Source organism: Botryllus schlosseri, chromosome 7, assembly GCF_051294905.1.
Source record: "Botryllus schlosseri isolate E-star chromosome 7, Bs_hap1, whole genome shotgun sequence".
NCBI classification, from domain to species: domain Eukaryota; kingdom Metazoa; phylum Chordata; class Ascidiacea; order Stolidobranchia; family Styelidae; genus Botryllus; species Botryllus schlosseri.
Window position 1 is genome coordinate 18814547 of NC_137242.1, and position 72089 is coordinate 18886635.

Below are 72089 nucleotides of genomic sequence, written 5' to 3' on the forward strand. Positions count from 1 at the left end.
AGGGGTATTATAATTATATGGACGATGAGCATACTCGGCAGTTGCTGCCTTGAGGGATTAATAAAATTATGAGAGTATTTCGTACTAAAATCTCAACATTTGTTACTAATGCGTTGGATAATATAGTGATTCTTCAGAATCCCGTTGTGCGGCCCGCGGGCCGTATATTTGACACCCATGGCCTCGGCGAAGTAAAGAAGAGGCGTGCACACTGAATGAAAAGTAAAGCAGAGATTATAAAAGGCAGGCGACAAAATGAGGTGGCATGCGGTGGAAGGCGAGATCGATGTTGGGTCGTGGTCCGGTAATCCTGAAGGCTGACTAGTATTCATATAGAACAGTGGTTCCCAACCTTTTTCGACTCATCGCCTCCTTTTGAATCTCCGCACCGATCATCGCCCCCTCAGATATTGGGAACCGAAAAAGAGCACTTCGTCAGGCCCCCAAAAACGTTGGTCTTTGGCCCCATAGGGTGATAAACCAGATCCTCCTCAGCCAGTGAGCTTTTTGTCGCCGCATATCGGCTATACCCTACTTCATGTACTGTGTTGGTGGTAATCACCGTATTCCGCCTAAACGCGCGAAGTGCGACAAATTTATATAATTCATGTTTGAATCGGTCAATATGATCGGGAATTGCATATATATTGCTATCAATTTTATATCCTCTTTCTGCTCACGTAATCAGATTTTCCGGTAGAGCTGAGTGTGGTGTGTGTTGGAAAAGGTAGAACCCCTAAATAATAATTCGTTGCTATATTGACTTCGTTACATCATAGTGTCCTATATGGTGTCGACACAAGCAAATCGCACGGTTCAATGAAATGGTATCACGTCACAGTTTCCATTTGGCTACAGGCAATTTGACGGTTATTTTTGACCGGCTTGCCGAGCATTAAATTTGATGAATCGGGTATCAATCGAAAGCTGACGCTGTACTGCTTGCGAAAATATAAATTTTATTCCACTCATGGCGCTGGAACCCCCACAATCAGCCCCAAATTATTCATTGTCGAGTAGATTGGCGGTGTGACGCAACAATGCTGTCTGGCGAGACGAGAGACTAGCTCAAGAGCAAGGATGCGGCCCAGCGGCGAGAGTGGGATCAGCTGACGCCGCGGCAATAGCAATGTGCAACCGCGCCACAGAGAAGCGCTGCGCTGTTGATGCTTTTTCTATGCGCTTCGGTACAAGCAAGCACACACCAGCCTTTCCTTGACTTGTAAGGGTAGAACTGGGTCCACAGAATGTATTAGGGCTCTACCAATTTTCGCGCAATATCCTTCAGCTGATAGAGATATGTAGGCTACGTCTAAGTAGTCTACAACTCTACATTGGATATGTCAGATTATTATGATATCGATTGCCTTAGCCCGCTTGTTGCGTAGGGCTCCAGAGACACGTCGCGCTGTTGATGGCGGGTGTCGATACTTTCTATAGTCGCTTTTATGGTTAAGTGTGAGCAAGGAGCATTGAGCATGAGCATACATTACAAGCTTTTATTTGATCCGTATGGGTAGGACTTGGTCCGCGAATGCAGCAGGTAAAATGTTGATTGTTGAATAAAGTTTAACAGCAGGAGTGTCGAATTTAACTGGTATCGCTGTCCGGATTCAATCCGTTACTAGCAAGCTTGCGGGCCATACCTGCCAAATGATTCCAAAATGTTACCACCAAATTCATACCTTTGTTTTTCACTGGAATATATCTGATATCACTATAAACGTTGATGTTGGAATTTGGTTTAGCATTTTTCAATCACCAAACAGTTTTTTTGAATGCCGGGGACCTTTCGCGTCAAAAGTAATACAGTGGTATCACAGATATTTGAATTATATTCATTCTGTAGCCTGTATTTATATTCCTAATGTAACTTACGTAAAACGGATTTGCATTATTTTTTTCGCATCTGTGAATAACTGAATGTCCATTGTCCATTCGGTCCAACAGAGTTTGCACTTTTTCGCCTTCTCGGAATTTGGTGTCAAGGTCACCGACGTGGTGCATATGGGGACTAGAGCAGTGCTTTTCAACCTGTGTGACGGTTCGCACTAGTGCGAATGAAAAAAATTGCAGTGCGAATGACGAAGGTGGTGCGAATGAAAATCCGGATCAAGTGCGAATGAAAATCATGAATAATTGTTAATTTCTCTAACGTGAAATGATTCAAATAAACCTAATAGGAAATTCAAAGGCAGTGTAACTTTTGTAGTGGCGACTGGGGACGCAACTTGTTTAATTTAACTTAACTTACTTAAGTTACGACGCACAACTAATCGTAGCTCTTATACAAGCCGTGGTGAATTAATATTTTCGCAATATAATTATTATGTAACCAAAAGCCTGGTTTAGAAGCTGGTGTAGTGGGAGACATACCGTATATCAGTTCGTCTGACCCTGCGACAGGCTGAAAAAATGATCATCATTACAGAATCACATTTGAAAGTTACTGTAACGTAAATTGTTACCCCTTCAAGGGTTATTAAAGTATGGACCGGAAAGGGTATAATTTTGGGTTGACACGATGCTAGAGCTATCTGTGAATATGTATGTAATATTTGTTGAATTTAGTGCAAAATATCCTGCAATAGTTTTTACGTATTCAAGGTCACTGTGTTGGCTTCTGTAGCCAATGACCGAGACACGCAGAAAATATGGCTTAATCATTATAATTCATGATAAGATTTGTCAGACTGTTTTTTTTTTGTGGAAAACATGGCCGAAGACCGTTGAGATGAACTAGTGTAGGCCTGTAGGGGTGTGCAACGAGCGAGTTAAGGCCTATGAGACTCAAACATTTCGAGGCCAACCCTTTCGGCCTCGGGGCACGTGAAGACGTAAAGTTTTGGCCAACAAACCGCTGATAAGATGCGGTGTCAAAAATAGAAGCGGCGACAAAACCTTGGTCTAAAAATGGCTGATGCTGGATGGCCAAACCTTTCGATAAGGGTATGATTCGTAGACAGTAGTACAACTGCGACACGCATATGAATCTTATTCGCCCAAATTTGAAATCGCGTGCGTCAGACATGTTTTGTAGAGCGGCGTTGGGTAGAATTGTGGAGTGCGCGTTCTTTATGTCATACATATCCGTAAAATCGTAGCATACAACTGTAATATTAAAAATGAATTCCTTGTCATGGATGAGGCTCGGTTCACAAGATGCCGCAAAATTGAGATTTTGGTGGTAGTCTAAAAGCTGCTTTACCGTTATTAAACTGTTTTGAATTCTCAAGTTAGATTGAGCAAATGAGTAGAACACTCAGTATACTGAATTTATTTTCTCTTCTCATAAACTCGCGACATAAAAGTTGGAGCAACGCATCATAAGGTAGCGAGCTCCAAGGTGCCTACTCTCCTTCATCGGTTTGCACCTTATGTTCCAAGACACGAGACAAAAGCTTCAACACCAACATGTGGGTTTTTCACCCTTTCGACGAACTGGAGCCTCCGGGACCTTTGTGTCAGCTCTCAAAAACGATTTCTGCCATCAAGCATTTTTCGCTCGCGAAAAACACGCATTATTTTGGATAGGAGTGCAGAACAGCTTTTAGCGACCCAAGCACATGTAGACGTTGTCGTACAAAAACCAACAACTCGTTTGGCCTACAATGGTTTTAGTGAAATAGTTGAAATTAAAACGAGCGACAAAAAGTTGTCTTTTTAATGAGACACTTGATAGCTTCAAATACATAGTAGCCAATTAGTTTTTCATCTTCTTTTTGTATAATAATTTTCGATTAGTTTGTGCGAATGAATTTAATTTTACAAAAAAAGTGCGAATGGAGCTCAAAAAGGTTGAAAAGCACTGGACTAGAGTGAAAACTCAACACTGTAGTTGTATTACTAGAATATGATATATTTACATTATCTAAATTTGCTGTCTTGAGTGAATCTTATTACTTGAAAGTATATTTTTCTTACTAGAAATATCTCTATCAGCTGAAGGATATTGCGCGAAAATTGGTAGGGACCAAATACATTCTGTGAACCTAGTTCTACCCTTACAAGTCAAGGAAAGGCTGGTGTGTGCTCGCTTTTAGCGAAGCGCCTATATAACGTATCAACAGCGCCACGCATCTCAGAGCCCTACGCAACAAGCGGGCTAAGGCAATCGATATCATAATAATCTGACATATCCAATGTAGACTACTTAGACGTAGCCTATAGGGATGGTGTGAACCTCTGGAAGGTTCAGGTTCGTGTGAACGTGAACCTTTTTGAAAGGTTCTGTGTGAACACGAACGTGAACCTCATGACGTCACGTGACGTCATATTGGTAATTTCAACCCCATATTTCAATTAGGTGATTGTCTATATTAATCTACTGTACACGATACCGAGCGACGACTCGGGGCCACATAATAGCTCAGTACTTAAGTACATATTGACGTTTGGACCGTCGCCAAATGTATCAACTGGGGCAATCAAATTATATAATAATCCCATAAAATCAGTATCTTGCGTCGTTTTGCCAACAATTTCGACCTGATCGGACAATGTGTTCGGCGTCTGAGTATTGCCACATGGATATTGAGCAGAGTATAAAATGGGTTTTTATACTTGCTACCGATCAACAAGTTATACAGCAGTATAGCCAACACCCGAGTCGCACGGGTTTGGTTTTTATGATACAGTATACATATGTAGCCAAGATTGACCCCGTACGCCTGCTAGATTTTTACATCAGAAGACGATATCAATCTCATTGATTGGTTGAATAAGGATCATTTGCTTACAAAATACAGTGTATTTCGCTCTTGATGTCATGTGATTGCGGGTCATGCAAGCTCACAGCACAGAGACACTAAATATGCACAAACGGAATGCTGGATATTTCGAGCAAACTTTTGTAACCATACAAGTAAATTTTTGAGATTGTCAGGGGCATGCTCGTTTAGTGTTGAATGTTTATGCTGCCAGCTCCATGCATAGAGTGGCCCGCAGTTGAAAGTCAATAAATTTGAACCAAAGATGTTATAATGAAGTGAAAATTGCAATATATGAAAAAGGTTCACAGTGCAGAACCTACCAAGGTTCTGTTGTGAACGCGAACCTCAAATTTTCCGAGGTTCACACACAGAACGCGAACGTGAACCTCACGTTCACACCATCCCTAGTAGCCTACATATCTCTATCAGCTGAAGGATATTGCGCGAAAATTGGTAGGGCCCTAATACATTCTGTGGACCCAGTTCTATCCTTACAAGTCAAGGAAAGGCTGGTGTGTGCTGGCTTGTACCGACGCGCATAGAAAAAGTATCAACAGCGCAGCGTTTCTCTGTGGCGCGGTTGCACATTGCTATTGCCGCGACGTCAGCTGATCCCACTCACGCCGCTCGGCCGCATCCTTGCTCTTGAGCTAGTTTCTCGTTTCGCCAGACAGCATTGTTGCGTCACACCGCCAATCTACTCGACAATGAATAATTTGGGGCTGATTGTGGGGGTTCCAGCGCCATGAGTGGAATAAAATTTATATTTTCGCAAGCAGTACAGCGTCAGCTTTCGATTGATACCCGATTCATCAAATTTAATGCTCGGCAAGCCGGTCAAAAATAACCGTCAAATTGTCTGTAGCCAAATGGAAACTGTGACGTGATACAATTTCATTGAACCGTGCGATTTGCTTGTGTCGACACCATATAGGACACCATGGTTACATGATGCTCTTTCGTGACCTCCTATGTCTGCTATGTCAGAACATATGGAAATCGTCAAAACGTACCAAACTAAAAGACGCACATGATTTCAAATTGGTATTTCTTTACTGGCAAATAATATTTTCCTTGCGGGATGGCATTTTTCCTGTAGGGTTAAGGTCGCCAGGACAGGAACATTCGGCGCTAGCCATTGAGTTGCCTATGGACAATTAAACATATATGTATCGAAGTTTTCGGTCAGCACAAGGGCATTCCTTTTCGGCCAAGGTCTTATCGCTGCTGATCGTTCTGACACAGTTCTCGGAGTCGCATGTTACATGGCCTCTAACTTCATATGTATTGGTGCGTCGTGGCCCAGTAATGGCCGACGCCGAAGTCTCCCTTTCCCTAAATCATTCGTATTTTTGTTGAGTGACGGGTACCCCAAAATCAAGATGTATAAAAATATTAAATCGCGCAAAGCGCGAAAATTTTTTGAAAAAGTTGCACGAGTAATTTTGGGCCCGCTTCGAGTTTGGGCCCTCCATTCCCAATTGAGAGGTTTGAGGTGCGGCAGTTATACGGTCCCGACGCCAAAATAGCCGTTGTAACACGCCATCGCCCCCTATCGCCCCCTTCGTTGTTTCGCCCCCTATCGCCCCCCTCGTCCGTTTTCGCCCCCCTATCGCCCCCTTCGTTATTTCCGCTCTCCTAGATCGCCAAAGCGCCACCTGGGGGGCGATATCGCCCACGTTGGGAACCACTGATTTAGAAGAAATTGCTTGTATTTCGACTTGAATGTGGACATGCACATTCAAGTCGTGTTGTGGTTTGAGTGATTGTATGTGACTCTTCCAAGACATGTCCGAATCCAGTAGAACACCGAGGTCTTTGGCATTTTTAGCGTTGGAAAATGGTTGGCCAGCGATGTCAACGGTTTGGTCAACGCGGGAGTTCACGACAGGGTTGTAACTTGTAACCAAGTCACATGGTTCCGAGTCACGAGTCAATCTTACTTTTGTGGTATTGACTCGAGTCAAGTCGAGTCATTTTCAATTCATCACCGAGTCGAGTCCGAGTCCAATTCACCGTTCAAAGGGTCAAGTCCGAGTCATAGTGTTATGACTCGAGTCCGAGTCCAAGTCACAGCATTGAAGTCATGTTCAACTCATGTTTTCAATACTGAATTAGCTTATAGCTTATAGAGAATCAACGAATTCACGTCGACATACTAACTGATATAAAACCAACGAATTCACGTCTAGATACCAGCTGATAGAGAATCAACAGATGCATGTTTATGTAGAGGTACAGTTTTTCTTTCACATTATCAGGTGGTTGACTACAAAAAAGGTCATCTTTCCTGCTCAGCTCCCGAAATAGCCGCCGGAGCGTTACTACTATGAGAGAAAATTTTGGATTAATTACAAATAGAGATTTTCGAATTTTACCGGCTACGTCATGATATTGTTATATTGCGTAAAAATATGATTCTTAGCAAAATTGGCTCAATTCCAACTAGAAAATGCGAATTTATTAGAGTGGAATATTTTGGATATGAAAAATAGTCCTCTTACTATTAGTATGTAATTATATTATATGAAAGAATTTTTCACTAAAAACACTCCATTTATTTTCAAATCTAAAATTTAGCCTACTCCTCTCATATCATTGATTCAACTTTTTAAAATGAAGCCAGATTCAGTGTTCTTTTTATGCAACATGACAATTTTATAAAGTAGCCACCCAGTAAAATAAAAAAGAAATGATGTTTTAACAGCCCTATTGTATAAACATCACACAACATTAGTCATTCATTATTACTCACGTGCACAATGCACATACCTAACAAAACGTCAAATGGAGGGAGGGTATTGTGTGTTTTCACAGACAGCAGATCAAATCATTGAGTTACACTTAAAAAATCCTAAAGTGGAAAGGAGATCCTCATATATGTTATAGCGGCATGGCCTTGGAATAAATCCACATCTACTGAATTCGCATTCCACTGGTGCACTAGATACAGGAATTGAAGATACAGAAGCATTTTTGAACCACATTGAAGGGCATTGAATACTCATTCTTTCTAGTCGCCCAAAAATGCAACGGATCATTGCCTTCAAATCTACACATGAGCTTATCAGTCTCTTCCAAGTACTTGGCCATCTGAGTCATTTCATTGGCTCTAATTGAACTTTGCTTCGATTGTTTGTAGAATTGAAAAGTCTTGAGTACTTTGATTGCGGAGGATCTATTACCTCTTCCTCCCGGGATGATTTTGTACAATGCATTGCTACTATATGTACCATTGTCTGTTGTTTTTACGGTGTCATATCTGATATCAGACGAGTGCCACGAAAGCAGTGGCGACAAATAGCGATTTCGGCGGAATTCGTCTGATGCGTTGATCCAGCCATTACGATTCGCAAATTTCTTTATCTTCAAGTCATATAAAATAAGCCGAGTCAATGACTTGGGTCGAGTCATGCGTAATGACTAGGGCTGGGCAAAATGATTCGAGTACTCTAATCTGAATCGAGTAGTAATTTTAATGATTCGAGTCGAGTAGTAAAAGACGATTTTTTCGAGTACTGAAATTATACGGCCCTCGCAACTGAAAGTTAATTTACTGACGAGAATTATAGTTTTGATACTATTTTCCACTGAGGAAGCCTTGATTGGCCGTGTTTTATCATACTAGGCACAGTACAAAGCTACGAACGTTACTGGAAATAACACATTTCCGAAGTCATTATCATCCAAAAAAATTGTTAAGAAGTGCTCTGAAATAGGTATGGTCGAAAAAATACCAAAGCATCTTTAATGTGATGGATAACAGGCATTACGTTCTTTGTGGTGGCATAAAAGATTCATATTTGGACTTCGACATACTACATCCTGTTGTGACGTCATTACTCGACTCGACTCGAAGCATATTACGTGATTCAGAATCGAATCAGTCAGGTACTCGATTTTGCCCAGCCCTAGTAATGACTCGAGTACAAGTCGAGTCAATCCAAATATTGACTCGAGTCGAGTCGAGTCATTTTCCCATTTCAAGAAAATGACTCGAGTCAAGTCGAGTCACAAAAAAATCGTGAATCGAGTCTGACTCGAGTCGAGTCATGACTCGAGTCATCACAACCCTGGTTCACGACCAATAATTGGGATTTCGCTGCGTTAACCCGAAGGCTATTATGGGTCGTCCGGTCATGCACTTTGTGAAATTGATCACGGATGACGGCATTCAAGCTTGCGGTAGTAGGTGCGGGACCTAGGAGGTGGGTATCGTCAGCGAGCAGTGTGGTATTCAATGATGAGATTTAAAAGATATCATTGACATATAAAGTAAAAAGTACCGGTCCAAGAACTGAGCCTTGCGGAACACCGCAGGTAACAAGATGGGGGAGGGCAAGGTTTCGGATATCGAAACCATTTGATATCTCTCAGTCAGGTAGCATTTCGTGATCTCTAGTTGGGGACCCCGAAACCCGTAGCGCGCCAATTTCGAGAGAATAATACTGCGATCGACGAAGTCAAACGCTTTTTATATCAAGAAAAATGTAATGACCAGAGAGGAGGATGCCGAGTGACCAGTTGTGGTTGCAGTTGCGGTCTCACTGGCGCGGGGCGTCCATCTCGGCCTATTGCGCACAATGTCACAAGTTCCTTTTTCGATGTCTCGTTTTCGCGGCTCTTTCTTGCTCTTCCCATTCTCTGTGAGTGCGCTCTTTCATCAGGTCATTTTCTGGGCTTATTGTCGCCGAACAGCAACACGGGGAAGAGGAGCCCAGAATAACCTTTAACGCGAAAACTAACCCGTACGCCTCGGCGATTTAGGCACTAATCGTTACCGCTACGTTATCTCCCCGCTTCAGCTACTGAATTGCATCAGGTTATTAATTCATTAAATACTGCTTAAGGTCTCTTTAAACTTGAAGTTTACTTCAGTACGATTTATTGCTTGTATAGGTGGGTAAATAAATACGCGATTATCGTATCGATTCTGTAATGGCTCACCAAGTAGCCTACTTGATTTCCCATGTCAGGTCCGCCAACCGGATAAAGTTGCCCGCCCCTGATCTATATTATCAAATTAGACTAGACTAGGATTACCATATTTCTGTGATACAAATCCCAGACACCCTTTAGCGCCCACTAGCGGACTTAAAATGAGTTATGACGTCACTCTAGCTAAGCTTTGCTGATAGACCAGAGGTGGTCACGATCCGGTTCAGGACTATATGTGGCTGTGTGTTGTGTAACCGGGACCGCGAGGACATGTGGTGGAGGATGATGATGAAAATGCAGGGAGCGTAATTGTACATCGTTAATTCCTATAAGATCGTTTATCAGTCTTATGCCTGTGCGCGCCACGGAGCTTTATAAACACCCCACATCCAGCGGTCTCCAACCTTTTATGGTCGCAACTCCATCTCCAATTTGAAAATGTTGCGCGACCCAGATCAAAGTTTGACGAGCTGATTGCTAAAAGAAGTCAGCACCTTTGCCCGGACTTACTCACGGGCTATTTTGGAAGCTGATTACGTTTAACATATTTGCGAACTCCAGAATAAAGGCAAACGACCCCCACGTTTGGAGCCACTATCTTTGAATTTAAACGACATTAACGATCTCTAGGAATATACCGTTCTCCTGTATTTGCGACTACAATTAGGCTTATTTCTATAAATGAAGGTTGTTTTTATTTATATATATTTTATTGCAGTTTTTGCGAGGGTGTGGTAGTCTTCATACTAAAATCAACAAATGTGATGGTAAATCGCGCGCAGCGCGAAGAAAAGTATCATGCATCAGCATAAATATTCCCATAAATAATGTTTTTATGTTGATTTACGAAAAATTATGAGCCTGCGTCGTCAAATCTCCAAAATTCCGGACATTTGGCATATTTTAGAAATTCCTTCCGGACGCTAGATTGAACAGTGAAATTCCGGACATGTCCGGGAAATTCCGGACGTATGGCAACCCTAGACTAGACCCTATGACGAGGTGGTAGTTTGCCATCCTCCTATCTGTTCATTATATCGCATTGTGTCTTATCGCATTTTCCATTGTGTCCGTCTTCATTAGATGAAAATATAATCTGACGATTACTGACTGACTATTCAGAACCTTGACATCATTATCACTACGCATATAGAAATATGAGTTATGTAATAATTTCGACTGCATGAGGACATTGGTGAAACAAGAGCATTGTGCATAACAGAAAGTATATGTGATGTTGAATAAAGCAAAGATAAGATGGAAATATCTGATCGTATTTTGTATCTAAACATCGAAAAAACATAACCGCTAACATTGCTTGGTCAACCTCTCTAACGCGAAAACTGCGAAATACGACCGGGTTTTACTGGACTCGAACGGAACATGTCATGGAAGATTCACATACATCATCATCATCATCATCATCATTGGTTTATTAGCAATTTTATCACTTCAACACACCACAAAAAATGCGATACAATGAATAGACAGGAAGATGTCGAAGCGACTTGGATTTGTCTATGGAATCAGACACCCACCTTGGCCTAGGCGATGTAAAGAGGAGGCATGCACACTGAATGAAAGTAAAGAAGACAGTATAGAAAAAGAAAGCGACAAGAATAGGGCGGCATGTCATGGGAAGCGAGATCGATAGGTCAGCCGTGGTCCGGTAATCTTGAGGATGGACTGTATTTATTTAATAGTAATTGCCAGTGGCGGCTCGTCCTATAGGGCAACTGGGGCATTGCCCCACCTAAAATTCTGTTCAATAACAATGATTTACTATTTATATACGCTCAGCAATCAATATATAGCGAAATCACGGCAAAAATCGCATTCTTTTTGTGCTTTCGCTTGTAAATGCCCATATATAGCGAAGTCTCTACGAAAATCGAATTATCTTCTGTGTTTTCGCTTTGTAAATGCTTAACCGGGGCTTGCCCCGGTAGCGCTCATAATAAGCTTTCACTGTCTGTTCTCTCAAAGCCGCTCATAATATAGAAACGGTGAACCACTCTCTCTTATTCATCTAATTACCGAGCAACCGGGGCAACTTGACAAGTCGCCCTGCCAGTGTGATGTAACAATGGTACATAAACCTGAACTATGTTACCGTCCCATGCGTTGAGTCGACCTTTGCTGGTATAAGGCGATTTTGACGGTGTTTCGCAACATAATAATTCTTGAAACTTGGTATGTTATGTCGTGATGGTGGTATTTAACACTGCTCCAAGTTTCAGGGTTGCTACTTAAAGTTTAGGGTAGTAATTTCGTTTCCAAAGTTGACTGTGTGCTGATCCGTCTTGTATCGCAAACAGATTTTACTCAAAAGCGGGTATTGGTCTCCATTGATTTTGACGATGTTCCATACCGATATCGGTGATGACATTTGGCATAGTAAGTCCTAATATTATAACGAACGCTGTACCAAGTTTTAAGTTTATCACCGAACTATGTGGTGGTAATTTCATTTCTAAGTCGAGTGAGAGCTGACTCGTCATTTATCGCTAACAGATTTTACGCAAAACCGGTATTGGTCTTTATTGATTTTAACGATAGGCCTACTCCGTATCTAGATCGGTGATGAGCTTTTGGACAGTATGTCTTGATTTTAGTAACGAAGCTGTGCCAAGTCCCGAGGTTGACACTCAATGATTAGGGCTGTAATTTCGTTATCGAGGTCGAGTATGGTAGAGATATCTGACAGATAGGCCTAACTACCGCATTGCGGATTTCACGCAAAAGCCAGTGTTGGTCTGTGCTAATTTTAACTGAGTTTCATACTGAGATAGGGGATGAGATGATGATCTCATGAAACAGTTTACTAAGATTCTCGGTTTACATTAAAATATTTACTTTATTTTATATTCTCCAATATCAATTTCACCGTGAAATTGTGGCCTTCAAGCCATTTGCTTACAACCCCCTGTCAAGCGGGATAGCTAGTTCGTTTTCGATGACGGCTAACAGCTGATGACTAGATCAGCCTATTCCTCAATTCCTATAGTTGAAGAATCGCTTTCTTTCAACTTTGCTGAAGTAATTAGGCTCGATGCGTTAGATGTGCTCATGATTCTCAACGCTCTCATTCTGGGTATTCCAGATTTCAATGAGCTCGTCATTAAACTTTTTGCAACTATGAAGCGAGTGGCGCAGTTGGTTAAAACAATGCAGTCACGTCACCAATGATTGGTGGTTCGAGTCACGGCTCTGCCATGTTTCTATGTGTCGGAGGTTTATCTGGGCTCCTCATCGCCGATCCCGCTGTAACACAGCGCATTGAAAAGCCCAGACGAAGAGAGAGCCGAACTCTTGAAAGATGGCAGCTAAAGATCGCGTTCCAGGAGCAAAAAGCACAAAGACTTCTGACATTTATGAAATTGATGTACTGGGCGCAAATGACTATAATAGCGATAAGCGCCAATGATGTAATAAAACAAACAAACAACTATGAAATCACGCCGCGCGCAATAGGCCTACTAATACAATGTTACAATATGCAGGTATCAACTACTGTACTTAATATTTTCTTTCGAATAATTTGAAATACGTAAGCTATATTAACCATGCCTAATGTCTATACCCCATACAAACCGTGTGTGACCACCACGAAGTCACATTTTCACGTAGGAATACACTATTGTGGCGTCATTTATACAATTAAAATCGCGTGCATCCCTTGCCCCACCACCCGATATTGTCACGAGCCGCCACTGGTAATTGCTTGTATTTCGACTTGAATGTGGACATGCTCGTCGACTGTCGGATGGCCGGTGGGATGCAATCGCTAAAACAAAATTATCACGAAACTTTGGTCTTTTCTACAGCCTTAGAGACAACATGCCGCGCTGGGCCCTTTTGATGCTCTTTAAATCGTTATTCCAATCCAAATTACGATATATGGCATCCTCTGCAGGGGGCTGTGTTAGTGCACTCAAGTCACTGCCAAAGCTACGACTCAGGTCCTTCGTATCGTAGCCAGCGCCCAAAAGGGGCCAGGTTGTGCGTCTAACAAATCATTATTCAAAAATGCGGCGTCCTAAAGATAAAAGATTAGCATAAACTAGAAATTGCCAATTTACGTAGTGCTATAACAGTTTCATTGCTGTCATCGCTCCGAAAATTTGAGTGACTATACTTTACCTCGCAATCAAAAGCGCACAAGTACCACGCCCACGCTCATCGTCCTCCAGTTATCCAATGGTCGACAGGAAAAATCATCATTAGGCCTATGCTCTATCCAATATGCTGGAACTGATTTGTGAAACTATCTCGCCATCTATGCGACAGTCGTCGGTAGCATGTACTCATTCAAGTCGAAATACAAGCAATTTCTACTGAATAAATACTAGTTAGCCCGCAAGTTTACCGGTCCATGACCTGACATATCGATCTCGCCTCACGTCACATGCCACCTCAATTGTGGTTGCATTTAAACAAAAACGTTTAAATCAAGGCCCTTGTTTAAAACATGTTTTTTTATTATTATTATTTTTTTAAAGCCATGACGTCACGGATATTGTATTGTGAAGTGATGGTGAATTGACGATAGATCAAATATAGCTCCTTTGACGAAATATCTACGTAATGTAGCTGTTGCACCGATTATTGTGATGGTTCCAACCATCCCATATCGTATACGTCATCTATATTGGGTGTTAATTGTCAGTAGGCTCATATAACATGATTTTTGGAAAGTATTTACACAATTATGACATCATTTTACAGGGTTGTAACCAAGTCGCAATGCTCCGAGTCACAAGTCAATCTCAGTTTTATAGTTTTGACTCGAGTCAAGTCGAGTCATTTTCAATTCACCACCGAGTCAAGTCCGAGTCCAAGTCACCGAGCAGAGGGTCGAGTCCGAGTCATAGTAATTTGACTCGAGTCGAGTCGAAGTCATTGTGTTGACTGCCCAGTTTCCAGATAAAGGCTTGTTAAATCCACTTTTTGTAACTCTGTTTGGTGATATCGAATGGTTCGCATTTATAATATACTAATTTTCGTCATTTTTAGCAGTGTCTGGGCGCATTTTCAAGTACCAGTACCAATAGACGAAATCTCAATAGTGTGATTACTTTACTATTCCTCGAAATTACAATGAAACGTCGGTCTTGGCCGTCTGAGTCTCGGGTCATATGACTTGGTTCGAGTCATGCGCAATGACTCGAGTCCAAGTCGAGTCAATACACAAATTAACTCGAGTCGAGTCGAGTCATTTCCGTAATTTGAGAAAATGACTCGAGTCAAGTCGAGTCATCTGAAAAACGTGACTCGAGTCGGACTCGAGTCGAGTCATGACTCGAGTCATTACAACCCTGTCATTTTACAGCTTACAAAAACATTTTTTAAAACACGGTTCAAAATATGTTTCAAATGTTTCAAACAACCATTTGTTTTAAATGCAACCCTATCCATAACCCGTGCGGTTTCATGTCTCATTATCACCCGCCTATTTGACAATTCCAGGCCAGCGCTTTTCAACCTGTGGGATGGCGCGGACTTGTGCGAATGAAAAAAAATGCAGTACGAATGACGAACGTGGTGCGAACGAGGCGAATGAAAATGTGGATGAGTGCGGATGAAAATCGTAAATAATTGTTACTTTTGTGATGTGGAATAATTCAAATATACCAAATAAGAAATTCAAGTGCAGTGATTCCCTAAACTTGTTTAACTTACACCGCATCACTAATCGTAGCTTTTACAATAACTTTGATTCGAACCAGTCGTAATGAATTAATAATTGCGTACTATAATTAATACGTAATCAAAAGTTTCTTTCTGTTCGAAAGCGGGTGCAGTGGCCGGTAAAGTAGGGTTGTTCAAAAAAAAACTTTTTTTTCCAAATCTCACTCGCCTAATGACTAAATCGTCAGGTTGTCTAAAAAAACGATGCACACCAAATTTGACCCAATTCCAACCAGTAGAGGCCGTGCAATCTTGAATTGAAATTTTTAATTTATTATTAAAAATAAAAAAATATAATTTTTCAAATTTTTTTGTCAACCCCATGAAATTGTTAAGTTGTCTTCAAAGACGATGCAAAACAAATTTGAGTCAATTCCGACTAGTAGAAGCGGAATTATACGAGTTTTTGTTGATAATCCCCGGATCAAGGATAATCCGAGAATTATCAACGAAAAACTCGATAAACTCCGCTTCTACAAGTCGGAATTGACCCAAATTTGTTTTGCATCGTCTTTGAAGACAGCTAAACAATTTTATGGGGTTGACAAAAAAATTAAATTTTTTTTTTTTTTAATTTTTAATATTAATTTAAAAATTTCAATTCAAGATTGCACGGCCTCTACTGGTTGGAATTGAGTCAAAATTGGTGTGCATCGTTTTCTTAGACAATCTGACGATTTAGTCAGTAGGCGAGTGAGATTTGGAAAAAAAAGTTTTTTTTGAACAACCCTACTGTACAGTGTATCAGCACGTCTGAGCTTGTGGCGAGATTGCGCAGTGGTGTAATCCGCGGCTGCAACACCAATGGGTGCGGGTTCGAGTCCGACCAAGGTCGACTTCCGAATTCCGATACCTAAGTGTTAGAGGTTTGCCTAGGCTCCTCCTCGCCACCTCATCCGCGTCAGCGGTGTCTTACAAAAGCCTAGAGGTGGGCCGTGCTATAAGTCGGCAGTTACGGAAAATATGAAGAATATCGGCCTGGTGTAAATGACCATAGTAGTCGACAAACACCATGAATACCCCAAAACAAACAAAAAGCACGTCTGAGCCAGCGACACGCATGAAAAAATAACGTCAAATTGACGTTCTTTTTCCTTTGTCTCAACAATCTTCATATTGTTTGAAAACGGATTTATTAGTGCGACGCACGCAGATATCAATCAATCAATCATTCAATCAGTTATAATAATAATTTCATTTTAGTAGTAGTAGTAAATATCATTATTATAGACTCACATTGACAAGTGACTGTGAATGTTAATTTTTCTTTTCCGAGGGCTTTTAATGCAGTGGTTCTTATAATTTTTATACCACGACCCAAATCAGAGTTTTAGTTGGATATCGCGACCCAAGCTTCACAATTCGAAAGGGATGCATTTTTAATGTCAATATAATTCGTTTTTATGGGCATGTATGACATCGAGGACGCAAGGCCATTCACCCATCAGTTGCTCGCAACGCAATTCTATGAAATATACCACGTGACGCACACGATTTAAAATTGTATTGGAATATTTTCTCTGTTGGTCGCATTTGTACTGCGAGTCTGAGATTGCAAGAACGGAAATATTGGGTGACGACCTCTTCGACGGCCCGACATATCACTTTCGAAGGTCTGGGCCAATCAGCGATCTTTTTGGAATCGCACTTTGCCAAGCCGTGTATGTTGCGCAAAGCGTTATGTGTACATTTGTTTCAGTCCGGAAAGGGTCGGACGCAAAATACCTGTGTCTAATAATCCCGTACCAGTTCGTTGCACGCCCCTATACTAAAGCAGAACAACTCTCTCCGACGGTGATAGACGGTAGGCATACGAAGAGTATACCGTTTTCGCAAAATTGCTAATACAGTTAAATTTATTTCTGAAAATTAGACGTGTTCAAGAAATATCGGGTGTTGTAGTTAGTTCCCGCTCTTTCGCTCTCTCTATACTCTGCACGAATAATACACGCGCCAATTAGAGCTTTCCAGAGAAACCAATGTCGGACAAGTCACATCATAACCTCAAACACATTTGTATGATACAAGGTTCAGCACATTCTCATGCTCAAGTCATATCCCCGCATCGTAAACATTTTTCTCCGTACCACTGGAAAAGTGCGGTGTCAAAATGATTGGCGGCGACAAAACCGTGGACAACAATGACCGTCGCTGATTGGAAAAAACTTTCTATATTGACATGTTCGGTCGTTGAAATGAACGGCAGTCGTCACTGAATAGTCCCGTCCTTGCAATCTGAGTAGACAAGTTAGCAATTCAATTGTTGTGACGCCCAGAGAAAGATAATTCTTCCAATTCGAAATCGCGTGCGTCAAACAAGCTTCGTTCGGCTGTGTTCAGCGTACAATTTTTGTCTGCACGTTCTCTAGCCTATGTCCCGTAAAATCGTAGCATACATATGTTAAAAAAGCATTCGTTTTGATGTGTAAGGCTTGGGTCGCGATATGCCACTATAACCTTTGTATCTGTCAAACAGCATCTACCACTCTCGGAAAATACGGTGTATTTTCGATAGGAGTGTTGGATGCTTCTTATCAAGACCTGTCAACCCAAGCAATAGAAGTTCTTGTACAAAATCCAACAACTTATCTGACCGTAAAAGATTGTAGTCCACTGTAGTTAAAATAAAAAGGAGGAAATAGAGTTGTCTTTACAACTACTTGTCGAACATCCGAACAAAACATTGTTGAGTATCTTCATTTCCATTTTGTACAGCAATTTTCGGTTTGTGCGAATGAAATATTTTTCGCTAAAAAGTGCGAGTGGTGCTCAATAAGGTTGGAGAACATTGTTCTAGGAATCCAGGCTATTTGTCATTGAGTGTAGCCTACACGTTACTCTTCCAATTCTATTTTGATTGATTGACTTCACCAAGACATTGGGCTACGACCTTCCTATTCGCTGTATTGCAATTTTTGTGGTGACTTCAATTGATGTAAATGGTAATAGAGATATTTGAATGCTGAAACTAATTAGTCTTCTTCGTTGTAAAGGCGACTGTCAAAAGACTCCTATTATCCACCCCGTGCCACGGAATACCTGGCGAGCTATTATGGTGTTCTAAACAAACGAACTGACATTATTGTTCTTGTGGTAGCACTGGTAGGGCAATATATTGATAACATTTGGTATATGTTTAGAGTAGTATCATCGTGTAGCTTCTTCGCATGCTTGACTCATGATTCATTGTATGACGCACCTCGTATATTATATGGAATTGCGGCAACGATGCTGCATTACCTTGAACAAAAGCGCGCGTAATAGAATTTGTTTGTGATGTGGGCATGATACATATTTGCTGTACTCGATAAATGGGGGTTCTAAAGAGATTACAAACACTTACATCTATAGGATGCGTAACAGAATGGTTCATGTTGTAGTTTCGTATGTATACATCGAGTCATACCAATTTCCCATATCTTGATGACATTACGAAACATTTGTTTGACGCTCGCGAGTCAATTTCGAGCAATGAAGCAGTCCGACTTCAAATCAAATCGTTGAAAAAGGACTACCCTAAAATTCAACCAGCAGTCGGAATAGTGTTAATAAAATTGTCGAACCAGACCAATGAGCTTATCGTAGGCTTTTATTAACAATATATCGACTCGCGCGAACACCATAAACCAATGGCCCTTGCTAGGTAAGGTCAGATACAGAATGAATGACAGCTGCACTGGCAGCACCATGGTCGCTGATGGGGCGTGACAGCGCTCACGTGATACGCTATAGCGAATCAGGAAAACACATCAATGGAAATTGACCAATGAGCGCCAAGCTTGCTTTCAGGGGCATAAGATCTGGGTATAGGGATGATCGACTTGGAACTAAATGCACGTAATTTTACATTCCACGATGCATAGGACCTAACGCGGTTTCGAAAGTGAGGTTTGAAATTATTTTCACTGCGGTTGTTGTTTATATGCTGGTATTCATGGTGTTTGTCGACTACTATGGCCATTTACACCAGTCCAATTTTCTTCATTTTTATTCCGTAGCTGCCGACTTGTGGCACGGCCCACTTCTAGGCTTTTATAAGACACCGCTTGTACGGATAAGATGGCGAAGAGGAACATAGATAAACCTCCAACTCTCCAGTGTGGTACGAAGTCAATTCGCTGTGATCAAGTCGGAGAGCGACCAATCAATAGTGCCAAGCCAAAAAAATGAAGAGCATAACTGATTAATATTATAACACAGCAACAATGGGGATTATTGCCTGTACATGCGTAGTGCGACACTTCAATTCACCGAGTAAAGAACTGTTTATTTGCTTTCGTAGGTATTCGTGGAGTAGCCTACCTCTATCCGCACAATCCTAAGTCCGGGCTGGCGCAACCTACATGAATCCGCGAAACAGTGTCCTGTTTCATTGCGTGATATATCGACACCACTGTAATATTTTAGCTAATAGCTATACAATACATGCATATCTGTGAGTCTGTATAAATCGGTATACGTATATTTGTATCGATGAAATGCATATTAATAGCATTATACAACGTCAGTATTACGTATCTAGTAATCAATATAGTCAATGTAAAAGTCCATTCGGCTGAAATTAAACGACTTATCTTCATATGACAGGAATTACCTAAAATAATTCTAATAGACGTGGTGCACAAAACGTGTCAATATATACAATTGAATAGTATGTTCATATTGAAGTGAACCCGAATATTTTCGGCTGACACTCGTCAGGGATAATCGTCAGCAACTAGTAGAGAGTTGAAAAGAACATCGTATATCAACAATCGTAACACAAAATATGACGTCACCAGCATGAAATGTTGAATACGACGAGTGTCAGCCGAAAATATTCGGGTTCATTTCAATATGAATATACTATACAATTGTATAATGAAGTTCTGTACCTCCAAGAAGCTGTTTAAAACGTGTGATGTGATAAGCGCCACACGACTTTACTGCAACTAATAATAATAACTCGGGAATCTCTGGAACGGACTAGATGTGTGCAGAATCGCACGAAGCACCCGGCGGCCGGTACGTCATATTCTCTCATATCTGCTGCTCTTTACTTCCATGCCATTAAACCAGCTGGCCGGTCAGCAATTACATATCCGAAAGCCTACATTAGCTTAGAATGAATCTGTAAAGAAAACCGTCATCTATACCTGGCCATAGGTCAAGCCCTTTTTTCATATCTTATCTGCAGATAAATGACTCAGGAGATTTTTGTTAAATACTCTTGCCAACATGTACCGCATGCATACCACTCGGGAAGGTCTTGCTACTGAGATTGGGACGATCACGTACAATGTTGTTTATTATCTGTCCTACTCTCACTTGGACGATTGCGTTATTTATGATCTGCGTTGCTCTGACGAGGTAAGTGGCTACGAAAACCTAATTAATATAAATGCTCGCTGTTCAGTGTATATCTACAATATGGCTTACGCAGCACATATGTTTTGGTGTGAGAATCATCATATGGTGATTTATGTTTGGGCGCCCAGGGATATTTCGGTCAAAATTATTGTTCAATGCCAGAAAGACTCAGCCAATATGACTGTTGACCTGTTGACGGCTGTGAACAACACAACATTGTAAAGTATTGACCGAAACAATCACTAACATTAAAATTGTAAATATATGGGTGGTAAATAGGTGTTTATGCCAGATTTCCACCATGAGTTCATATTAGGCTTTTTGCACTTCGTGGTACCAAATTTTGCTTTGACACCTATACCAAAGAGTGGAAAGGTGTAAAATTCAGCAATTCTTTTGGATATACATCCCACGGGCATAGTGGGTTCCGTTATGTACCCCCTTATGTGAATACGAAATAATTACATCCCTGGATACATCCCGATGGAAATTAGTGATGTTGACTTGTTATCGCCTATTGGAATGAGTGTGAAAGCAAAATTTTGTACCAGAAAGTACCGTTTACGGGATTTTTACACTTCACTACATATGTAGAAATCCGTGAAATACGCGATTTGACCTTCTAAAATAATTCGAAAATAAGCCGTACTGCCATGCAGTTTAGTTCTAAGCATAACATAGACCTATGTGTTCACTAATGATAGTGTATTCCCAACAATAACATGGCCTCAGAATGATTGTGTGTGCTGCATATCATACCGATTGCTTGCGTGCTTCGTGTCGAAATTAATGTTAAGTCCTATATCAAAGGATTTGTTTTCGGGCTTTCGGATATGAGCTTATCCTGGGATTATCTAACAACAAATAGACTATAGGTTCGGTATGCATATAATTTAGCATATGTTTGAAGAATTTCATACAGGGATATCTAGATATCCATGAGTTCATAATCTGACAAAAATCCTGGAGAAAAGTCTCCTTCCTCTCTTTCGCTCCATTTCTACCTTATGGCAATAGGTGTCCCATTAATACATGGATGACGAGATGGTATATGCTGCCACGGTGTATTGTATCCCCACATTTGTAGGTCTCTATATTATTATAATAATTCCCGCTTCCCAATTCCCAACATCCAGGAAAACTCATTTTAGGATATATCTTTAGCGTTCATAATATTGAGTGCAAAAATATTGCATTTACACATCCTCATGACGTTTATTATATAGAGATATATAATCTAATGTAGTCTACATGTACATTTATATTATTATGCTTGATTGTAAATCATATATATGACAAAAAGGTGGGTCATTGAGGGAACATGTTCAATCTCTTATCTCAATCTCTCGTCTTATCGCATTTTCGGAATATATTGAGTACCATATATAGTCTAATATATACGATCAACCTGACTCCGCACATTTTCAACACACTCACTATACTGACTCATTTACCTTTCGAGTCTGTAGCCTAATTAATATTGATGGTTGTTGTCGTGACTTTGAAGGGTTTTTATGAGGAATATCTTACAATATCTTCGTTAAGATAGAGGTCAGTTTTTAGCAAAGCACATTGCTTTGCAAGATTAGCTGAGCATTAATTGCTTTTGTTGATATTATGTCTTTTTCGTGCGACCGGTGGAATGCCTAAAGTCATACGAGATCATGCCGATTAGAATTTTATTCATCAGACACGAGGAGTTCTACACGCATGATGAAACGAGATGAAATCATCGAAACTGATGACAAACTTCAAATAGGAGTTTAGCAAATAATACATCCTCTTACACATACTCTTAAAATTGCAACATCCTCGAGCATTCAATGGTATGTGATTGCCAGTCTATAAACGTATGTTATTTACAAACCCCAATTTCAATACCATTATCAACATGAAGATACAAAAGACGGCAAATAAGGGAATTTCCTGCGGTTTGGTTGTAATGGGACCATTCTATACATGGAGCAATATTTTCGCCCGAAATTAGCAGTCCCAAAATGAAAAAGAAACCACAAAGCCTGTTGTGGCGTAAATTATGGACCATCATTTTCTATAGATGTAGCTGTTTGCCGGGCTTGCTGATCCATGTTTAAAATATCGAAAACTTCCATATGCGATCCTCGATGCTTATTTTCGGCATTCGTGCGAATTTTGTAAATCGTTAACGGCACCGTAATCTGTTGACTTTTGTCAGAAATGAGATAATACATGACCTCCAGTTCAATGCACAACGTGAAATCACCACCAAATATTGACAAGTATCAATCGGATCTTTCTTCCACGGTTGTTTGTGCGATAATGTGCCGTTTCGTCATATGTTAAGTCACACCGAAAGTACAGGCGGGTTTTCTTTTACGTCACGATGTCGAAATCAAAAACAGTGGACGATTTCCAGTGAATTTGCAGCTGGCATCTACGTAAACGTAGCGATAATTACGTGATTAGATTGCTGTTTAACATGTATTTTGTTGGTACGTGATATGCCCTATACGATCCCTGATGACCCCAATATATCTGTGAATGACATTCATAGTAGGCCTGTATGCATTAAAATATATAGATTATACAATCGTAGTCAGCTATATCTCTCATTGGCAAGGGCATACTATTCTATCGTAACGTGATACCGGGGTATCCTAAGTATCGTAGGCCCCGGTGATACTATCACCATATTACGATGATGGTTCTGGGTGCGGACGCAGGAAATAGCGCGTAGCCGGATTTAGTGAAGTGACGAAATTATGAGAACAAAAATAGGTTAAAATGCTTAATTAGGAATACTGCTTTCTGTGGTATTGCCTTTATGACGTCACATGATCAAATATCTAATACTGGATGCAACGGCGATGGCGTTGGGTCTTTCTTCTATAATGGTATTACCCTCAGCCAATTTTGCCTGGAGTGCAGGCAGTCTTTCCACTTAAATGTTAGGACTTGGGTATAGTGACGAAATATATGTCGGCCACAGAACATGGTATAAACATCGTGATGTTGAGTTGCCGGAGTTGTAATTTGAGACACCGAGTCTGCGTAGCCAGAATGAAAACTTGAAAAAAGATGCAGGTCTTGCGTGAAGAACTACGTCACAAGCCAAAGTGTGGCGCAAGAAAAAACATGATATTATAACGTCGAAAATACTTATCCTTATTTAGGGCGCGGGTGGCCCATATCGTCGTTTGCTCCCCTAGCCATAATACACCGAGTTCTAAAGGGCCAGTCCCAGAACAGTCCATCAAGCGCGAGGTCATGTTAAACCATTGGTTACGAACTTTTACTAACCTGGCGAACCCTTACGCTAATTTACAGGCCTTCGGAGAACCCAAAATATTTGCTGTGTCACAAAACACATTTCAAATGTCAATGTATGTCGATGGCGATTGTATACTACGAATGAAATTTGTAATCCTCCCGGTAGGTAATGACATCGGATTTATTACGCATCTTTGGCTTTTCGTGGATCGTCGGTCAAGCAACGTAACTTTACATTTGCACTACCTCAACATAGTTGAAATCTAACTTTAGTGATATGTAGGCGAGTTTACTGTCCACATCAGAATGATTTTGGTAAACAATGACTCAACTGGACAATCACCGATGTGACTCATTTCAGATATCACATCCACCAGAAATGGCAGACCCTACGCAAAATGGGGATTCCGCATGATCAGCCGTCTTTGCTTAAGTTAGGAAATCTGTTAGATGCTCTCTCCCCTCAGGTAAGCGTATAATATTAACTTGGGACATCGCTAGATCGCTGTAATCATATAATATATCTATCTACCAATAGAGGATATTTGTTTCTATTCGAAATTCGAAAACGAATATTGTATAGATATATCACATCGGGTTCATTTATTTATCTGCAATTTATCTGGCTAATATCGCACACGGCGTGTTTCTTTTAGCGGAGCTATAAGTTATGGGCAACCGTCTTTCACCTTACACTTTCACCCGACAAGTAATTAACGATAAAAAGAATCTTTCCAATAGGCAGTGCTGGCCCGCCATACTCTATCGACAATTGTTCAATATGAGAAGTTCAATTTTTCGCAATCATACCATGCCAAATTGTCTCGAAAAAGAAATTCAACTGATTATTGTTTGCATTTGGTTCCATCATCGACTGTAGCCTTACAGATTCACCTGAAACGCAATTAAACACAAAATCTACTTTCTGATGACCAGTGGCCCGTCCTGGTCGATCGGCAATTGGTATGCTAAGACACAAATAATACAGTCATATCAAGTCTTAAGCTGATTCGATGATACTATTTCAACCGGACATTCTTTCAATGGAGACTGTTCTACAGACCGCATTCGAGTACGACAACATTTGTAAGGCCAAATACGGTAAAGTATGGGGGTGAGTTGGTCGAATTACATACCGTAACTGCAGCATTCATTTATATTTTTGATATTTGCATTAGCTTGTATTCCTTCACGTCGCCAAGCATCACAATCCACGATCCTGATATGATTAGACAAATATATATCAAGGAATTCAAGAATTTCACGGAGCGTCAGGTAGGCTGTACCAACTCCTGAATTATATTTGCTGACATGCAAATTTAATGACGATAGAACATGGATCTGCTAAGTAAAACTATGCAATTGCGTTGTCTTTCCGTGTTTGCTTATAGATCAGCTGATTCTATCATTGACGCATGTTGCTTATGATCGGTCTGTTGTGATATTAGCCTATAAAGTGCACTCAGGTGTATAGGGCGCGAGTCATGAGTCACGGCCATATAGATAAATACAATCTACTCTGCTCGTACATGTTAAAGGGATTGCATAAATAGCCATTAAAGGAACAATGCAGGGGAATCATGTATAAAGTCTGCGAAATATCATAATATAGAAAACACGTATAAAACTAATGGGTCGTTCTGCAATTTTTATGGCAAAGGGACGCAATGTATCGCACATCTGAAATACCTAAATACCCCGAGAACCATAGTTTCTTATCCTTTCTTAGCACTGGAGAAATGATATAACTTTCATTCGCCCTGAAAAGACAAAAATATCAAATGCAGCCAAAGATTCCCAGAGTAGTCACATACGGCTTAACAAGTGAAAGTAGCAATATCTGTATACCGGGTAACAGTTCAATTAGAAGTAGAAAACTAAGCGTATGGACGGTATTTTTGTAAGTATATATTCAAGGAGCAGTTTGGAATAGCCGTACTTATGACACAAACTTCTCAAATCTAATAGATATGCAAATACGTGCGATCCCACCGAGACAGTGCTGCATTACCGTGTCAATGGTGATATCAATGACACAATCATGCAAAAACAAAATTTGAGAAACCTAATAATACTTCACAAACTGTTCAGAAATCAATTCAAAGAGGTACTGAACAAACAGAATCAACCTAGTCCAAGTCGATTGAGCCAACTTTAGTAGACCTAAATGCAGAGATGGTCAAAGTAGTCAAGAAAGCTACTCAAGTAGAAGTAGATGTAGCGACGAAGAAATCTAATCAAATACGGGTATAAGTACTTCTTCCATGAGCACCTAAAACTACTTGAAGTAGAAGTAGAATTGACTGACTTTCAATCTACTCAAGTAAGTAAGTAGTTTTGAAAACAGTCTTAATTCGTTCGCATGAACTGTCAAAAGCTGGAAATTGAGCTATGCGGAAAGTGCAGAGATTCGTATTGATGCTTCCTGGGAGGTATCAATATACGACATAATAAGCATTCTTTCGCACCATGGGAGGCATATTATAGTATTGCTCTGAAAATGCGATACTAAACGTTTGTTTGCTAGAAGACCCCGTTTTAGAGAATATCATGACATGGCGCGGTACCCCATATTGTAAGGCCCCAAGTTTAGGCGAAGAGCAATACGGAGAAGTTGTAGCGGATACGGTTTCAACACTTTTCGCGATTAGTATACGTTAATAACAAATATTTGGATCGTGAAATTTATATTTAGTGTAGCTTTATTTTCGGAAAATAGAGGCATTTACTACACTTGCTTTTATGCTTCAACATATATGTTCTGCAGACAAAAGAACTGAAAGTAAATAGAACTTAAAGTATGATACTTGGAATTTAAAGTGAAATACAAATATCACTTCTAAAAAGCGTAAAATATATTTAATGTATTTTGTCCATAAAGCTTGAAAGGTGATCTTCTAAAACAAGTGTAACGTTAAAAAAAGCAGGATTTTCCAGATTAGCAGGATACGTCATGCTAGATTACGATATGACAGGTAATTGCTGGATTGCGAAACGGTAGTTTCAAACGTTATGGTTGACAATATTTACTGTGATGAAATATTTGATATTGGCGACAAAGCGGTGTGAGCAGAACCAAGCAATCCGGTACCTAAATTATATTCACTGATACTTTCATGAAAACATATTTGTCACTCCAAAACTACTTTGTGCGAAGCGCAACAAAATTTCAGAGCTTCACTTGACTTTTAGGAATATGAAATGTTGGTACTCAGTGAAAACAACCCCGAAATTCCTCAGGCTATCTTTCGTATTAGGGGATTAAACGACTTCTTCTTGACAAACTAAAAATAGCGAAAAGTAAGTAAGTAGATCACAAAATATTACGAAGTAGAATTAGAAGTAGAGGAAATCAAATCTACTTGAGTAAGTACCAGAAGTAGAGGAAAACTACTTGAGTACTTCCAAAAAGTAGAAGTACTTCGTTACTGACCACCTCTGCCTAAATGCAGAAATTAGACATAGGTGCTCCCCCGTTGCTGACCACCTGTAACACTGCTTCGAAACAACTCTTCCAATACTGGTATTTTTGGCGACAGGGCAGACTGATAAAAATAAACGGGCGGGAGCTCAACACAGCCGTGACTTTCGCGAAAGGAACCAAGTGGAAACGAATCAGAAACACGTTGAGTCCAACATTTTCCAAATCAAAGCTTAGCAGGATGACGCCGATTATCGAGAGGTGCACTGACAACACTGTGAAGGCATGTAGGAAAATTACGGCGGTGAAGGGAGGAGTGTTTAATTCCAAGGGGTGAGTTTGAATGCGTATTAGTGATTCCTTAGGCTCTTTGGAAACAGAAATATCGCATTTTAACCGCTTTTCCAGTTTGAAATAAGTCCAGTGAGTTTTCTACAAACAAGAGCAATATCCAATTAATGTTAGGGTTCAGGACATGTTAAGGTACGAAATGCATGATGAACAAACAACAGCTGCTTCACAAAAACTTTTACAGCATGGCTGCTTTATTGTGAAGGAAACGGCTGTATCCTTCATGCCGTGTTTTCATCGAGGGCCAGCAAAGACGCTTATGCAAGTGGTGAATGAATTCCCCGTTTCAGAAGGGATCCATCATCAGTGAATACAAATAGAAAGCTTGACTATGACACCATAGTGTCCTATATGGTGTCGACACAGGCAAATCTCACGCCTCAGTGAAATTGTATCACGTCACAATTTCCATTTGGCTACAGGCAATTCGACGGTCATTTTTGACCGGCTTGCCGAGAATATAATAGAATAAAATATTGCTGCGTCCCAATGCCAATCTCCATAACAATGAAAATTCGAGGCTGATTGTGGGAGTTCCAGGACCCCGAGCGGAATAAAATTTATATTTTCGTAATCAGTGCAGAGTCAGCTTTCGATTGATACCCGTTTTACCAAATTTAATGCTCGGCAAGCCAGTCAAAAATGACCGTCAAATTGCCTGAAGCCAAATGGAAATTGTGACGTGATACAATTTCACTGAGGCGTGAGATTTGCCTGTGTCGACACCATATAGGACACTATGATGACACTATTCTTTGTGAGATCTTATTGGACCCAAGCTGCAGTATATAGTTGAAGTTTTGAATGCTCTTGGGATCGAGTAGAACCCGTTGATTACGCCGATCCCTATAGCATTCAAAACGTCACCTACCACAGCTTGAGCCCAATAAGATCACACAAAGTATAGTGTCATTGTTACGAGTTTTATACTTGTATTCACTGATGTTGGATCCCTTCTGAAACGGGGAATTCGTTCAACACTTGCATAAGCGCCTTTGCTTTCTTTCGATGAAAACACGGCATGTAGGCTACAGCCGTTTCCTTCACAATAAAGCAGTCATTCTGTAGCAGTTTTTGTGAAGCAGCTGTTGTTTGTTCATCATGTAATTCGTACCTCAAAATGTCCTGAATTAATCTTGAATCATAATCTGCCAACCTACCAACAATGCGCATTTAGAATCCCCGCCGATTGCAGACTCCTTGAACACTTAATCAGCAAGCTCTGCTGCTGTCGTGATCATTGAAGCATAGCCGATTAGCCAATCAAGAGCCGTGGCTATTTGCTTATTAGTCTTCTCGTCGTTCTATGGTCGGTGGCACGCCAATTCTCGGGCAGCTGCTTTCAAACGCTTTGCCCGAAATCTTAACGGCTTTCCTGTGAGCTGCCTTCAGGCTCATTGTTTTTTTAATCAATAATCTATAGAATGGGACACAATCACGGAGTATTTTTAAGATTTTCTAAATTTTGGACAACCCTATTGTAAATGCTCCTGATTTCGATAATATTCATTCTGACGTGGAGTAAACAATGAGGAAATGAATAGGTACGAAAAGCCGAAAATATACATCCATATGGCATATGCTGAAAACGAGAACCTAATATTTCGATTTTTAATTAACGTAATTACCGATAACTTTGAAGTGCGTGATTTTGATGGTACTTCAGAATCATAAGTAGCGCCATCCAAACGAAATTAAGTTGCCATCAACAAACGATTCAAAATGTGGCAGCGGTGGGATTCGAACCCACGCCATCGAAATGACTGGTGCCTTAAACCAGCGCCTTAGACCACTCGGCCACGCTACCATGTCAACGAGAACACGAAAAGTCATATCAATAGGGCGATTTTTTTTTACATGTCAAAAAAAGTCAAAATTTTTTCAAAATTGTTGCGTTAGGTCAATAAGAGTCAAAATTGTTTACAAAGTCAAAAATTTTTTTGCAACCTGCATTTCGTTTGTATCGTAGATTTTGCACTGCCGGTGAACTTCTCATTTGTCATTTTACAGCTTATGGGCTACTTTACAGTCCTACCGTTGTAGACGACCCATTGTTTGCCAGAGGTGGTCAAAGTAGTCAAGAAAGCTACTCAAGTAGAAGTAGAAGTAGCGACGAAAAAATCTACTCAAGTACGAGTAAAAGTACTTCTTTCATAAGCAACCCAAAACTACTTGAAATAGAAGTAGAATTGACTGACTTTAAATCTACTCAAGTAAGTAAGTTATTATGAAAACGGTCGTATAATTCGTTCGCATGAGCAGTCAAAAGCTGCAAATAGAGATATCCGGAAGGTATAGAGAACTTTGATTCATATTGATGCATCCTAGGAGGTGTCAATTTTTGACTGAATAAACACTAAGCAGTCGTCCACATCATGGGATGTAAATGACAGTATTGATATGGAAATGCGATACTAATCCTTTGTTTAGGCCTACTCGAACACCCCGTATTAAAGAATATCGGCATGGCGCCTTCCTCCATTTTGTCAGTCGAAGAGCAATATGGAGAAGTTTTCTCGTATGCGGCTTTAACACTTTGCGCGATTATTATACGTTAATTAAAAATATGGCGGAACGTAAAAATGCCATATAGTGTATAGCTTTATTTTCGGAAAATATATGGCATTACTACACTTGCTTTTATACTTCAACATGTATGTTCTCCATACAAAAGAACTGAAACTATAATTATACCTGTATGCATAATACTCGTAATTAAAAGAACAATACAAATACTACTAAAATACAAACACTAAAGCGGAAAATATATTTCATGTATTTTGTCCAGAAATTTTCAACGCTGGTCTGCTAAAACAAGTCTAATGTTAAAAATAGTCAAAGTCCCCTTTTCCAGATTAGGACACGTCATGGACTTCTAGCTATATGTTTAAAACGGTATGCCATACTTACTGTGATGAAATATTTGATATAGGAGACAATGCGGTGTGAACAGAACGACGCAATCCGTTACCTAAATTATATCAGCGATACTTTCGTAAACATATTTGTCACTCCATATCTAATATGCGCGAAGCGCAACGAAAAATCTGAGTATTACCTGACTTTTATGAAAAAATAAATTTTGGTACCTCGAAATTCCTTAGGCTATCTTTCTTATTGGGGGATTAAACTACTTCTACTTGACGAACTGAAAATAGCGAAAAGTAAGTAAGTAGTTCGCAAAATATTACGAAGTAGAAGTATATAAAATAAGATTCACTTGAGTAAGTACCAGAAGTAGTTGGAAACTACTTGAATACTTCGAAAAAGTAGAAGTACTTCGTTACTGACCACCTCTATTGTTTGCTCATTGCGAATCATAAACATTGAAATGAAACAAATAGGTTGACATTGTGTCATGCTCAACGTAACGCAATATCCTAACTGAATCAAGACTGCGTGGGCATTGCATGGTTCTGATATCAAGAAACTCATGATGTAAAATTGTGATGTAGACATAATTGTCAAAATGAAGCAACACGGTGGGTCACCAGCAGTGTACGCACAACTTCAGTGTTGTTAGCCAACAACAGCTGCTGTTGAACGTTCTTTCTCCATTCTCCAGACTCTAATTAGTAAGGACAGACACTTTCCACCCGAGAATGTAGGAAAGCATCCTTCGCTGTACTACAACAAATTTTAATTATTTTTGCCATTTTACGTGATATAATAACTACTGGAATTGTTCATAGGGCCAGATTTCGGTAAAATAAAGTTTGTTCATGTAAAAATTTGTCAATTTTTGAGTTAATTCTATCATTATATGGGAAAACACCTAATTTGCATACGTTAAGTCAAAATTTGGTCAAAATTAGGTTTTTTAAGGTCAAATAATGTCATAATTTTGATTTCTCAGGTCCAAATCTTCGGTTTGTAGGTAAAAAATCGCCCTATTTATCACATAGTTTTTATCGGCGGACTGCACGAATGCTAAGGCCACCATGAAATTACACTGCCATCAACAAACGATTAAAAATGTGGCAGCGGTGGGTTTCGAACCCACGCCATCGAAATGACTGGTGCCTTAAACCAGCGCCTTAGACCACTCGGCCACGCTACCCTGCTAGAGCGCAAGTGAATAGACTTATCACAAATTTTTTATCCGCTGACTTTACGATTACAACGGCCACCACCATGCTGTGCATAACTGCTTAGTGCATATACTCCAAAGATTTTGTATTCATATTCGACCTTTTCTCCTCTTATGCCTACGTTCATAAATATCATCAAATTTCTTGCAGGCTTTTCTCCAGACTGTCATTAGACATTATTTGCTCGACAGCGTTCAGTACCGATGTCAATTCTCAAGATATCTCAAAGTCGGAACCCCAGATTTGCAAGCAAGCAAAAAACTTGTTTTCGGGAAACTTTTTGAATCCACTATTTATTTTATGCGGTAGGTGTCGCCAAGCGAGGTGCTTCTAGCATAACGATATCAATGTATGGACTCGTTTTGCAGCAATATTTCCTTCGGTCGAAAATCTTATCGGCAAATTGGAAGTGCCAATTTTTGGAAAAGGCTCGTTGGCCTACTTCAAGTCTTTGACGGAAATGTTGGTAGCGAGACGGAAAGAAGACCAACCCTCGAAGGTTTCGAACATTGTCAAATTTATTCAGTAACAATAAGTAACAATCTAGCAGCGGTTGTAATGTTAGGTATCTCTACTCAATTATACAGTCACGCAGGTTTCAAGTGTACTGCGTAACTGATTAAGTTAATGTTTGCATAATCTACGTATATCGAAAGCGTGTTGATATAGCATGTGATCATTTGCCATAGATTTGATTCGGTATTGGCATACTCAATTTGTAGCCGCAAACGCTTTGCCGCTCTTTAAACTTCGTAAGGGCCATTCGCATGTAATCATTAGGCATTGGCACAATGATTTCAGTACTTGAATGTAAATCGAGTATTAATCGTAATGAATCAAGTCGATTAGTGATAGAAGACTTATTAGAGTGCTGAAATTATACGGTCCTTACCACCAAGAGATATGTTTTCAACGACAAATATAGTTTCTATGCTTTTTTCCCGGCGTAGAAGCCTTGGAGACCCAATCGGTCGTATCACAGCATCATAAACATGTATTACAAAACCTTTCTGTGAAGTCTTGATCAAACCGCAGCATTGTCACCAAGTGCATTGATATAGTTAAAGGTCGGAAAAATGCCACATTATCTTCGGTGTCGAGCTAGCATCATTTTCTTCGTTGTGACGTAAAAGGTACTATGTGAACTTTCCACATCACACATGCTCCTCAGACGCCATAATCAGCGACACTCAAATACTCGATCCGAAGCCCAACTCTCGATCGTTCGATTTTGCTCATCACCAGTATAGTCATTTGTTGAAATATCACAAATAATTACTTTTATATAGTTTTTATCCCGTTATCCAGCAGCGCCTTTCATTGAGCATACATCTCCTCTCAAACTTTCCTCTGTATATTGTGAAAAGGAAAAGTTTTATAACCGCGGATCTACAATTGTTTCAATAATCCACGAGCTATGCTGCTGAATTATGATTTAATTATGATCTTGTAGCAAATCTTCACATGAATGCATTCCATCGTCTAATGTAGTATTTTAAACTATATTATTCAACTTGTGCATTGACAAAATTGATGTAATGTACGGTGCTGATAAATTCAGAATGATCGGGTCGATTTAATGAAGTTGATGATAGATGCGGAGATTTCACATGAAGATGCAAGACCAGGTGTGGAAAAAGGTGATAGGAAGTTACTTTTTATTGCTATAAGTCCAATGCGAAGTTGATTCACACTGGTTTCATGCATTTGATGTCCCATTTCCCATAGGTTAAACTAGGGTTACCATATGACTGTGACTCTGTGACCTACGTCCAGCCTTCGAAATTCCGGACATTCAGGCATATTTTAGAAATTCCTCCCGGACGCAGTTTGAACAGTGAAATTCTTGACATGTTCGGGAAATTACGGACGTATGGCAACCCTAGGTCAAACTAGTTTTACTCCAAATGTGGAGTCATGTTGCAAATCCGCACAATTGAAGCATTCAAAAAGTAATGTACAAGAATATATCGTTTCGTACTGAGTGATACCACAGTTACGGCTACCTCCACACTACCCTAATTTTATGCAGTCGCAAGAATGACGAATATGCGTGCATTAGCGGACAGTGAGAATTTACCAGCAATTAATTCGCTTCGTCGCTAAGTTTGTTTTGCTTAACCATAATTAGGAAAAGTTCCTTTGCTCGCCAGAGTCATGTAAACAATATTTATTCTTAGATCAGAAAGAAATGTCCATATTTCTATACATTATCTACAAATATGTAGGTTTCAAATCTGAGTTTAGTTGTTATGTTTGTTGTTTTTAGTTTTAACTTTCACCTTGTGCGCGATCCAGGTAACGGCCCGGGTCGCGTTGTCACCTTTATGCATTGCAAGCAACGGCTGCAAAAATGAACGCGATGCACCGACATCCTATCTCTCCCATTACTACTGTTTAGGCCTGACGCGGACGGAGATTATCGGCAACGCAATCGTCATGATAATCGCCGGCTACGAGAACACGGGGAATAGCCTGAGCTTTCTCGCCTACAATTTCGCCTTTTATCCGGCTGCGCAAGAGAAAGCCCAGAAGGAAATCGACGAATACATTGCAAATGGGGTGAGCTTTTTATAACGAACAACAATAGACCCGCCGTAGTAATGATACTAGCCGAGTATGGATGAATTCATGCTTGCACGAACTTACATCAGTCGGAACGCGACCTTCTGTCACATTGCTCATTCTATATTTCTATTCTTTGTAGAGGTATGGTTAATAACGCAGTCCTTCGTATTCCAAGTATACTCCCATGTGGTTTTGTCTCCTTGCACTACTTATCCAAGTGGTTACGATTTTATACTGTTTCCACCGTTACTTCGCTTAGATTAAGAGAGTGCGGAACAACTAGTTCATAATCAAGTACTATAGACCCATTGGCAGTCCCACTAGGCTATATGTCACCGGAATCAAATCCCCCCATTTCGCATATTTAGATCATGCTTATTTTATTCAGGGGCTCTTAAATTATGACGGCGTGAAGAAATTGAAATACCTGGAGTTGTGCATAAACGAAAATCTTCGTCTTTACAATCCGATAATCAGGTAATTCCACAGGTGGTTAGTAACGATGTACTTCAACTTTTTCGAAGTACTCAAATAGTTTACCACTACTTGCGGTACTTACTCGAGTATATCTAATTTCCCGCTACTTCTACTTCTAGTTCGTAATCTTTTATGATCTAATTACTTACTTTCCGCTATTTTCAGTTTGTCGAGTAGAAGTAGCTCAATCCTCCAATCAGAAAGATAGCGGGAGGAATTTCGGGGCTGTTTTCACGGAGTACCATAACTTAATTTTCATAAAGGTGAAGCAAAGCCCAGAAATTTCGTCGCGATTCGAACACAGTAGCTATGGACTGCGAAATATGTTTTAAGAAAGTATATGTGATAATAATTTAGGTAGCGGGTTGTGTGGTTTCGTTCGCACCGCATTGTCGCCCATATGAAATATTTCATCACAGTAAATATGACCCATCATAACGTTTGAAACTATCGTTTCACAATCTAACACTTGCCTACCATATCGTAATCTAGCAGCCCATGGCGTGTCCTAGTTTGGAAAAGTGAACCCTGACTTTTTGAGCGTTGGACCAGTTTTAATAAACCACCCTTGTTTCTGGACAAATGACATGAAATAAATTTCACTTTTTAAAAGCAGTTTTTGTATATCTCTTCCAATTCCCAGTATTGTACTTTAAGTTAGAGTTAGTTTCAATTCTTCTGTCTGGAGAACATACATGTTGAAGTATAAGAGCGTAGTAATGCTGCTATTTTACGAAAATAAAGCTACACAATATGGCATTTTTATGATCCGTCATATTTTTTACTAGGGTATACCAATCCCGCAAAGTGTTAACACGGTATCCAATACAACTTCTCCGTAGTGTTCTTCGACTAAACTATTGGCCTTTTAATATGGGGGAGGAAGCCATGTTCTGATATTTTCTACAATCGGGTGTTCGAGTAAACAAAGATTTTGTATCGCCTTTCCATTTCAATACGATCATTTGCATCCCATGATGCGGACGAATGCACATGCTTACGAAAATTGATACCTCCTGGGATGAATCAATGTGAATCAAGTCCTGTACACCTTCCGCACAGCTCAATTTGCAGCTTTTGACCGTTCATGTGAACGAAATATGACCGTTTTCACAACTACTTACTTACTTCAGTTGATATAAAAGCAGCCAATTCTACTTATACTTCAAGTAGGTTTAGGATGCTTTTAAAAGTACTACTTCTACTTGTACTCGAGTAGATTTTTGCGTGGCTACTTCTACTTCTACTTGAGTAGCGTTCGCGACTACTTTGACCATCTTTGGGTTATTCCAATTATTAGTTTGTTGCACCGTTTCGAAATACCATGCTCAATTTAAACTTTAATGTGTATTGGTACGCATTCACAATTCTACCGGCGCAATCCAAATTAGAAATTATAGAGCTATCATGGCTGGTTCGTTTCGTTTTAATCCCGGTGTATCCTATCAGGGCATGCACCTGAAATGAAAATCCTTAAAACAGACATGTTTGTAGTCTATTTGTGTAATCTGGACTAGCCAATAATATCTCGAAGATAACCCTGGATCTTCAGTAAAATTGGCTGTGTTTTTGGTGAATGCATCATCGTTACTATATTTTTCATATCATCGAAGTAATTACCCTTGACAATATTCATTATGGAGTTGCACGCACATGCATCGCCAGACTGCAATATTTAACATTTCTAAACAGAGTCCAGAATCAAGTTAGGCATGTTCCCACAATATCAAATGCCTATCATATATTTATGATGGTTTGCCGTTTTATTACTATTGACGCAACTGTTATGTCAGTTGATATCGGTAGCCTCATAAAGTTATCTTTGTTTTGGGGAACCTCTTGCACTCCAAAGGCGCATATATTGGCTTCGGACTGTCATATTTTCATGGCCGTCAATTCACCAATATTTACGTCACCAGGAACGCGCGGATATGCAACAAGGAAACCACGATCAACGGATTTAAAATACCAAAAGGTTTCCAAATTAACATCCCAACTTTCGCACTTTCGAACGACCCGGACCATTGGGACAAGCCATCAGAATTCAACCCTGACAGGTGCAGATAACTGATGCACTGCCGCTGCGCAGTTATGCCGTCAATGCCCATTATTTAGAATGATTGACATGGACAAGATAGACCCGATGGTTTATCAGCCGTTTGGTGGCGGACCGCGAAACTGTATCGGGATGCGGTTTGCTCTGTTCGAGATCAAAATGACCATGGCCAAGATACTGCAACACTTCTCGTTTGCTCCAGCCCCCAACACTCCGGTATACTTTATATTATAGTACTTTATATAGCCTCCGATTTGTGAATTACACAAGCATGTTGACAGTTTGAAGCTCATGTTTTCAAGTTGTGATGTGATGCCGCAGGCGTTCGTTAAGTTGACCGGTACCGCACAAAAACTTTTCATCACAAGCGAATTGGTATCTTAATATAGTAACAATAAGTTATATGAACTCAATCGAACCGTCATCGAGGTAGTCTCTGAACTTTTGACTTTGGTATATGAATATGATGTACGACACCACTTGATTCGAAAAGATTAATCTTTAAATGCTAAGATCCAAATAGTGTCATACGGAGGCATAGTAAAATCTCATGATTAACACGATGTCGGATTCGATTATACCCAGTGAATCTCAGTAACGAAATAAATTCTACTTGTCCTGTACTCAAGTAGGTTTTACTTCCTTGCACTATTTACTGAAGTGTTTGTGATTTTAGGCAACTTTCACGTCTTCTTGAACATTTAAAAGGTAAAACTACTTATTTCTGACACTTCGGATTTTAAGAGCACTATTTAAGTAGTTTTGAGATAAGTTTGCATCATGTTTATGGGTGAAATTGTCACGGAAACTTCGTGAAATAGTCCCTGCATCACGCTAAGTATATGGTGGTACGTTCTACAGCTGCGACACCAATGGGTTGCGGGTACGAGACCGAATGAGGCCGACTACCTAAATGTCGGAAGTTTATCTGGGCTCCTAGCCACGTGATCCGCGGTGTAAGCGGTGTCTTAAAAAATCCTAGAAGTGGGCCGTGCTGCATGTTGGTAATACGGAAACATAATGAAGAATATATTCTGATGTACATCGGCCTGGTGTAAAATGAACAATGTAGGCGAAACACCATGAATATCAAACAACAACAGCAATAACAACAACAACAACAACAACAACAACAACAACGAGAACAACAAATAACAATAACAACAAGAGCAGCAACAACCTATTACTTGAGTCATCAGTCATTTTGTGTACGTCGCGAAGATAGATCTCGTAATTTCCAAAGTCCGAAAGTCTGCGAGCCTTCATCCAAATCTACTTTTCAAACTACTTACTGAGTAGGCTACTTGTCAGAGCATTCTTTTTCTGTACTTTCATTTCAAGTAGTGATGCCGTGTCTTGTAATTCGTTACTTCTACTTATCATGGAGTAGGGATTTGCAGTGTTATTTCAAATCAAGTTGCAAATCTGCTTACTTCTGACACTTTTGGTTGTACCAGTGTCGCATCTAGCTTAGTTTTGCTATCCACCAGTACCAGTACCAGTACCAGTACCACCAACCATATTTTCACATATAAGATGTGTAAACATATCCTCAAACTTTTTCTACGATATCTAAAGTGTAAAAATAAAGCTATTGTTGTACTGAAAAAAACTACTATGTACAAGTGAAGGGTCTTAAACTACTTAACTACTCATAATAATAAGAAGTACTTCGTTACTGGCCCCTTCTGTCTGTAATAGGGCTCAGTATGCACTATCATTGTGAATGGATTTTGTACGCAACAGCGTTCCCCCAACTAACTGTATTTTATTATGTTATAGTACCCGTGTTCATTGGGTGTATTCACGTGGTACATCTCTGCATTCTTGTCTTTAGAAGCCTCCGTTGAAGCTACGATTTGCGGTTAGCACAAGATCCGCTGTTGACTACGACCTGCGCGTAATTGCTCGGAAAAGACTAGCAGACGCTGTTTGATAACGAATATTTTCAATGTATTTGTTCAATTACTAACAACGTACCGATTTGGCATGGTGCGGGCTATACTACAAATCTTCTCAACCGAAGACTTCCGGGCCACTTATTGTCAAAAGTGATAAGGCTACGCGTTAATGGTCAGTCAAAACACAATTTATGCTAACGTTTTTCCATGCTGCTGACAATGCGTGGTGGAACCTATAAGTATAAATGCATGTTGGGTGCTTGGAGAATCCGTGTTTACGGAACTCAAGGAAGTTTTACACAAACAAAGCATTCATATGCTGCATGATCTCCGTCGTGATAGGCTGCAATAAATATCCGACGTCAAGATAGTTTTGAGTTCATTTTACTTTTGAACAGTTCGTTGTACCAAAACACCATGCTTACGTAATACTAATCTTTACTTGAACATGCAGGCCTACATAATGTACACGGTCTTGACATATGAAAGACCCGAAAATGCGCACTGTTTTAGCAAAGGATACTTCGGTGGCTGAATGAGTCCAATTTCGCTTGTGGGATGGGGTGGGTGGAATGGTGGTTGTCTAGCTAGGATCCCTTTAGGTAATTGATACGGCAAGTTAATTATTTTCAATGTTCTATCAAGCGCTTGAATATCGGATGAAATATATACCTTTCCCAAAATGTGTTCTATACTTGCTACTATTATGCCTGAGGATCAGCTTCAGCTATAACTTATGGGCGTCTTATCAGATGAAGGTAATCGCAGGAGACGTAAGAGTCGAGCAGACAAAATAGTTTCTAGAATCGTACGCTTACGAACAGTATAGCGCTGATCTTTTATGAGGCAAAATTGTAAATCGACAGATGGCGCTCAGCACCCGTTTTAGAGCCTGGCAAGCGTGTAACTATAGAAATTAAACATGGAACGGCAACGACCGATTTTGCAGCTTCGTTCCGCTCCGCCGAGGCTGGAGTGGAGAGTGGTTTTGCGTAAGCGACTGAGGGATTTCTGGCAATCCAAAAGCTATCTTCCCGAGCACAGAAATTATTGAATATGGTCTTGATCGAAAGCCACTGTTGCACCGATTCCGAAAATATAAATTAAAATAATGATCAGGCACTGATCCACCTAGAATCCGTCCTCCAAGTCGAAATATCGGCATTGTTCGAACAATCGGAGAGTCGCAATGGGTCATTGTTATGGTCATTGTGTTGCGGTTACCCGATTGTTCTGAACAATGCCGATATTTCAGACTTGAAGGACGGATTCTAGGTGGATCAGTGCCTGATCATTATTTAAATTTATATTTTCGGAATCGGTGCAACAGTGGCTTTCGATCAAGACCAGATTCAATAATTTCTGGGCTCGGGAAGATAGCTTTTGGATTGCAAGAAATCCTACAGTCGCTTACGCAAAACAATTCTCACTCCAGCCTCTGCGAAGCGGAACGAAGCTGCAAAATCGGTCGTTGCCGTTCCATGTTTAATTTCTATAGTGCAGGGCCGGCCAACCCGTGGCCCGCGGGCCACATGTGGCCCGCGAGAAGGTTTTGAGTGGCCCGCGAGGTAATTTCCGAAATTTCTAATATCAAAAATGGATTGCACGGATTGTGAACTTGCAAGGCCAACCAAAAATTTTATTAGTTTGGCCGCAACACTTGAGATGTGATGACTAAAATATCAGTTCCGACGCATTGACAGATCCATCAGCCAGTCACATATTGGTATATCTTCGTACACTACAGAATAATTTGCGATAGATTTATCAAAAGTAAAAAATTTCTGCAAGCTTAGCGCAACATGTTGTCACTCGATTCCTTGTTTTTAATATTGTTGCCCTTTTTGTGAAAATGGAAAAATGCCTGATGTATCAGATTGAGTCTAACTATATTCGCGATTACGGGTAAAAGTGTCGTTCAACATATGCGACTTTGCGTTTGCGCTCGCAGTAAGATCGTTGACTATGGAACCTAGGCACGGAAAGATTGACGCATGTTGGTCGCAGCTTTCAATATCGATATGTCCATGCGCCGAATAGCCCACTCCTCGCAAACTTAGCCCAGCGGCAGGCCCACAATATAGTCAAGTGGCAATATTATTGACCAATGAACTTCAAAAATTTTTCGCGCTTCGCGCGGTGAGTGGCCCGCGCAATATTTCGTCAATCGAATATGGCCCTTTGGCTAAAAAGGTTGGCCGGCCCTGCTATAGTGTAACTATTGAGGATGTAGGATGGAGTGACGACCCATTGTTCTCCGTTTAGGCTGGCTACGCTTGAGTGATTAGGGAAAACGCCCGTCGCTAAGGTAAATAATATCGGCTGCAGCGCTTGTGGAATGGCATTTTATTCTGCTGTTAGACGATTTTCTCGCGATTTAGTTATTCGCCATGCAGGTCCGTTCTCATAACAGGTGCAGTTGAACAGTTAGTGTACGGAATATGGCGACTCATTGCGCGATTTAAGGCTGTAGTTACTCTATAAACGGGCTAGTAAATAACAAAAAAGATCATTCTTCAGGATTCGTTGACCTGATTTAGTGCCGGAAGCAGATGAGAGAAGGCATCATGAATATCTTATCAATGAATATCTTATCCATTAGAAGCTGCCTAATGATCCCAGTGAACCTGATACTCGAATTTGCCGAAGGAGGTAGAAAAATGACCTGCAGTTCGGGAGCAACTTCCAGAGAAACTCCAACACATAGAAATCAAGGATGTTGTCCTCTCATAACAAAAATTTAGTAAATCACACAGGGGTAAGTAATCATATATCGAGTGATTGCAGTTTTAAACATGATTCACATATACCCTTATATTTTATGCAGACGTCTGGAGCTTCAGTAAGAGAAATGGTAACTTGTTTTTCGAAGAATGAGGATATGATGAAGAAATCGCCAAGTTTATGTATCAGTTCCACTGCGGTCGTTGCCCCGAATATTTCCATGACTTCTTTACCTTGGAATCAAAAGCGCACAAGTACAACACACGCGCATCCACGTCGTCCAGATATCATATGATCGACCGAAAAGATCATCGCTCTATCAAATATGCCGGACCTGATGTGTGGAACAGTATCCCGCCGGCCATCCGACAGTCGACAAGCATGTCCACATTCAAGGCGAAATACAAGCAATTACTACTAAATAAATACAGTCCATCCTCAAAATTACCGGACCACGACTGACCTATCGATCTCGCTTTCCATGACATGCCGCCCTATTCCTTGTCGCTTTCTTTTTCTATACTATCTTCTTTATTTTCATTCAGTGTGCATGCCTCCTCTTGACATCGCCTAGGCCAAGGTGGGTATCAGATTCCGTAGACTACTCCTAGTCGCTTCGACATCTTCCTGTCTTTTCATTTTATCGCATTTTTTGTGGTGTATTGAACTGATAAAATTGTTAATCAATCAATGATGATGATGAAATTGTACCAATCTTGAGGTAGCCTACATTATAAATTGAATGAATTATGGGTGATCAATTCATATTATGTTACTGTGAAACTATTTTTCAGGATTTTTCTTTCAAGCAGTCTGATTATTGACTCAGCTGCATTTCATGGATAGAAAAGTTCAGCCTAACTGATTCAGAATTGTGATTTGAAATTTTCTACTCTTTAGCAATTTTTGAATATATATATGCAATTGCTAATGTCTGTTACTTTTTGAAATTTGGCGTATCCAATGTATAGGTTGGGAATGAGACTTTGTGTTGGTGTACAGAGCTCCACAGTGTGAAGTTGTAAGTTTGTAACCGATTTTTTTTATGACGCTTTTGAGCAACATTGACGAATATGCTAATTTGATACCATTGGTATATCTGTTCTCAGTATGGAACTATTCTACGGCATCCACAGTCTGCAGAAAATATGATCTGAAAACAAGGTACTACAGAAAATATTCAAACAGACAAAGTACTCCATGTGATTCAGATGATGATTGTTCAACTGTCCAGGACAATCTTCATTTAAATTAAAATAAACCCGAATATTTTCAGCTGACACTCATCAGGCATGATCGTCAGCAACTAGTAGAGAGTTGTTGTTGCTAGCAATTATCCCCGATGAGTGTCAGCCGAAAATATTGGGGTTTATTTCAATATGATTTTATTGTATCTTGTATGTTTGAGCTCTGTACCTTCAAGAGTCTATATTCAGTTTTCAATAAAGATCATTTAATTTACAAGTGATTTGTATTGAGAGACGCTGCCGGTCGGTATTAGTGTAAAAAGTCAACACACCACGTCAAGGTTCCAACCTTTGGATTGGTTTCCTTGGCGACAGAAGGAACCCCTATGGGAATAGGCGGCACTCGTCCCATAGGGAAAAGAACTGTTTGGAGAAAGGCTAATTTTTACCTACTTTAGATACCTCCTTCAATCCATCACGTAACCCTTTTGAATATTTAGAAATTTTGGCTTGCTTTTTCTGAAAGGCATAGCGAACAAAACTATGTTAAAAAATCCTATTAAAGTGCATCATGGACTTGTCCAGTACATCCTCCACGATCTCTACACTTTCATAAGTCTATAAAACTATTAAATCAACAAACTTTTGATATTAATGGTCTTGACGAATATATCCGAGGATACTTTTTACTGTTTGTTTTGATGCTTCCTTTCCATGGAGAATGAAAATCTTGATAGAATACCAGTGAACTTACCTGACGGATATTTTAGGCCGTATTTCTTTCTCTCCATTATGTGGAAAAATTTGCCAGCACGGCATGTAAAAACCACTTCAGGTGGATGTATAATATTTGAAATGTACTCAAGTAAGTAGTTACTGTTGCAATGCCTCTTTATGGCATTTTAAATCATACTCATGATGGCTATATCCCAAACTAAAATCTTACTTTACAAAATTGAGAGTGCAAAAAGTCTTTTGCCTCACCTTTACTGTAAGTTAACAGGTAGTGAAAAAAATAACCACCGGTAGTACATGTAAGTGGGTAAAATCTGCTAGAGTAAGCCTATATCGGCTACTTAGAAAATGTAGAAGCAGGGCCTACTTTGTTACTGACCACCTCAGGAATTATTACGCATCTCGAGAGCCTAAATTAATGAATACCATATTTACGTCATAAGTGAATATCAAACCATCTACTATTTTGACAATATTTTGCAAATGATAATTCCTTACCGGACTCATGCCGATTGACACCAAAAGCAGAAGTAATAGGCTCCTCCTCTTACACGCACCAACTCATCAAAAACCTTTAGCAAAACCATTGCAGCACCTAATTGTGGAAAGCCAAACAACGAAGAAGCTTGGTGGCAAATGTTGGAATAATATTGGTAAAACTGGTTCAATCAGGCAAACTCCACAATATCTGGAATTAAGCTCCTCTATGAATGATGAAATAGAATCTAGATTAAGCTGCTCGAATGGTGGAACTGATTTTATCAAGCAGTTGGCTGACTCACATGCAGTCCTCAGTATGGAGATCGCTCTATCATCATCCATGTTGCTGTCGGGAGTTGGATGATCATGGGTTTTGGCCTGTTTTCAAGCTCCTTTATCGTGGGAAAGGTGGCAGAACATTCTGCACACGAAGCTCATCTCCAGTTATCCAAGCCTCTGAAGAAATAGATAATTTCTTCCGTCACTCCCTCCCAATCCTCCCATATCATTTCTTCATCCATACCAATCAGTCCACCAGACTATAGACATATACAAGTAACAAAATGACAGCGCAGTACTCACCTACGGGCTACTTGCCGTACACAGTTTTGATTCGCAACAAAATATCGGTCCCTAAGCACTAGACCAGTGGTTCTCAACCGGGGGTCCGCGGACCCCTAGGGGTCCGCGAAGCAATTTCAGGGGGTCCGCGAGACCTCTAAATTTTTAAAATGGTTGATAACGTAATTTTTATTTTATTTATTAATTTGAGAAAGCATGAGGCAGCTTCGCACCACAACTGCTAAAACTTCATAACTCGTATCATCATAATAATCGTTTGACATGAACTATCGTAGTGTGAAAATTCATTTTCATTGCCAATTTTCCAATAACTTGCCGATACAAATATATTGCTGTTTAGGGACGTTTTGTTGGGGTTTGTTGACAAAATAAAAATATGGAGATAGTAAGGTCAATCAGGGGAACTTCGTTATGTCTTCTCGATTTGAAGTTGTCGGTCTCATCAAATTAGTGAACAGTCGTTTGAAATAAAAATTTCCGAAGTATTTCCTTAATTTGTACCAATGCAGGGATGAAAACCTCGCCACGAAATCCATTTTATCCTGCGATAGACATAACCACTATATGAACAGCTTCTTGGAGGTACAGAACTTCAATATACAATTGAATAGTATATTCATATTGAAATGAACCCGAATATTGTCGGCTGACAGTCGTCATAAATCGGACGATGCTGCTTTTGAAGCTCGACTATCAGACTTGGCGCATTCTTATTGCGGATGTCCTATCTACAAAGCTGTTTTTTGATGAACAAGGAGTGTCTCGTTGCTATCAAAGCATTGCGCTCCGACCTTGAAATTTATATCACCGGTTATATTGGTATATGCAGCCTTGTCTTGTTAATGTTCAATTGTTCATGGTCGAAAATGTTTGCTCGTAAATATATTGTAAACCCGAACAGAACAAGTCGTTTCATGACAGTCTTTCTCAGGTTGGAAAACATGGTTCCATTATTTGGCACATAAAATGTGTCTATACTATTAGATTAGGCTTTCACTTTGACGGTAGGAACTCTCTGCGGGCCGATCAAAATGCCGTTGCGGGCGGGATCCGACCCGCGGTCCGTATGTTGCCCGTCCCTGCGCTAAATGCTGGACGTTATATGTTCATTTTGGTGCCATAAATGTTGCGATTACACCAAAAGTATCGTCGAAAGCGTTATGCGTTAATACTGCATTAGCCTCCATCTATATTTGCGGAAATGGTTTTCGGCCCTCCTCATTCATATCAAAACGAGGACGCGGATTTTCAAGACACGACCATGTACTTCAAGAAATACAGCAGCAAAATTAGCTTTGAAATGAAAAAAGTCTACCAATTTCTACAAAAATAGTATGATGTCATTTTCAAGAAAAACATGATTTTGTTGTTTATCACAAGCCTACAGTTCATATTTGCACAAGACAGATGAAGGTTGCACCATAATAGAGCTAAAATTGAACTAAAACTTAAGGGGGTCCGCGAGGGTCCGTGACGGTCAAAAGGGGTCCGCGAAGCCAAAAAGGTTGAGAACCACTGGTTTAAAGGGTCAAGTCCGAGTCATAGAGTTATGACTCGAGTCGAGTCCAAGTCACAGTATTGAAGTCATGTTCAACTCATGTTTTTAATCCTGCTTATGGGTGATATCGCATTCCTTGCTTGCCAAACATGCTCATTTTGTCCCTATCAAGAGTCTTGTCACGTGTTTATTTAGGCAGATAACGGACAGGTCCTGGCCTCATTTACTGATGCTACAGATAACTTTACTAATCTTAGAACTTAAAAACAAATATCTGTCTTGTCAGTCTGATACATCACCAATACAAGCATTCAGTTTTTATTATGAGCACATCGACGATAGCTCACAAATAGCTGATAGAGAACCAACGAATTCACTTCAAGATACCAGTTGATAGAGAATCAACACATGCATGTTTATGTAGAGGTATTTACACCAGGCCAGCATGCTGTAAAAGCCTGCATGCATCTATGTGCATTGTGCAGTGACAAAAGAACAGATTCATTTTGATATTATTATAAAAAGGTTTTCCCAATTGCATTACAGACTACATCGCAGTTACAGCATTGAAGAAATACCTGTACAATGGGGCTGTTCAAAAACAATTTTTCAAATTTTCCGGCTACTTCTTAAAATTGTTAGATTGCCTGAAAAAATCAAATTTGGCTCAATAATTCTAACCAGTAGAAAGCAATGCTATGAAAGAAAATTTTAGATTAATTACAAATAGAGATTTTCGAATTATACCGGCTATCTCATGATATTGTTACATTGTGTAAAAATATGATTCATAGCAAATTTGTCTCAATTCCAACTAGAAGAAGTGAAGTTATTAGAGTAGAATGTTTTGGATATGAAAAAATAGTCGGCTAACTACTAGTATGTAATTATATTATGTGAAAGAATTTCCTTCTAAAAATACTCCATTTATTTTCAAATCCAAAATTTTCACCTCTCATATCATTGATTCTACTTTTTGAAATTGAGCCAGATTCAATGTTCTTTTTATTCAACGTAACAATTTTATCGAGTATCCACCCAGTAAAATAAAAAAGAAGTTATTTTTAACAGACCTATTGTACAAACATCACGCAGCAATAGCCATTCATTATTACTCATGTGCAGTGCACAATGCACAATTGCACATTAGGGTTATGACTAGAAACAAAATTTCAAAATTTTGTGTGTCCTGTAGTCACAAATGATGAGCTTTTGTGTCCTGATTTCAAAACTCACAAAAGTTAAGACTGTTTGAACAAAAACCTCCCGCACAAAAATTTTCCAGTTTTCACTGTATGGAGGATAGGCTTTCTTCTATAGATACAGACTATGTAATTTATTTATCGACTGATTTGAATTTGACTGACCCAATTCCAATTGCGAAGATTTAAAATGGTATTTTGGTACATTTTGATCGCCCAGATTGAATTATTCCTATCGTGTTCTTGTTTACAGTCAATATTAAATAATTAATAAATAATTATTAATTACGATTTTAGATGTAGACTGTATATATCGTATAATTTCAATTTGTCTGGCACAAATCAAACTGGGTGTTCGAAAAGGCGAAAGTAGAACAACTCTAGGTATTTCCAGCGGTCTAGAAAACCGCTTAGAAGAATATGATGTACAGGAAAATTTGAAAATCTCATATATCATATGTGACACCATAGCATCTGTTGATACTGGACGTCAGAATGGCGTTGTTTCGAAACTGCGAAATGCAATGATGAGCATGGGTTTTCATATCCCTTGCCAACATCATATTATCGATTCTTAAAGCATATATTAGAGTTCTTCGATCCAACGTCTTCAAGAAATCCAACTCTCAGCTACAAATTCGGAGATGATGTGGTAAAACACTACGAAAACTAGATGCAATCCACCAAGCACGAATTTCAAATGAAAATATTAGAAAACCGAGGATGTAGGGATGATTTTAAGTCTATCTATGGCATGTGCAGAACATGCCGTTCTTTCAAAGAAAATAGTATAGATTACCACTGATCAAATGGCATAAACTTCTATCTCTACGCAATGCGAGAGGGTGCTCAAGGGCCATTATTGCGTACTTCCACTTCCCCAGATAGAGAATAACTCTGGAGATGCTTATTTATCGCAAATGCGTGCCAGGAAGACTGGTATTCTAACCAGATGTCTAAAGATGGAATATACTAGAGCACGACCGATTATCGGTTCGTCGATAATATCGAGACGATATCACACTTTGAAAGAATTATCGGTGTCGGCCATCGGAGCTGAAAAATCAACGGCAATTTGCGTGTGACGTCACAACATGGCGGAAGGAAGCCAGAAAACTATAGTCTTTGATCGCTAGACTGAGAATATTGATATATTTCATATAGCTTACACTTTACAGGTGTCCAGATGCAGCCTTTCTAGTTCATTTCATGTTCAAGTATAACAATGGCTGTAAAGATGTTCAAATAAATGCCCTCTGAAGATTTGAAAATGTGCTTATGTATACATCCAACTTCTTTTGAATATCGGCTGAATGTATTGGGGTTATCGGCTAAGGTGTGACATATTGGTTTTGTCGGTATCGAGCCTAAAATCCAATATCGGTCGGGCTCTAGAATATAGCAAAGATTATTTGCTGCTATCTTTGCGGTCGAATGTCCTGCAGCGATAAAGTGCCCCAAAACCCCATTGAAAGTCGGATATGTCCGTCGCATATGTCCCTGGCACTAACATAATAACAGAAAGGGAAGTCAAATTGATGAATGAACTTTACAATAAGTGTAAAAGGACATATATTTGAAGATTAAATTTGTAGCGAAGAATATCTTTTGAATTTTAAATTTTTTCCATATTTGGACCAGTGTCGAAAATTGATGTTAGTTTGTGCGGGACATTTTTTTCGATTTGAACAAAATGATTATAATTTTAATAATTTATACCAAAATGTTCATCAATTCCTGCTACAGGCAAAAAATTTTTTTTTTTAGTCATAACCCTATTGCACATACCTAACAAAACGTCAAATGGACAGAGGATCAAATGGACAGCAGATCAAATCAATGATGAGTTATACTTCAAAAATACCAAGGTGAAAAGGAGATCCTCAGATATATTAGAGCGGCATGGCCTTAGCATAAATCCACCTCTACTGAATACACGTTCCACAGGTGCACTAGATGCAGGAATTGACAAGCATTTTTGAACCACACTGAAGAGCATTGGATACTCATTCTTTCATCTCGCCCAAAAATGCAAAGAATCATCGCTTTCAAATCTACACATAAGTTTATCAGTCTCTTCCACTTGATCATATGAGTAATTGCATTGGCTCTAATTGAACTTTGCTTCGATTGTTTGCTTGTATCATTGAATAGTCTTGAGTACTTTAATTGCGGAGGATCTAGTAGGCTACCTCTTCATCACTGGATGATTTTGTACCTTGGCTGGTCATATTGTATGAACGAGTGTCAGCCTCAGTCGTTATCAACTCGATTATTTTCTGACGCAGTGCAATTCGGGATTGTTCTGAGCAATTTAGATCCATGAGCCAATGGAAAGCTAATTTCGGATCGAGCACGCATGATGTGAGGTAGATGGTTTCACCAAACGGTTCGGGATTACCGATAGGCCTATCCAAAGACTCATCAGTTGTGATCATGTTCACATTTTCAAACACTCCTGCAAACCGCTTTAAAAAAAGAAAAAATTTCAATGCTTCAACTAATGCGCGCAATTAATTGACAGTGAGGACGTGCCTATTTACATGTAGAGTGAGAGCAGGGTTGGTACGACACAACTGATAGTGGGTGTATATTCTCCCTGAGTGAGATCTGTGGCAATAGCAAAGGGATCCAAAATATTGATAAGTTCTTTCAATTGTGACCACTCACGTGCCGGGAATATCATTTCAGGGTGACCCACACTTTTACATAGTTCACTCAGCTGTGTATGATACAGGGTAAAAATACTTTGTACTTCAAACAGCATGGAGTTTCATCTAGTTTTGTTTGATGTAGCGATGGACTTTCTTCCTCCAAATTAATTTCGATTTAAGGCCTCTTTGAATATTGTGGTTTAATGCAACAAATTAGATAAAGCTGACAGAGACGAGTGCAACGAAAGCAGTGGTGACAAATAGCGATGTCGGCAGAATTCGTCGGATGCGTTGAACTAGGCATTACGATTTGCAAATTTCTTCATCTTCAAGTCATATAAAATCAGCCGAGTCATTGACTTGTGCCGAGTCATGCGTAATGACTCGAGTACAAGTCGAGTCAATCCAAATATTGACTCGAGTCGAGTCGAGTCATTTTCCCATTTCAAGAAAATGACCCGAGTCAAGTCGAGTCACAAAAAAATCGTGACTCGAGTCTGACTCGAGTCGAGTCATGACTCGAGTCATTACAACCCTGCTCTTATTCCTTGAATTGCAACTTATTTCTGTATCTGGATGATTGCGACAGTAGAAATAAATCTGAACACAAAACTAAGATAAATCTGGCCCAAGTCCGTTATATTTTCTTGCAATACCACGCTATTTTCGCTATGAACATGGTAATAACTCTTCGCACTCGCCGTTGCAACGTGCTTGGCCTGACAGATAGCAGAAGCGGAAACAATGGGCCTATATATCAGTGCTCTTCAACCTTTTTCGTCGTGGTACACCCTTTTAACGTTTACCCAAAACTCGTACATTCCTGACCAGATAACTCAGTGTACAGCCTCCTAGTTATTCACTGCCGTGCTTCGATTCCATATATAGCGTACGACAGCATTCCGGCGCAGAATCGCCATGACCAGTCTAGACGTCATTTACTCATGTTAGATTGGATACTGGGATTCCCTATCGAGAATTTGGAAAATGTATTTCGCCTATAATATTGGTTGTTTCATATCTTATTGCCAAATATTTGTTCATTCTTAGGCCACGCGATCAGATTAAACGATAGAGCTGACGGAGGGCACAAATGAATGATGATGCATCTTCCGGTTTTTATTAATCACTTTGTTGCATATTGTTATTTTTGACCTCCCATCAGGATTGTATGCATAATCGAAATGTATATTATATTGGTATCTGCCAAACGTACATGAAAAACCTTCATACGTGAGACGCACGCGATTCCAACTTGGTGTTTCTTTATGGGGTGCATCATTTTCCTCTGCGCTTCGCATTTGTATGATGGGACTCATATTACACTATCAATTAAAAACGAAAACTCCTAGTCACCCTGAATCGCGCCAAGCGTGAATAAAATCTTGAAGTTTAAATTCTCTCAAATATTTGGGAACCAATTCGTCAATTAAAATTACATATTGACGGTCGCCAACACACTCTAATTTAATTAAGTGTTGCGGGTCGCATAATTATTGTTAACGTTTTACGCCTGCAGGTTGTACTCCTTTGGCATGTTGAAATACTGACGAACAAGGCTGCAACGTATTTGAAATGCTAAATACTAATCAGGGCTCGCGATTACCGGACCACCATCTAGGACAGTGGTTCTCAAACCCGAACCCCTCCCCAGAGACACCCTGACTACGCCCCTGCAATGATGTACACTGCTCTATTTAAAGGCATCTCGCCGAAAAAAACAATTCAATATTTTTGAGCTTTTGCGGTGGTTTCCTCGAGAATCATTATAGACAGATATCGCAAGCGGAACAATTGTCAACTCCACCCCGTTCTACTCCAAAAGGAACCAATAATAAGTCTATTACCAACGTTTAAATTAGGAGAAACATTTGCTGATGATATCACAAAAGAAATGAAACGTACGAGCTTACCCGTACAGCCTATATCAGTGGTTCTCAACCTTTTTGGCTTCGCGGACCCCTTTTGACCGTTACGGACCCTCGCGGACCCCCTTAAGTTTTAGTTCAATTTTAGCTCTATTATGGTGCAACCTTCATCTGTCTTGTGCAAATATGAACTGTAGGCTTGTGATAAACAACAAAATCATGATTTTTCTTGAAAATGACATCATACTATTTTTGTAGAAATTGGTAGACTTTTTTCATTTCAAAGCTAATTTTGCTGCTGTATTTCTTGAAGTACATGGTCGTGTCTTGAAAATCCGCGTCCTCGTTTTGATATGAATGAGGAGGGCCGAAAACCATTTCCGCAAATATAGATGGAGGCTAATGCAGTATTAACGCATAACGCTTTCGACGATACTTTTGGTGTAATCGCAACATTTATGGCACCAAAATGAAAAAAAACACATATATTTTATGAACATATAACGTCCAGCATTTAGCGCAGGGACGGGCAACATACGGACCGCGGGTCGGATCCCGCCCGCAACGGCATTTTGATCGGCCCGCAGAGAGTTCCTACCGTCAAAGTGAAAGCCTAATCTAATAGTATAGACACATTTTATGTGCCAAATAATGGAACCATGTTTTCCAACCTGAGAAAGACTGTCATGAAACGACTTGTTCTGTTCGGGTTTACAATATATTTACGAGCAAACATTTTCGACCATGAACAATTGAACATTAACAAGACAAGGCTGCATATACCAATATAACCGGTGATATAAATTTCAAGGTCGGAGCGTAATGCTTTGATAGCAACGAGACACTCCTTGTTCATCAAAAAACAGCTTTGTGGATAGGACATCCGCAATAAGAATGCGCCAAGTCTGATAGTCGAGCTTCAAAAGCAGCATCGTCCGATTTATGACGACTGTCAGCCGACAATATTCGGGTTCATTTCAATATGAATATACTATTCAATTGTATATTGAAGTTCTGTACCTCCAAGAAGCTGTTCATATAGTGGTTATGTCTATCGCAGGATAAAATGGATTTCGTGGCGAGGTTTTCATCCCTGCATTGGTACAAATTAAGGAAATACTTCGGAAATTTTTATTTCAAACGACTGTTCACTAATTTGATGAGACCGACAACTTCAAATCGAGAAGACATAACGAAGTCCCCCTGATTGACCTTACTATCTCCATATTTTTATTTTGTCAACAAACCCCAACAAAACGTCCCTAAACAGCAATATATTTGTATCGGCAAGTTATTGGAAAATTGGCAATGAAAATGAATTTTCACACTACGATAGTTCATGTCAAACGATTATTATGATGATACGAGTTATGAAGTTTTAGCAGTTGTGGTGCGAAGCTGCCTCATGCTTTCTCAAATTAATAAATAAAATAAAAATTACGTTATCAACCATTTTAAAAATTTAGAGGTCTCGCGGACCCCCTGAAATTGCTTCGCGGACCCCTAGGGGTCCGCGGACCCCCGGTTGAGAACCACTGGCCTATATGAACATGAACATATTGTACGATATTGCACACCCGGTCCACATGTTTTGAAGCATAAACTTGCCTTTTCATTGTGATAGCTACAGTCACCGGTCTATTTTAATTCGGATCTGGTACACTCCTGTACACCCCATCCGGGTGGTACACCTTTTTAAAATTTGGGTACACCATAGGGTGGACGATACACCCGGTTGAAGAGCCCTGCCCTATATTATACTGCGTATTGGCAGAGTTAGTCATGCGTGGTCAATGGTTTTTGCAACTGTTGAAACATTTTTCTATTTTACATGCAAATTTTCGATGAAACTTTAGTATTGCTCAAAATGTAAAGGGCTGATTTATAAACCATGCTATAATACGATTTTAGTATGGATCTATTTTCTCTGGTCTGCATAACAAAGAGTTATGTAATAGATTAGCTGCTACTCAGTGTTATATATGACTCAATCCAATGGCGTGCAAGCTAGAAGTTCAACAACCCCAGCCTAGCACGACACTCCCCGAACTATATGTAAATCGATCGCTTGAATAATCAATTTACTGTCGTTCAAACTTGAGGTCCTTTCCGATTTCAAAGACGCCCAGACGAAACCGCCTAAAATTACATTTTTATCGGGTAACCTTTTTCATGCTATTGTTTTTGTTGAAGTCGCTAGCGGTGAATTTTAGTGCAATGCCTTGGGTAACGTTTGCAGACAAAGGGCGTTTTTTTTTGCTGAAAATTATTTCCTCATTGCCTTATTTTCTTGCTGCGTAATTTTCAGCGGTCTAGTCGGGCCGTCCGTGGAATGGGAAAGTACCAAATTTGACAGCTCTGCAGGAGCAGACAGCAAAATGCTGTCATGAAGGTTTCGAACCAAACGATCATAGAAGTTTGGGCCATACATAACACTGGTCAACACAATTTTGTTGACTTTGATCAGACAATTGATTACGACTAACTTTTGGGCGCTGAATTCAAAAATGAGTTATTGTATTTGACATCATATGTTCGTGTTCTCATTAACCATAACCTTATATAAGTTCACACCGTTCCCATGTCGTATGTATTCTTCGAAGGGTTGTAACCAAGTCACAAGACTCCGAGTCACAAGTCAATCTCACTTTTATAGTTTTGACTCGAGTCAAGTCGAGTCATTTTCAATTCACCACCGAGTCAAGTCCGAGTCCAAGTCATTGAGCAGAAGGCCGAGTCCGAGTCATGGTATTATGGCTCGAGTCGAGTCCAAGTCATTTTGTTGACGGCACAGTTTCCAGTTGAAGTCTTGTTAACCGACTTTTTATAAGTCTATTTGTAGATATCGAATGGTTCGCAATTACAATATACTAATCGTCCTCACTTATAGCAGTTTCTTGTCGCATTTTCAAGTACCAGCACCAATAGACGAAATCCCAATAGTGTGGCTACTTTACTATTCTTCGAAATTACAATGAAAACTCGGTCTTGGCCGTCCGAGTCTCGAGTCATATGACTTGGTTCGAGTCATGCGCAATGACTCGAGTACAAGTCGAGTCAATACACCAATTGACTCGAGTCGAGTCGAATCATTTCCGTATTTTGAGAAAATGACTCGAGTCAAGTCGAGTCATCAGAAAATCGTGACTCGAGTCGGACTCGAGTTATTACAAACCTGATTCTTCGCATGCCTTATCATATTTCAATGTTTTTGCAGTCAACGAATTGGGAGAGACAAAACAACAAATAACGAAATGTATAATGCAGCATGTGGCCCGTAGTATGTGAGCCCTCTAGCGTCGACATGAAGCTCTTTACATTTTCATTCTACCGCATGGCTTTATTGATCTCAAGCGATAGTCAATTGGACATATACGAGTATTGTTGCCTTTCTATATACTTGTGCAGCTCAAACTACGATCCTGGGAGCGTACAGCGCATGTAGAACTGCATGCACACAGATTAGAGTGGATATCGTTGTGATTCGCTGTCAAATAATCAAAAAACATACAGCACCTATTCAGGGGTCAGAAACCTTTTTTGTCTGAAGAGTCATATTGGCCCTTTTTTTCTGTTTAACTCCCAAAGGGCCATACATGTCAATCAACTGTTACGTCACAACGGAAAATTCGTGACGTCATGGTTGCATTAATTCCAACTCACTACATGGGATTCGTCATGTGCGCCACATTTTCTATGTAGAAAATCGTACCAATCATGCTGGTTGCCTTGTTTAACCTTGTGAAGCTTGAGTTACGAGGACGGAGCTTTGTCGCGATGCTACTTTTAAATGCAAGACTCCATGCTCATTGCTCACATGCGCGCCAAACATGGTCACTACAGCAATATATATGCCTGATACCCACTCTAAGCTGTGATACATCAGAAACGTCGGGTCAGGGGAGGCAAGTGAGACTGTACCACACCTGTCGTCAGGATGATTGAACGGAAATTGTGAAACCTTAATTTACTATTGGTATTTTCTATCGATGTTCATTTTGAGCATTTTTCTTCCATAATCACACAATTCGCATATTTATTGTACGAAAATAAAGCGCGAAACGAGATGTAAGGCACAGACGGGCCTATAAGTAGGCCGAGCTACAAGTCGGCAGCTACGGAATATAAATGAAGAAAATTGGCCTCGTGTACATGACCAATGACCATAGTAGTCGACAAACACGATGAATAACACAAATAACCACAACAACAATGTGTATTTGAAAACTGCATTGTCATATGGGCGTCGCCATGTCTGCTATTCTCTTTGATCAATTACCGTATCGTGCAATCCAGGATTTCGAGTCGGGTTCATCGAATTCGCGAAGCCTATTGATCGCCGGCGCGACAGTAACTTATATTTGAGGATTTCGAGAAGATGGGGTACGAGCCTCTAAACCCGAAGACGACATTGTCTTTATCTCTCCAATACGCGTTTATACTGTCACGAGAATAATTATTCTGGCCGCGAGGAAAATTGCTGCAATATTGATCAATTCAGTACAAAAATGAGTATTTGGCAAAGAGTCATAGGTTCCCGACCACTGACCACTGACCTGTTCGAAAATTGAGATAATCCCGGAATTATCCGTTCATTTACACCACCACCAATGCTGACAGTTCTCGTCACTATATTTATTGCGACATTGTGATCAGGTTTGTCACTCCTGAGTTGATGCTTACTTGATGCAATTATATCAAGACTCCCATAGTGCTGCATGCCGGTCGCAAATCGACATTTACATTCGTGCCCGAGGAAACACACTATCAGGTCACGATATATGGAGATTCCATGTGACTCTCTCGCGGAGGCTACATAAGTGTTAAATAGTGGAGATGTACGGATCCCATCATTTCCGGGAGTCTCACTGAAGAAGACCTGGTAAAACTATCCATTCAGCCTCCTGATTCGAAATTTTGCTCCACAAAATTCGTGATTTTATCCTAGTACAAGCAAATATTTCACTAACCGCACCTCGCGATCTTTTCTGGATAATGAAATTCATTATAGTCTTGCATTTGATGGTATAATGGTGTTTCCAATGTCCGGTGAGCCTTCTTAGTTCGATACAGATTGATTGGAATCTGTTGAACGTCGCTACTCAATTGGCAATTTATGTACTGTCACTGGGTGGCATGCGTCGCATGTATTGAAAGGACGCACCAGGAAGATTTCCAACGGCGAATTAGCATTGGGAAGCCATCTTCTACGACAATCCATCAGTTACCGAGCATACTTGAGTCTAAATCAGGGGTCGCCAACTCAAAATGGGTAGCGAGCCACTCTTCAAACTCGACACACACCTCGTGCCGCAAGATTTGTAGACACGTTATTTGGCACCTGATTAGCTCTTTGCAAAGATGAAATGGCAATAAATCAATCTATAACTTGATGCTATCTCACACGCGGGGTACACAATGTTAAAAAGATTTACAAATCCGTCAATTATCTGTTTTGAATATGGTATGATGTATATTCTGTAGTAGGCCCCGCACCCAATTTCTGGCATCGCTTTGCTGTGACTGGGTTCTGATAAGTCGTTGCTGGTTTGCTAGTGTCAAGACCGCTCGCTTGGAGATGCTCTGTCAGTCGCGAGCGTAAGGCAGATCCATTATGTGGTCTGCGACTTGCTCATTGCTCGTGCCAGGGCGAGATGGAGTCGGTCTCATCGGCCTGTCGCCTTTGGCGAGCAATGCCTCAGACCGCACGCAATGATTTTTGTCGTCACTTAGCTCTTGACAATCTCGCAGATCCTTGACCAAACGTGTTATTATCAAAAAGACAAAACTAATTTCTGGAATTATCGGTGTTCGAGGCGAGAAGATATCTCGGTTTGAGTCGGAAAAATAGAAGAAATCTGTACGGCGGACGAACGGACAGGGAAACATAATGGTAATAATACAGGGATTTTATAATCGATTTCACGCTATTAGTATTTCAATATAATTTCGAAATCAATCGAGAAGTATTTAGCCCCGGGCTACGTCCTTGAATTACAGTCATGTAGTTGTCTACTGTCACGTATAGAGGTGCGAAACTGTCAATCACTCGCATTACATGAATATTTTTCATATTTGATACTCTTACACATCAGATATCCATATATGTGTTATAGCTCCTTGTTTGATTCGGGTTATGCTTTCAGTTATTGTTCGGTGTTGTTTCAAAATATGAGATTATTCCGAGTACGATTTAACAACATACTTCATAAGTATACTAACGTAGGAATTGAAAGTGTCGCAAATTGTCACACGTCTGGCTATTTTGGTCTTTATGTGAATTGAATATTTCCCGTCAGCATAATCGACGCGAATATCGCGCGGAGTCAGTATTATAGAGATATAATCTAAAGATATTTTATTACAATACATTTTCCGCATTCCAAATTTCAGCGTGATTGCGACACTCTTTAAAATAGAACGATTCGCGGGGAATGCATAATAATCAGATGTGACGCGTGTCATCTATTGTCGTACCATTCTGATGTGACAATCATTCCTTCTTGAGAGCCACGAAAACGAGACAGCCCAATCTATTTCGCTTTATATCCTACAAAAATCAGTATGATAAGAATTTTCAATCAAACGCGATGTATATACAATTATACATCGATTCCGACACCGCATGCTTTGTAACAGACAAGATCGTGTGATTACGATTTCGGTGTTATAGATCGCGAGTATATGTTTCACAATCTGCTTGTACAATCTACTTCCTATAGATACCCGCCATATATAAGGTGTTGTTGTCAAAATAACTGTAAAACACAACGCGCATAGAGTTTTGCAACAAAGTCGTACTTTTCTGTACGAAAAACGCAAGGAGAAAGGCACAAATGTGTAGGCTTAGCGTAATTCGTGACGCTGTGCGGATTTCGAGGTCGCATCGAAGTCACGAGGGGTTGGAACTGGCAAAGCACGTACATTCACACGAACAACTAGAAAGTGATGGAGAATGCGTAAAATAAACATACAGAAGGTTTAGTAATATCTTAATCAAGTGGTTCTCAACCTTATGGACCATGCGGCACCCTCTGTAAGGGTAAAATAGTTCACGGCACCCTAGCGATTCGAGTACCAGGACCAGGGAGATAGCGTACAAACGGGTTGCGACCGAGATCGATTTCAAAATACCTCTTGAAGGTTTAACTCGGTTCCTCCACGCTATCCGATCTGCACAAGTGGTGTTCTGCAAGAAGTCTGGATCTAAGGTGGGGCTTGCTATATAAATTCACGTCTCAGGAACCAAGATAAGCAATGTCGGACTGGTGTAAAATACCATGACTGTTGGAATTCCACGAATTTTAAAAACAATGAGTAGACTGCCCTGAGCGCAAGATTTGGCAAGATGACGATAAAAATACGAAAAAGGGTATTCATCATGTCCGTGTTCGGTCCGATGTTCCGACGGTGGTGACTATAGAAAAAAAGGTCAACACCTTCGGCCGGACATCACCATAACGACCCTTGAGCGGGGAAGATAGCGTGAGCGTCGGCGCCATCCAAACAGGCGGCCTGGGTTCGATTTCCGCCACCGGAGGTTAATCTGGGCTCCTTATCTGCCGTGTCGTTGTACTCACGGCGACAAAAAGCCCAGAAAATAGACCCGATAAGGAAAGAAAAAAAGCAAGAAACCGCTTCTAAAAGGACCGACGAAGAAAGAATAACATCGAAGAAGACTTGTGTCATCGGGCATTATAGGTCGAGGTGAATGCCAGTTCAAGACACCCCCGACTGGTTGGCCGTTCGGCATCCCTCTATCTGTTCATTACATCGCATTGCACATAGCGTGTGTGTGTCTGTCTTGGGCAGGTTGAAATACAATATGTCTGTTTATTGATTGATTGCAATTACTCAACATAGTTATGTCCTTCTTGAATGCTACTATATGCGTTTGAGATGACGTTGTGACATGGACAGACCCTGGTTTGATTCTTGAGAGTAGCGAAGCGTCTGAGGTTTATCTCATATTCCTCTCCCCGACGTCGATGTACTCAGACGGTTTTACAATAAAACGCCCACAGAAACACGTGGCCAAGGAACAATCCAAAAAGAGAACAGCCGGCTATGTCATACTCAGAATTTCGATTCTTTCATTTTTGCTTCACGTCGACATCGTTTATCACATACCAATTCCGTCTGTGATTGAGTAGGAGTTTGGCTTATAATGACCGTAAGTTCTTTAGATCCCGCTAGCTACGGCGTTTAGAAATAAAAACAAAACGGATAAAATTTTGTAGTTCCACGATGTCTTCGATGCGCGATATCACCAATGCAGCTTATATCAATAAACGTTTTGGCATTCATGGAACTCTTTGCAACAGTTCCGCGTCCTCTCGCATTCGTGTTTCCGGAACCGTAAAGTGGTCTTGCTCATAATCTCCACAGCGGCCATTCGAGTCCGCCTACAAGTTAATCCACGCCGAGATATACGACTAGTGAGGCCATTCTTCGGTGAACATTCTGTAACAATCTCTGGGTGGGTCACGACATACTTAACCATGGTTTTAATGAAATGGATCCTTCGTCATGAACTTTACAGATCAATGAGCAGACATTCGTAATTACTTATGCGTGATATCAATTACATCATGTAATTACAATGGACGGCTAATTATTACGTTAAGTGGAGCCGTTCACCAACCTTTTGAGTCAATACATCCACAAGATTATCTGAGAGAGTATGGATATGACATGAATTTTGTTTACAAGGTTTATGTCCTCAAGATCGCGAGGCTTAAATATTCAGCTAACCTGTTCATGGTATTGGTGATTGACGGTAAATGCGTAAGCATCAGACGTTTGTGCGTTGGCAAGTTCACGGCAATGACCGCATCATTTCGATATCCGCTCCACTGTGATTATGGATGTGCGTCTGAGGTCTTTCGTCACCACGCTGCGTAACGCGGATCGGGATTACTAACGTTAAGCTCAAACAAATGCGTAGCTTCGAAATCGCAAATGCTTTGATCCTAATAGAATTGCCTGTTACAATCAACGCATGTTTATCAATCTAAACTGTGAAAGTGTGAAGCGTGATTAGTCACAACTCATGATGAAAACAAAAATGAAATCCTTAGTATCCATCGGTTTATTGACAAACGTTTCCTTGCGTCTCGCGTTATGCCGTGGGTCAAGCTTCCCGAGTTTACGTACGGAGGCGGTTTGGCGTGAATTATGCAGTCATAACAACAAACCGATAGGCGTGGTGGAGTTAATACTTTTCCAGGATTTTGCGGTTCAGTAGCGACTATCAATTGAGTTGTTTGGTTCGTGCGTTTAAGTTGGTGTTATTTGATTCACTTTTGTTTACGACTGGTAATTAGTGGGAATGATTATTTCCTCATGTTTCATTCCATTCTGAAGCCCATCTGTAAGGTTTGGTACGCGCTTTCCTCAACCGAATACATATATTTCAGAATCATTTTATTTTGAAGGCAACCGTGATAAATCATCCGTCACCTCACCAGCCTTCCTTTGGATTATTCTCTCGTGTTCCAAGTATAGGTCTTCACCAAAATGGATGTGGTTTAGAAAGTAGCTATGGCTATTCGTCCGGTACTTTGTGCCGTGCCCGTAACTGAGCGCTGGGACGGGTTGTCCGACACATGAGCATGCGACACAATGAAAAATCGACAGATCAGCACGCGTCACTTTGGCGTATGGCGTTACAACCCAAAAACCTACCCTAACCCCGATCATAATTCTGATATTAACCCATCCTAACCCCCTAATATAGCATATATATATATAGTCTGATTCGGGAATACTAACATTTAGGGCGACTGACAGATCTGCGGGAAGGATAGCCTGAGAAAGTGTTTACGCGGGGCCTACGATGAGTTGTTGACGTATGAGTAGACTTTTTACTTTAGCTGGGTTTTTGTCCTTGCTTCGTTTTCTTTTTGCTGTCGTTTGGGTTATTATTATAACTGCAATTTTGTCATCTTTAGATCAGGGGGGATGTGATGTGCTTCATGCGAACCATCGCACGAAGAGACGCATGGCGGCGGCTCGGAGTGGTAGTGTGGTGGAAGCGTGTAATGGACGTGAGGGGCCTGTGTGTTGCTGTTTCAGTTGACGTGTTTTATTACTTCTTTGAATACATACATCTTCGAGTGAAAGTACGGCTTTCGCCTGTTATACGGCTCTGTTAGACTTATCAGAGGAAAGGTGTTCAGTAGCGAGAAGCGAAATCGTACATAATCGCTGATGTCTGTTTTATGAGCATCGGCCTGTTAGCTCTTGCCGTTGTTCTGTACCAGACAAGGCCGTGAATATCGGAGACCCCGGTCTACGTCTATTCGTCCGGTACCGGACGAGTATACACTCTTTTCTCACTAATCTCAAACCGGTTGAATATTTTATAAATTTAAAGCAGCGGTGTCAAACATACAGCCCGCGAATCACATCTGGTCCGCCAGACGGTTTCATACTGTCTGTGAAGCAATTCGTAGATTGAAGAATGCCTGTAATATTCAGCACATGTCGACCAAATGTTGAGAGTTTTAGTAAGAAACACTGCCATTCAATAATCTCTCAAGACAGTAAATGTCTAGCATTATCCATAGACCACATTATAGTCATCAATCACCAGCGTTTTGGTTTCACTCTAGTCACCGGCAGGGAAGTGGACAAGTCGATGACAAGTGCAGACCGCCAATAAGAAACCGCGCTATCTGCACGTTACATGGCGAAACTAGTAGTTACACAAATTAATATATTTCATACTTGGTCGTACTGTTGTTTCACTTCTGACTCACATGATCCCCAGCCACCCCAGAAACCCGAATCGCGATGACGCAAATTTCAGCGTCCTCGTTTACAGTTATATCTCCTGTATTTCGCACAACGCATTGACCTACGCAAGACAGGCGCCAAATTACGAATAAACTATAGATAACTAACCTACGTAGGTTAGTTATCTATAAATAAACGAAGGGAGTGGAGAAATATGTCAACGTATATCGTCGTATTCTCGTCCCGTGCTAATATAGCTGTTGCTGGAATATAGTGCCCGAACGATCTGCAGCATAATGTGATATAATTATTGTGTGTAGCCTTGAAAATAAAGTATTCAAATGGAAAATGATGGCATGGATTTTAAGGTGACATTTTCGAATCATTTCACTACTCCGACTCGCGAGCGATCTGAAGGTTTGAATTCCGACCCGTGACGCAAGTTGAGTTTGCCACCTCAGATCTAAGGTATAGGTATAAGTAAGCTAAAAATCCCCGGGTTCGACACGTATTCTAACAGTAAGAGATTTATGTTTTACATGAGATAAATTTAACCGTGACGGGCGCGGAGAAATGCACTTTCTGCTTCCCAACAGTGGCAACACTTGGACTCCGCCGCACCTGAAAATTCCATTTATTGAATATGCCTAATCTTATTTCCGCATATCGTATAATACCTTGTAAATTCATGCCTCCACTGACTGATCGCAAGGTCTCCGAAAACCCGCTACAAACTTGGAATCATCGTGAATATAAATATAAATTTTATGTTCATACCATTCTGAATACGTGCATCTACATTCTACATACGTAACGGGGGATATTCCCAAACTAGTGAATGCTGAACAGAATCTCGAACATACGGTACTGAGTAAGATCAGGGTCTCAAGTAGTTCATTGGTTAATGCTGGCCAAATCCGAATTTTCTTACACGGTGTTCTGCATTCGTGTAATCACAAAACAGATCTATCTTCAACGTCGCTTCCATCGGCCCGACTTATTGGTGGATAGACACGCCATTTGATGAGATGCCCCCACGGTGTCACGTTCGATAGCAATAACATACTTTGCATCGAACGGTGCAGGTGAAATACATAACTCTGACGACGGACGTGGTGAATAACGTGTATTTGTGTGTTACGCGAAAACGTGGGGCGATAAATCAGTGGTATGTAGGATACTGCATTACAGATAGCATGATTTCGAATGCTGTTATTCCGCGTGTTAGAACTGACAAAGGATAATGTAAACACGTTCGGAAGACGAACTCTGAGGTATCGATAGTTCGTATACGGAATGCACCCTATAGTATACACAAACACATATATATATAACAGCGCCGTCGTATTTTGAAAGAGTCACTACAGCCTTACGTTGCAAAGAAGGAAGAGATATAATAAGGACTACGGTATTGCAGGGCTAGGCATATTGAGACCATTCAATGAATATTCTCTAGTTAATATGGCAAAAATCACGTTGCTATAAGGCCGAACACAGGATTGAAATTTGAATCTGTGAGCAGCGATCTGTTCATATATTTACTAATTCCACTTTTGGTACAGTTCCAGGACACACACACTGCTGACAGCATCATAACCATGTTAGCTTCAAACACGCCTAATTCTAAGCATACAGAGAACGAAGACACGCGCGAATCTTTTTTATATGCACATCACGTAAATAATGAAAACTTTAGTGGCCAATCTGAAATCACACTCGTGATTCGAATTATGTCAATCTCGTTCAGGATTTCTGCGATCTTTAGCAGTTTAAAACTTTCAAACTGCGTGGGCCTTGAGATCGGGCTGTCGCGCCATAAATTGAACATAAAAAGTATTTACCTAAGAACAGTGCAACCAGGAACGCAGCAAGTTTGCTAGAAAACTTAACGGATAGTTTGATGGCACGGAAGGTTACGACTGTGGATTAAAGATTTTTAAATAAGAAATTCAGACTGAATACTGAGCAATAATTATGAATCGCGCGAAAAAAAATTTCAGTTGAGCTCAGCTTCAGATGCTTTCACGCCCCAATGGGAGCGCGCCTCAGTTTGACAACTAGTGCCTTAGAATTAATATGGTGAAATATAATAGGAAAAAGTTGAATCACGTCTCTGCATTAATTCGATTTTAGAACGCATTTTATCAATATTTTTATTAAGTTTCTTTAGACTCTCGCGGGCCGCACAGAACGTCGTTGCGGGCCGCATGCGGCCCGCGGGCCGTAGTTTGCGCACCCCTGCCGTAAACAGTGTGAAACGTAATGATTGCGATTTCAATCCACTCTGTTGTTGTAAGGAATTTAGTTGTGCAATGGTCGCGCATCTTATGTAGACATTTCCTTCCCTTCACAAAGTTTAATTCGGATTATTCCAAAATTCTGTAACCAAAGCTAATAATATTAATAACACAAACATTAACCAGAAAGCCCTTGATATAAAATAATATTAACTTATGCTTATGCAACCATGGATAAGCCGGTAATGTAATGGCACATGATTGTAATTGTTGAAAAATTTGTGTCTTGGAATGCCCTCGCATTTGCGAACTTGAATGCGATTTCGAGTTGAGAGAAATTTTAACAACACAGTAATAACTGACGATACGTGAACAGAATTACAGACTGTAATATGAGACATGTGGAGTTCTACCTGTTTCCAGCTTAAGAGATTTCAATCCCCCAAGAAGGTCCCTTAGCTATACTGCACCATCGCATATTCGCATTGCGTATGAGTGAAACGCAGCGCTGTTGCATTGTGAACAAGAGTCTCTATTTCACTTCAACCTGTAATGCTGTCGATAAATCAGAATTTGATATATGAAATTCATCTCTACTTTGTTGTTCCGAGCAGTATTATATTTCCATGCACTACAATATATATGAATAGTCAATTCATAATGAATATGAAAATTATGACCACGTTGCTTTTGATGGGAGCGTCCGTTGTCTCAGGTATGTGTCTATCCGAGAGCTTTACCTTCTATATCAGTGGTTCGCAAAGTGGGCGATTTTGAGAGACCGGGGTGATGAAAACGGGTTGAAGTAGAAGTAGTATATAAGCAAAACTCCTTGAATAAGTGGATACAAACTACTTCAATGCTTCAAAAAACAGAAGGATAAACACTAGTTTATAGAGGTGCAATAAGAGGATGAAGGAAAAGGAATAGGACGTCGTATATTTATGTCCTTGATGTTTTACGGCATATACCCCGACTCATGACACACACACACACACACACACACACACACGATGTGTGCATATGTTTGCCATGAGTGCATGGTGACATATGACGCTGGATAGGGATGGTGAAGATATAGCCTTGTAAGGCTTTCTAAGTCTGCTCGCACAATCGACAGCGTCACGTCATATGTCCCATGACGCACAATCGTTTTCGAAAATTACCCACGCCGGTCATAAATCTTGCTGTCGCTCGCCAACTGTGTCTGTGCGCAGAAGTGGGGTTGTTACATGCTGAGGTTTAAATTTTTCAGGGCTGAGCTGTTGGTCATGCCAAAATGCTCGTTCAGTACTAGATTGCATTGACAACGGAACGAATGAAAAATGTCTCGGCGATTCATCGAAGGTAACTTCATATTTATATTTTCTAAGATATTGGTGATAATCGCATATTGCTAAATGTATTGGCTGACATTTGAAGTATGGGCAGGCGAAACAAAAAAAAAACAGCCTCGATCATAGGATTTGTGATCGTAGAGTGCATGCAGTTTGGACGAAAATCGTATATCATAGTGATTCGACTGGTACATATAGAGTGATATATATGCTCTTACGGTAAAAACTTTATCTTTCACACGCATTTCAGTTGATGAAAATCAGCCAATTGGTGAAAATGTATGTCTCAGACATGAATTGGATTATGTCTATACGCGTGCCATCATTTGGGCTAACAGTGCACCGTGAATTGTAGACTTCATTGCTTCCCGAAAAATAGATGATACAAGGTTCACCTTTTCCATTAGAATTCTTTTCATATATATATGTATATACACAAGCTGGGGATGTGGTCCGTGTCGTCAACAATTGATGAAGCAGTTTATTTAATCTGAATTTAAAAAAATGTGGGAAGTACAATCTTTGTTATACCGTTTCCATTCCGTGATACGTAATGTCACGCCGTAAACTATTTCAAATATTACTGTTTGCCAATGATTCAAATATGCTAAGAATCAGCCGTGCAGTTTGTGGCTGCCAGTTGCAATTGCTCTGGGAAACATCATGGAATCAAAATTATCACCCACTATCTGGAATCATGGCAGCAAGGAAGGCAATACCGTCGCAGGCTGGACTTTGCCATTATTTAAAGGGGATGAAAATCGGAAATATTAGCTTTCATTCCAATCTTGATCGCAGCGGTTTAGTTTCTGAATGTAATGGTAATGGTTACTGCTGCTCTTTATGTAAGTAATGTTTACGTATATAGCCTTCAAGACGCGACCATGCATCAACGCTGACGTGAAAATGTATGTTATAATTGCCATGTCATGACAGGTATCCAATTTCATGTCATCCGAGGTATACAAGGAAAGGTGGTAAGACAGATAACCCAATTATTCACTCATTCTATTGTACAGCTGACTTATCTCCAAGAGTTTGTCGTCGTTGCGTGATACGTTGAGTTATCAAATCTATTTCCATCATTGAGTGAATTAAAATGAGCTTGATTCTGATTTTCGCCTGATGTGAAACACGCATAAACCGCAACGAATCAAGTTTGAAACTTGTATCACACCTATATTCACTTTATTAGATGTGTTGCCAAACAGAGGTCCGGTTCCACGAGGGATGGGGCGGCAGTCACATGATAACGACCGGCTGCAAAGAATCGACCGCGTGTGCGAGCAATCATAAACAGGTGAGAGCATGTATGTAGGCCGTGGCGAGATAGCGCAGTGGTATAATCTTCGGCTGCAACACCAATGGGTGCGGGTTCGAGTTCGACCGAGGTCGACTTCCGAATTCCGACACCTAAGTGTTGGAGGTTTACCTAGGCTCATCAGCGCCAGCGGTGCTATATGTCGGCAGTGACGGAAAATAAGAGGAATATCGGCCTGGTGTAAATGACCATAGTAGTCGACAAACACCATGAATACCCCAAAACAAACAATGTATTTAGGCGACTGGATAATATTGCAAAAATGTCCACGAGACGTTGCGGTACATCGCCAACAACAGCTGATTATTTTTCGAGACGTGGTAAACTGCAAATTATTCGGTCGTGACACGTAACACACCGTAGTGGAGTTACCGTCACTCACAAAACTACGATGTTCGATAGTAAACAGCAGGTTTTGGAATTCGTGAATGGAAGTCATGATATCTGGATGTACACAAATATCATACATACAGTTTCCCGTTGTCACAGTTATGATTCCGAACGATTCTGCCCATTTCTTGAGCGTCCAGGCCCGCTCGGAGCTAACATGCGAGAAATCCAGTAGTCGTAATAGCGTGGTATTATCACGACGCAAGATGCACAGCACATTGCGCACTGATATAGACCAAGGTGCACAATATTTTCGATGTCATAACTAAATTCCATCGAAATCAAGTCAAATACCCTAGCAGGAAAGCGCAAATATGTTTCTGGCGTATCCTCAACGCATAGGGAATTCTCTTCCTTCTATCGTTGCGTAAGCCATTGTTACTGTGCACGCAGAACAAAGCAACCAGCTCAATGAAAACGCAGTGTAATCCTTACAAATGGAACTCTGTCTGTCGATGTCGCTGCAAAGGATTCCAATGTAACAGAAGCAACCTGCTGTGTCGTCAACGTAAGTCAGCAGTCGGCACATGTAGAATCCGTTCGCATGTCATCTACAATCCGTGCACACTGCACATGCACAGCGCACATTGCACACCGTCGCTAGAATTCCTGTTCGGTTGCAGGCGATCTAACATAAGCCATGCACTTTAATCCGTATTCGTGAACTGTATATGAGTACTTGCGCATAAAGACACGCGTATGCAACTGATGTTTACGATTGTAAGCTGAAGCCCTAAATCTAATTTTAACTTTTAGACGCACAATCTGTAATTATCGCTGAAAACGCTGGACTGTAATTAACGCTGGAAAATTACGTAAACAGACGCGAAATGAGTAAGTTCTGACCAAACAATCAGAATACATGCGGTATTAAGAGTCTGTTTCGATTTTAAAGTGATGTGGCTCGCCCGCAACTACATCCATCAATGTCAATCCAGGAAGCGAATTTACCATATTTCTTTGAGCTGTTCTAAAAAACCTTTTGTTTCATTAATGCGATGAGCTTCGGTGTTGCCACAACTGGCTTATAAACGAATCACGGCATACCTTGTCTACACTATATTATCATACATTAGTCTATTGACGAACTTGGATCATATGTATACTAACATCGTCGATCTTCGTTTAACGCCTTCTATAATTAATTCAGACCTGACTGATCATTACCCTATATTTTGTCTCTTGGAAACCACAACCCGATTTATCAATAGCCGCTACAAGCGTAGGGATTTTGGTAGTATGGACTACGACAGTTTTACGGATGATATCGAGGAAATATCTGCCAATCTGTACCGAACAGAAATTGATGAAAAAAACTATGATTTAGTTTTTGATAAATTTATGCACGATATATGTGATGTTGTAGATAAACATGCCCCATTGCGAATTCAATCAAAACGCGAACGCAGACTCTCTGCAAAGCCATGGCTGTCCAAGGGCATCTTGACATCTATCCGTAATAGGAATAAGCTGCATAAGTATTTATTACTCAATTTTTCTGCTTGCAACCACTCTCATTACAAGTCCTATGCAAATCTACTTTCCAAAGTCAAAATAAAAGCCAAGGAACTTTATTACAAAAAGCAATTTGCACAACATAGAAATAACCCAAAAATCGCCTGGAAAATGATTGGTGAAATAATAAATCGTGGCAGGCACAAATACTTGCATACCAAACAAAATCATAGATTCGGAAACTGGTCTAACCAAAACTGATCAACGTGAAATATGTGAAGCGTTCAACCATTTCTTTTCATCAATTGGTTGCAAACTAGCCAACCAAACTGCTCCATCACAGCGAACTTATGGCCTTTCACCAGAATCTTCCATCTTCATGAAACCTATCACAAGTGCTGAGGTCATAACTGTTCTTGCATCACTAGAAAACAAAAAGTCTCAAGGTTATGATATGCTACCAAATTATATTGTTAAATTAATTGGCACTCAACTTAGTGATAGTTTGGTTACTCTCTATAACCACTCATTAAATCTAGGAATCTTCCCAAACTATCTCAAAATAGCTAGAGTCATTCCCATATTCAAAAATGGTGACAGAGACATTATCTCAAACTACCGACCAATATCTATCCTGTCGACCTTTGCAATTATCTTTGAAAAACTATTATTTCAAAGACTAAATGATTTCTTATGCCACAAAAAATTGTTAAATCAATGCCAATTCGGATTTCGACAGAATCATACTACCTCTCAAGCTGTTATTCATATGACCTCGAAACTATGATATACTATGTGCGAAGCAAACTGGATGTGGAGTATTTCTCGACCTGAAAAAGGCTTTTGACACCGTTGATCATACTATCTTAATAAAAAAAACTTGAGTATTACGGTGTTCGTGGAATTGCAAAAAAACTTTTCAGTTCCTACCTGAGAAATCGATCCCAATTTGTTGAAATCAATTCAATCAAGTCATTGGAACTACCAGTAACTACAGGTGTTCCACAAGGCTATGTGTTGGGGCCACTAATATTCATCATATTTATAAATGATATTGTCTACTCCTCCCCAGGAAATATCACACTCTTTGCAGATGATACTAGTATTGTCACATCTGGATTTGACTATGCATCTGCCATTGACAATACTAACTCTGAACTAGCCTCCGTTAGCAATTGGGTGTCTTCGAATAAATTACATATCAATCCCCTTAAAACCAAAATTCTAGTATTTGAGTCTAAAGGATCTCTCAACAATGCGATCGCAGAATTCAATCTAAAGGACTCTTTGATTAAAACCAGTCAATCTGTCAAGTATCTAGGTATTATTATCGATGATAATCTAGTATGGGACGATCACATCAACTACATAGCAAGCAAAATATCTCGTGGCATTGGTGCACTCTATCGCCTGAAGAAGCTGGTTCCAATATCACTTCTCCTACCTGTTTATCATGCGCTCGTCCACTGCCATCTTACATATGGAATAACAGTGTGGGGCTGCTCTTACAAGAAGCATATCAACAAGCTCCAGGTATTACAAAACAAAGCCATTAGGATTATATCTAATATACCTGCTCGTAGCAGGGTCAGTCCTGAATTTAGAAAATTGGGCATTCTCAAGGTCTCGGATTTGTATGAATTTGAAATTGTAAAAATCATGAAACAATATAATGAAAGAACATTACCTGAATATTTCGACAACTTTTTTCAATGCCCCAATTCAATTCACCATTATAACACAAGATTCTCACAGAATCAGTCCCTATTTGTTAAATTGAATTCATCAAGACTGTCAAGAAATTCCCTATCTTATATAGGTGTGAAATTTTGGAACAATGTACCAACTTTGTACCGTACTCTTCCTTATCATACATTTAAAGCTCGCTATTGCAAATTTATATTATCCAAGTACTAAGAAGAACATATCTCATGACCACAGTAATGTTGTTTGTTGTTTTGATTCATTTAATATGCTACAATAATATTACCACTGTGTACATGGGTCAAATTGTTATTTTCTGATCACACTGTTAACTATGGTAACCGTCCTTCACTAGTGTTGCTGTCTTTTATTTACTTTTGTTTATTTCGTTACTCTTTGCGGTGCTACTTGACTGAGAGAAAAAATTGATCCATATTATAATTAATACTGCCAATATGCTTGGGTGACTCCGGCCTAGAAGACTTCGGTCATATCGGGTCTCCCAGTCTATACCGTGCAAATTATAGTGAGGAAAAAATTTAAAAAATGTATACTATTGGACGTGAATGTTTGTGGACATTGCCTTTACTATATTTCATGGTTGACGAATAAAAGAACTCTCTCTCTCTCTCTCTCTCTCTCTCTCTCTTGAACTAATTGGTGTTTGAATTATCCAAACTGAGGTTGATGACTAGCAAGATATCGTTTGCACGGATATCACCTTAACGGCATTGGATTATTTTCAATTCGATAGATTATATTACATACGGTTGCTGAATTATGGCCTAAATCAGTGGTTCCCAAACTTTTTTGGTGTGAGGGCCAAATTTAGAATTTCAGAGTACGGTCGGGGCCGCACGAATACTACGGCCGTGAAACGGACCCAAACAGTCATCATGGCTACTTCGGAGTAGTTTTATTACCCTGGCGAGATTTCAAAACTGTACACTGTTTACCGCTACTTATCTGCTGCATTGGGTGTCCGTTGAGGGAATCAGCTTTTTCTCGCCTAAACGCGTGAAGCGCGAGAAATTTCTTTAGTTTCATGACTGAATCGGTCAATATAATCGGGAATTGCATGTATTGCTATCAATTTTCATCCTGTCTCTGTTCACGTAATCTGATTTACCGGTAGAGCTGAGTGAGGTGTGTTTTAAAAGGTATAGGGCCC

General features: G+C 40.1%; 2 protein-coding genes, 2 long non-coding RNA genes and 2 other non-coding genes across 6 annotated transcripts in view; 3 read left to right on the forward strand and 3 right to left on the reverse strand.

Annotated features, from left to right (window-relative positions):
* The first annotated feature begins 20536 nt into the window (after positions 1-20536).
* On the forward strand, positions 20537-39487 carry LOC145443184 (cytochrome P450 3A5-like). Its single transcript, XM_080321174.1, has 13 exons — positions 20537-20690; positions 24301-24406; positions 25001-25053; positions 25118-25214; positions 27479-27693; positions 31953-32107; positions 32171-32301; positions 33364-33442; positions 34204-34364; positions 34759-34847; positions 36767-36904; positions 36963-37119; positions 38741-39487. Exons 1-13 carry the CDS (start codon positions 20620-20622, stop codon positions 38837-38839), a joined length of 1551 nt encoding a protein of 516 aa, XP_080177300.1. The 5' UTR covers positions 20537-20619; the 3' UTR covers positions 38840-39487.
* Trnal-aag (transfer RNA leucine (anticodon AAG)) lies at positions 29437-29518 on the reverse strand. Its single transcript has one exon. It is a non-coding gene; the product is annotated as a tRNA-Leu (tRNA).
* Positions 31690-31771, reverse strand: Trnal-aag (transfer RNA leucine (anticodon AAG)). Its single transcript has one exon. It is a non-coding gene; the product is annotated as a tRNA-Leu (tRNA).
* A 1659-nt stretch (positions 39488-41146) lies between the features above and the next one.
* LOC145442384 (uncharacterized) lies at positions 41147-42463 on the forward strand. The gene is made up of 2 exons (XR_013916051.1): positions 41147-41562; positions 41632-42463. It is a non-coding gene; the product is annotated as an uncharacterized LOC145442384 (long non-coding RNA).
* Positions 42464-65058: 22595 nt separating this feature from the next.
* LOC145443117 (uncharacterized) overlaps positions 65059-72089 on the forward strand; it is a 12181-nt gene continuing 5150 nt past the window's right edge. The window contains exons 1-4 of the mRNA XM_080321115.1: positions 65059-65426; positions 65967-66058; positions 67244-67348; positions 68153-68267. Coding sequence (XP_080177241.1) covers positions 65264-65426; positions 65967-66058; positions 67244-67348; positions 68153-68267 — 475 coding nt within the window. The 5' untranslated portion in view covers positions 65059-65263. The remainder of the gene's footprint in view (positions 65427-65966; positions 66059-67243; positions 67349-68152; positions 68268-72089) is intronic.
* LOC145443313 (uncharacterized) lies at positions 69315-71558 on the reverse strand. The gene is made up of 2 exons (XR_013916388.1): positions 70659-71558; positions 69315-69638 (listed from the first exon to the last, which is right to left on the reverse strand). It is a non-coding gene; the product is annotated as an uncharacterized LOC145443313 (long non-coding RNA).

Bases quoted from the DNA above. Each gene is read 5' to 3' on its own strand.
- LOC145443184 (XM_080321174.1), top strand. From the start codon at position 20,620: ATGTTGTTTATTATCTGTCCTACTCTCACTTGGACGATTGCGTTATTT. The intron at 24,407-25,000 runs GTAAGCGTATAA...ACTGTTCTACAG, and splicing joins TAGATGCTCTCTCCCCTCAG to ACCGCATTCGAGTACGACAA. The intron at 34,365-34,758 runs GTGAGCTTTTTA...TATTTTATTCAG, and splicing joins ACGAATACATTGCAAATGGG to GGGCTCTTAAATTATGACGG.